Genomic DNA, 72,089 nt, shown 5'->3' on the forward strand with positions numbered 1-72,089 from the left:
AACCCCAAACCATCACCATGCTTCCCTCATTTCTCCCTCTATCTCTCCCAATATTTAAACCATTTCCTCCTTTTGTTGCCCTCTTGAGGCCAGGATGAACACTTTCATCCTTGTAACAGGGTAACTGTTACATACTTCCCCCCTCACTGGAAGAGTTTACCATACCATAAAAAGGTTTTAAATTTTGTACGTGAAATTTGTCAAAAACCAGAGGGGCATCCAGAAATGAAATTGAATAATTTACAGGACCCAACCGTTTACAAACTTTGGCTGGACCCTTCCATCTTGCTGCCAATTTTGCCATATGACCTTCCTCTGCCCTGGACAAAGGGTGAGCCCTAACCCATACCAGATCTCCTTCTTGAAAATCCTCCACTTTCCTCCTTTTGTTGTAGTTCCGCTTCTGTTTATGCTGAGCTCTTTCAACATTCTCCTTTACAGTTTCCACAAGCTGTCGTTGTTTCTCCAATAGCTCATAGGTAGGGCTGTCAGGTTGAGGTGGTGTTGGTATAGCTCTTTCAAGAGGTCCCTTGAGAGGACGCCCAAGAGCAATCTCTGCTGGAGTAAACCCCGTACTTTCTTGCCAAGCGGAGTTTATGGCAAATCTGAAATTTGGCAACCACCTGTCCCAGTGTCGATGGTGATCTTTTACATACGATGCCATCATCGTTTTCAAAGTACGGTTAATCCTCTCAGTCAAATTGGTCTGCGGGTGGTAAGCAGTGGTCAGCTTTTTAACTACTCCCCATTGTTGACATACTAGGGTGAGGAGACGAGATGTAAATTGAGCCCCTCGATCGGACACAAGGTAGACAGGGGTACCCCAGCGAGTAAAGATCTCCTCAACCAAGATTCTTGCCACTTGTGGTGCTTTAGCTTTCCGCATTGGGAACATTTCCACCCACTTGGAGCAGTAGTCCACCACCACAAGCAGGTATTCATGTTGTTTAGTACTTCTGGGAAATGGTCCCATAAAATCTACACCCAGCATATGCCCAGGCTCCACCACTGGGGTTGACTGTAACTGCCCAGACAATTTAGTGACTGAGGGTTTGTATTGTTGGCATACTTGGCAGTCTCTACAATAATTCCAGACATCTTTGCGTATACTTGGCCAGTACACCACTTCTAGCAGCCGTAGGAGAGTTTTCATCCTTCCAAGATGCCCACTCAAAGGACTATCGTGAGCAAACTTCAAAATTTCCTCCCGGAAAGATGTCGGAATGACTAACTGAAACTTATGTCCCTGCTGCTGACTTGGCACACTACGGAATAAATATCCATTTTCATTGGTGTAATGTATTTTTGAAAGGTCACGGTCAATTTGAGATGTAACTTTGTCCATCATTTCTTTGACTTCATGGTCTTTCTGTTGTGCTTCAGCTAATCCATCCCAGTCAATCTGAAGGCTTGCATAATTATCCGACACTTTCGGGGCTCTGCATACAACAAGCATTGCTGGAGAAGTTATGTCATCCTTACTTCTGGACAAGGTATCAGGTACGATATTACATTGCCCTTTCCGATACTTTACCTCAAAGTCAAAACTCTGAAGCCGAATGGTCCATCGTGTTAGTCTGGAGGAAGGTTTTGGATGGTTGAAAACCCAAGATAGAGCTGCATGGTCGGTGATAACCTCAAAGCGTTGTCCTTCAAGGTAAGGTCGCCACTTTTCCACGGCCCAGATTACGGCGAGGCACTCCTTCTCAGAGACTGAGTATGCTCTTTCAGCACCATGTAGTAATCTGGACGCATATGCTACAACATGTTCCTCGCCTTCATACTCCTGGGTCAACACGGCTCCAAGACCCACTTGACTAGCATCAGTCTGAACTCTGAATGGTCTGTAGAATTCTGGAGGACTCAACACTGGAGCTATGGTAAGTGATTGCTTTATGTCGTCAAAAGATTTCTGACACTCTTCAGACCAGACCCACATGGCGCCCTTTCGCTTCAAGGCATGCAAAGGTGCGGCTCTCTCAGCGAAACCAGGGATGAATCGCTGATACCATCCAGCTAGGCCAAGAAATCTCTGTACATCTTTGAGTGACTGAGGGGTTGGGAACTCCCTCACAGCTCTCACCTTTTCTGGATCCGTCTTCACACCTTCAGCGGACACCACATGCCCCAAAAATACAAGGGATTTCTGAACCAGGTTGCATTTCTTGAGGTTAAGTGTTAAACCTGCTTTCTGAAGACATCTGAAAACTTGTGAGAGGTGTTCTAGATGTTCCTCTTCACCCTTAGAATAAACAACGATGTCGTCTATATAGACGAAACAACACTTCCCTTTTAAGTCTTTCAGCACAATCTCCATCAACCTTTGGAAAGAGGCAGCAGAGTTTTTCAGGCCAAAAGGAAGACGGAGGAATTCATAAAGCCCTGAAGATGTAACAAATGCTGTCTTGGGAATACTGACTGACTCCATATCCAGTTGCCAGTATCCACTTTTCAGATCCAAAGTGCTGAATACTTTGGCTCCATGCAGTGATTCTAAGATCTCTAGGATTTGAGGCATGGGGTAGCAGTCCAGGTAAGTCTTTGCATTTAGACCCCTGTAATCGATACAGAATCTTGTACTTCCATCTTTCTTTGGTACCAGCACTACAGGAGAGGCCCAAGGAGAGACAGATGGACGAATAATACCTTTAGTCAGCATGTCTTGAACTTCATGATCTATAATCTGTTGTCTCTCTCTTGAAACCCGATATGGCCTTTTCCTGATGGGAACTTCATTATGTGTAATGATGGAATGCTTCACAATCTTAGTATGGCCAATGGCAATAGTGCATACAGTTGGCCATTCTCTCAGGACCCCTTGCAATGAAACCTTACTCTCGTTGGTGGTATCAGCTGCTTGCACAAGTTGATGGATCAACTGGTTAGTATCTACAGTGTCTGGAGGAATAGGTACAGCAAGGTAAAAGTTTAGATTAGGTGGGCAACCTGATTCTTTAGTAACAAATGGATGAACTTGATCATTTTCCTTTGAAGCTGTGGGTAGTATATACTGAGATCTAGAAAAATCCAAAATGATCCCCGAAAACATCAAAAAATCCATTCCTAAAATGAGAGGAAATGTCAAATCAGAATCCTTCATCACATATAAGGTGACTATAAACTTTTGTCCAAACACCTCACACTCCCAGTCTGAACGTCCTAACGCAGTCTGAACCTGTCCATTTGCTAGTAAAAACGTCTGTCCTCCACTGGATTTCCACTTCTGCTTAGATTCCAACTGCCTCCAACAGGACTCTTGGATCAAAGAAAATGTACTCCCAGTGTCGAGCATAGCATGGAAATAACGGCCCCGTAGAAGAATAGGCAGGGTAAGCATCCTCATCTCTTGTTTACTGGGCTGGGTAACAAATGGTTCAGACTGTATGGTATTAGTACTAGCCATTGATGACCGGATGGATGGACTTTGTACGTGCTGATTCTTCTTCCTTTGGGATTCAGAATTTATGCTGCTCCAATATTTTTTTGATTCCTCAAAGTCCCTTTCAATCTGGGTTCCAATCCTTACCAGCTCACTCACACTCTTCACGGTTCCTCGAAGCAAACTGGCTAGCCTTGGGTTGCAGTTCCTTAGGATAGCTTGGATGACTTCCTTTTCAGGCATGTCCCTCCTATATCTGAGACACAAAGCACGATACTGGAAGGCAAAGTCACGGATACTCTCTTGTACTCCTTGTTTCCTTTCTCTCAGCAATCTCGCAGCTTCCGCCTCATAGTCCTCAGTTAGGAACGACTTCAGAAAAACGTCTTTGAATTGATTCCAGGAACTCACATTTCTCCTCTCGGCTGCCCACCAGGCTTTTGCAGTTCCTTTTAACACAGAAGAGAGGGTAGCAAACAACTCTACCTCACAAAGAGGTCGTAGAGCTAAGTATTCTTCACATTTCTCAATATAGGAAATGGGATCATCAGCCTCATCTTCACCAAAACGAGGAAACTCAATATCAACAGGAGGACGGTGTGAGATGGATGCAGATGAAAATGGAGGATGACTTCTTTGCACATTGTAAGTTTTATTGGAGATACGAGAGACTGCAGGATTAGAAAGTGAACTTGGGTTTAGATGTATTGGAGTAGATGTCGAGGGTATACAAGCGTTGATCTTCCTATCCATCTGGATATCACGTCTAGCAAGACAATCAACCATTGATTTCCCCAGATCCTGTATGTCTAGCTCCAACGCCTTCTTGACCCTCTCACATGCTCTTTCAACACGATAGGACATTTTATCCTCTCCTGCTCTGCATCTACATTCTAATTGGTCACTGGTAACCCTCTCATTCACCTTCTGTATGCAATTTGTCAACTGCTCTTCCAAGAAGACGACTCTTCTCCTAAGATTTTCCACCATATCTTGGTCACTTATCTCAGGTTCTGGTGGCGGTGGAAGAGGAAAGTTGATATCATCATCGTCGATTTCACATTTATCACTCTCTGCCTCAGGCTCTCCATCAGAATCTATATAGAGGCCACTGAATGTAGTAATAAGTTCTCTCACCGGCTCTCTTCTGGTTACGAATGGTCCGGCCGTGAAATCTGGATTAATCTCAAACTCCCCTTCTGTACCAGAACAGAGGTCAGCCATGGCAGAAGTGACTTTTTAATTAAACAACAACCTTCAAATGCAATTCCCCGTACGGGCCACCACTATGTAACTATCTCGCCTTTTTATTTCATAGACTATAAGTTACATAAAAGGGGGATTCACTTTTGCTTATAGTTGTGTTCAAATTAAATACGAGTCTCAATAAGGGAGTGAAAATGAATAGTATGTATTAAAAATGAATGCTACTGATAACAATAGACATACTGATGGAACCCAAAACAACATTTCATATAACCAAGCTCAATACTGTAAACAAACAAATAAACATATCAAACTCAAACCCAAAACACAAATAAACAAAACAGGCGACATGAGGTATGGAAGGTGTAACTGCAGTATGAGAAGAGAAATACAGTCTGTAACGCAAATCTTCTTATCTGAATGTTGGTAGAAAGTCCCAGTCTTTGCAATGTCCCAGCAGGCAATCAAGATAGGCAATCAGTTCAAATAATTCCACTGGTGTAATCCAACACAGGTAGCATAATCCAACACAGGAAAAGTATATCTCATCACAACTCTTGTTTCTCTTCTAAAGCTCCATTGCAGAGTCCTCTGTGAGCTTCTCTGCAAACATCCTTAACCCAATGGGTTTCCACCTCTTTTTCCCCCCAACAAACCCCAAACCATCACCATGCTTCCCTCATTTCTCCCTCTATCTCTCCCAATATTTAAACCATTTCCTCCTTTTGTTGCCCTCTTGAGGCCAGGATGAACACTTTCATCCTTGTAACAGGGTAACTGTTACAGCATATAAAAAATGCAGAATCAAATCATTAATTGAATCGCATCGAATCGTTCTGAATTTGCAAAAATCGAGCTTAAATTTAATTGAAAACCTATGGATGGTGAATCGAATTGATTCGCTGTCTACCCAAAGATTCACAGCCCTAATATTATGAGAAAATTAAAGTGTTGTTTGACCTTGTATGCATTTAAACCTATTGTTGGAGACTGCAAAACAAAATTGGGAGCCTTTAAAATAATAGGAGCACTTTTATTAACATGATCCACTGAAGCACAAATGAGCTGCTGTAATAGGACACTTACTGCGTCTTCGCAGATGTACTTCATCTTTATGACTAGCAGATGGCAGTATACTGCACCACGTAGAAAAGCTTTGCAGGAAAAAAGAAACAAAGATCCACATCATTTTACAAACATGATTCCACAAGACAGCGCGGAAATCTAAACAAACCAGCAATGCAGACAATTCAGAAACAGTCTAGGTGTTTCTTTCTAAAATATACTTTCCTTGGAATATGGTTTAGATTTTTTCCCATGTCCTCAATATAATTTTGTATAATGTTAGTCATATGTAATATCACTTAAATTAAAAAAAAAAAAAAAAGAAGGAGAATATAAAATAAAATAATGCAGGAAAATAAATTTGAAAAAATTGTTTCGGCTGTACAGCAGATAGAAGAAAATAATGTCATAGTCCAGCTGAAGTTCAGTGATGGTTAATTTCTGTTGTAAAAAAGTTTAGTTCATTTATATATATAGCAGCTCTGGAGAAAACAGTGATGTCATCGTCCTCAGTTCAGTTCTCATATAATGGTGTCAATGCTGGCAGATCAATAATATTGTTGAATATTAAGTGTTCCTAACTATAGCCCCTATGGAATTGCATCTACCTGAATTTAATTTAATCGTTTTACTTCAGTAGATGTTTTGGCCACCATTAAAGACGTTAGTCGACCAACTTTACTTCTCTTATAATAGCTTTGGATTGGCCAAGCCCGTGGTGTGTCCCACGTACACTTATCTGAAGTAACACTAAATTAAAACCGAGGTAAAGCAGACGCACCCAGATTTAGGTTGGTCAAGCAGCATTTTGCTCTTCTAAACGTAAATAACTCGTCTTTGCAAACCAAGTACACTTGAATCCGTGCCGAATATTAGCCATCACTAATCTGACGCAAAAAATGCGGTAAAATACAAATCCGTTTCTTTTGTTACAGCAAAGCCAATACAACAATGGAGAAAACATGCTGATTTTAAAACTTTTAGGCTCTAATTTACAGATCTTCATTGAGTACCAGAATATAATTTGGAAGATGTTATTACAATATTAGGTTTCGTATCTTGTTGCGTAGGCAAAAAAGGAGATCTTTAAAATCTATAATAAGGGTTTTCATTCCTCATCTGCGCTGCCGCTATCAGTAAATTGACTTACCACAATGGCGGAAGAAAGAGAAGATGTTCAAACCTCTTGTTGATTTTAAAATCCCAATACTTTGCTGGAAAGGACGTTGCTCGCCTGTGTTGCGAGATCATGTCGAAGGTCTTGATCGCCCCAAAGTCCGGCATCCGACCAGCGGGGAAGGTCTCTAAGTGTTACTGTCTTTTCTCGTGCCAAAGTATTTTTGGTTAAATGCAATACATTTTCTCATATGTATTTTCTCGTTATTTCATCTGACTCCATAAATGAAAAGGTTTTAATGATATATGTGCATCATTAAATGTGAGCGAATGTTTGACTATTCTTTTTTACTCTTTAATGAAAATAATGTCAATGTCAGTTAGAATAATCAAATGTAACAATTTATTATGTCAGGTAAATGTATCATGCCAATTTCATTATCAGATCAAGGATAATCAATACAAAACATCAAATGCTCTGGAATAAAGAGAAGAGATGCGAACGCCACATTAGGAAATACATGATGCTGAGAGTCCCGGTGACTCTCCGCATCACGGGCTGATCTGAGGTATATCGCACGGAGCCCTTTGCTACATTTCATTATATAGACAGAACCTCTTTCACATGGAAACATGTGCTAACAATGGGAATTTACATTCAGAGTTGCCACCTTTTGGGGGTATGAGACCATTTATCTAGAGACCACCTTCCTTTGTGTGCCAGTTGTCTCTAAACTTTTAAAAACCTTTAAAGTTATCTCTTAGCATGAGAGGGTGAGGGATGAGGGAATGAAATGTAGATTAGGATGACTCAGAGGTGAGACTTTCGTCTCGATAGTGCAAAAGGGGGATTTCAAATTTTCATTTCCAGCAAGGACCTTTGTCTACTCGAGGAGTGGTCGTTCCTCAACCAGTTTTTCCAGTCTAACATTACATATTGTTACGGCTGCTGGGATAAAAAGGGACCCAAGAGCAGATTAGCAGATCACTCAATTTATTGTCCAAAAATCAAAGAAAAAACAAAACACAAATATAAATGGCAGCCGAGCCACCAAGCAAAGGGCAGGACAGAGGCGAAATCCAGGAGGCAGGCAGGGTTCAAAACCAGAGGCAGATCCACAGCCCCGGGGGGAGAGCCAATATTCCAAAACAAGAGCATGAGATCAAAACCGGGTGAGCAAGCCAAAACACGATTGAGCACAGGGAATATGCAAATCAGAGGGAAAAAACAAGACTAAATAAACAGACAAGGCATGTAAGCTAGTCACAACTAGAACAAGATTGGGTTTTAGGACAGTGACACACTGACAGAAGAGCAAAGAAAGAGAGAAGCATAAGTAGTGGAGAAAATCAATGCAAAATGGGAGACAGGTGTGTGTGTAAGGACAGCGTGAGCACTGATTAGAATGAGGTGCAGCTGTGATGGCAGAGTGAGAGAAACTGACAACCAATTCTTTTAAAGTAATGTAATCGTCTGGTTTTAGCCAGGTTTCTGTCAAACACAGCACATCTAGGTTATAATCTGTAATATATATGTATGTATATGTGTGTATAACACTATTATCAATTTAATTATCACATCAAGTTGTGCTGCTTGATTTTTTCAAATCGTGAGACTTTTTGCCCTTTAGGATTCTTTAATGAATAGAAATTTCAAAATAACAGCATTTATTTGAAATATATATTTTTTGTAACAATGTAAAAGTCTTTACTGTCACATTTAATGTGTCCTTGCTGAATAAAGTTATTTATTTATTTATAAAAATGTACCGACACCAAACTTTTGAATGGTAGTGTATATTGTGTTTCAATTAATATTACTTGTATAATTTGTCTGTTGGCAATACTTAACTATAAATTATAAATAATTACAACTAACCCTAAACCAAACCCGAACCCTAACCGTAACTCTATAGTAAGTACATGTAGTTAATTATTATTACTTAGTACTTAAATATTTAATTACACTGCAACCGGGAAACCTTAAAATAAAGTGTAACCTTTTTCTTACTTGAAACCCGTGATGGTAACACTTTATAATAACGTTCAGTTGTAAGTAATTTATAAGTGATTAGTTAATGATGAACTAATCATTTACAAAACATTCATAAATGAGTAGCAAGTGACATACTAACATTTTATGTATGTTTTGTAAATTGTGTTACAAGTCATTTACAATTGATTAGTTAATGATTAACTAATCATTTAAAAAACATGACTAATCATTCATAAATGATTAATTAGTGATATGTTCATTATATGTTTTGTAGATTCAGTTATAAGTCATTTACAATTGATTAGTTAATGATTAACTAATAATTTACTAAACATGACTATGTGTTTCATAAATGTTTAATAAATGATGTTACATTTTTTGTGTATGTTTTGCTCACATCAGGTGCACAGTGGTTAAAGACTCCATGCGTTTCAGAGAAGCTGTCTATACCCTCACCAGTCAGCACTTACACTGCAGTACACACTACAGTGTTCAACACCTGTTATAGATGTCTAAACACATGAATAAATCATTTACAACACTTTCTGCATCCCCTAATCTAAAGTGTAAACTATTCATCACTTGTAAATATCTTACACTTCATTTGTAGATTACCACCTCAAGAATCAAAAAGGCATAAGGTCTGCGAATGTTATCTACGAATGTACATGTAACACATTTACAAGTGATGAATAGTTTACACTTTAGATTAGGGGATGCAGAAAGTGTTGTAAAAAATTTACAACACTTTCTGCATTCCCTAATCTAAAGTGTAAACTATTCATCACTTGTAAATGTGTTACATATACCTACAAATGATCTGTATGTGTATTCAAGACATTTACAACACTTTTTGCACCCTCTAATTGCTACATATGTACAAAAAAACAAACATTTATTAAACATTTATGAAACGCATATTCATGTTTTGTATATGACTAGTTAATCATTAACTAATCAATTGTAAATTACTTATAACTGGATCTACAAAACATAATGAACATATCACTAATTAATCATTTATGAATGATTAGTCATGTTTTTTAAATGATTAGTTAATCATTAACTAATCAATTATAAATGACTTGTAACACAATTTACAAAACATACATAAAATGTTAGTATGTCACTTGCTACTCATTTATGAATGTTTTGTAAATGATTAGTTCATCATTAACTAATCACTTATAAATGACTTACAACTGAACGTTATTAAGAAATGTTTAATTTAAAAGTGGATTAAAACAAATAAATAGAATATATTATTTCTTCTGAACATCTTCTGAACATTGTACCACTCATATATGTGCTTTATGCTTATGAACAACTGCAGATAGTGACCATGTATGACTGAATAAGCAAAAAACAAACAAGCTGTGACTTAAAGCCTCTTATATATATATAAAAAAAGTAATAAAGAGTAAAGTGCGAAGCCTTTTTTACTGGATACTTTTTAATTGAAAATCTCGTTCACATTCTGCCACATAAAGTTGGTCATAAAGTGTTGCAATCTAATTCAATAAGGGTGAACCTGCATACATTTCCCATCATCATTGCCGAGAGCTATTTGACAAGTTCAGAGCGCAGTATGTGACAAATGCATTTTACAAATCTATCAGAGTCATATAATACACGTTTTAACGATAATCTCATAAGATATATGTGTAAAGTCAAATGCTGGCAAACACGTCTGTCCCATATGGAAGAAAAAAAAAAAAAAAACACGAATCTGCCTCACCCAGGATCTCTCAACATATAGGATGTACACTATGTTTCAAGAATGCATGTTTTCCCAGACTATAGTTCTCTCTATTGTTTAATTTTCCCTCGCACTGATGCCGTGAGAAGGGCAGTGCAGACATTTTCTAAAGGTGGAGTTAAAAAATAAGACATGTTTTATCCCAAGTGTAACAGCTAACACAATGCAACAGGTGTGTTAAAATACGTTCCTTAATGCTATATGACCGGCCTGTGTACTGCCAATTCTTGCTCCAGAAGCACATTATACACTTGAAAATATGTTGATCCAGGAATGCGTCTAACTCTGCAAAATCAGGACGTGACTATGTATTAGTTCGGACGTGCATGATTACCATGTATTTTCCATTAACATGATTTTTCGAATTTTATTGTAACTAGCTAGCGACGGCCCTGTTTGTAGATATAGGATAAAGAGGTCAAGAATTTGACTATTGACTGAATTTCTCATAAGTGTGCAGAGCTGGAATTTAGACAAAAAATTTAAGATGAACATTTTTGTTTAATGCATCTTTTCCATTTGTGTTATTTTAAAGTTTTTATGATTTGAATGTTATTTTGAAATGTGGAAAACACAGAGGAATGTGCAGGAGTCATTTGACTCACGGGGATAATTATGTGTGTAAACATAATTGTTAAGTGTGCAACTGAAATATCAAATAACTGGTTCAGAACAGGTTCATTTAACGATGTCTCTGGCACCATATGAACGCAATAATTCAAAACTATATACACTATAATGCATAAAATGACAACCGTAACATGTAAAACATGAGACAATAAGACAAAGACAAATGACATTTTTATGTAAAGGAAAATTAAAAGAGAACCAGAGTAATTGTTGAACAAACTCTCATTTTAATGGTATTGTCAGGGATCCGCCAATGATAGGCAGGAGCAATGAGTCTTTTAATATATACATCACACATATTAAAGTCATATTTGTCTGTTTCTGTATCATTAATACAAATGCAAGCATGAAATGAAATGAAGGGATCTAGACGACTGTGCTGATTGAATTCAATTAATTGTAGTTTCATGACTAATGCCATTTGTTTTTTTTTGTTTTTTTTTGCTAGGCTATATTTAACATGATACTAAAACCTACACCCTTTTGCTAGAGGCTCAAGTCAAACAATAAACATGCAACCGATGATTATCAAAAAAAAAAAAAACATCATAGTGAGAAGATGCCTATTTTGTGGCGTGTATTGTCCTTAAAATACATTTATTATGCATTTAGGTTACATTGTGCCATTGGAACTTGGGAGGAATTTCTTCTCCGGCATGACATTACCTGTTTTCTTTCCTGTTCAGTTTTTTTTTCTATGCTAAGAGTAATTTCAGAAGTCCCCACATTTATGATTTTTCCTGTTTTTTATTCCTTTATTGAAGCGCCCACACCAAACTAAAAACTAGCTGCAAATTGTTTCAGGATAGTAATGTGTTACATCCCAGGACATATTGTTTCTATTTGTGTATTATATTTAGAGATGTCATTAAGGTTATTGCTATGTGTATTGCTGTTTTTTTTTGTGTGTGTGTGTGTGTGTGTGTGTGTGTGTGTGTTTCTTATTCCTCCATAATGACACAAAATATTGATCTGAGTTTAAATATGTTATAATGTCTATGCAAAGCTTCAGTGGAGAGAGCAGTTGCTAGTAAGCGTCAAGTTCAAACTAGACGGACGTTTAAGAGATAAGGTATACAGTCATACCTCTTATTACACAGCATTTCAACACATAAATAATTATGGGGATAAGAGATTAATTTGAGATTAATTTTTTTTATTAATGGATTATTAATGGATTACTGCAGTTATTGCAGTATGTGCTGTTTGATGCTCCAACTTTTAGGAACACATGAGCTTGCATTATATATTCCCAGAGATTTTTTTTTTTTCTAAAAACCTTAATTTGTGTTAATCTGAAGAAGGAAAGTCGAATACATCTTGGATGGCATGAGGGTAAAAGATGAGTAAATGGTGAGGACGCATTTCTGGGTGTACTGCATTTTCTTTTAATACATAATACAGAATAGCAAGATATATGATTTCTTCAGATTCATCAAAGAAAGAAAAAGAAGAGGAACAAAAGGAAGAAGCAAGCAAGAGAAAAAATGGGAGACAAAACGTGCTACTTTCTGTCAAGATTTAAGCATTTGAAATGAATTGTGTAAATCTGTTTTGAATTAAGTTGTTTTTCAAATAAAGGTTTCCAAGTCAGTGATATTAGATTGTGTGTATGTATTTTTATTGTACTTACCCTGTAACTACATGGAACAAGAGGGTAACAAACACCACTACATGAAACAATAATATCTTTCCCCAATATTTAAGCAAAAGTTGCAATTGTTTTAGTTTTCAGTGCACTTTTGTTAAAAAGATTACTGTATAAATGCACATGTACCCTGTAATTTAAAAAAAAGCCTAGTATGTATTGGTACACCATTATTACAAAAAGATACACAATACTTTAATTACTTTCCAGGCTGTAATCTAAAGCATTTACCACAACTTTTATTTAATATAATTTTCTCCTGTTTTGGTGAGATAGGGAAGTTCCCTGTTCATTTATTTTTCCTGCATTAAGAAGGCTGGAAGACTTCCTTGTCTTCTTATTTAACCTTGGGCGTCAGTTTAACGACTGAGACAAGTTAGACACACGTATTTGTTATAGTTTAACAAATGGAATTTAAATCTCACTGTGGCCCCATCCCCCAAACAGGGCAAGAAGGTCTTAGTTACCATGACCACGATCAGATAAGTTGTTTTTATGACTCTTAGCAATGTGAACAGGTCCCCTGCCACAAGAACTACAGACATCATAACAGACTTTCCTGCATTCATTTATCGATGAACTGATTAACATGAAATTACCTGCATCCCAGAACATTTTGTGAATGATTTACTGTCTTGTGTTGTGTCTTTTAATACTATTATCTTTTGATACTATTATCTCTTTGATACTATGTATTTTTATAGAACCAACAGTCAATGTAACTTCACCTATACCATGTTTGGTCCCTATAAATTGGTACTGTACTTTGAAGATCGAAATGATTGTGTACATGATGTGCCGATAGCTGCGCAACATTAGTATTACAAGAATCTTTCTTAGTTTCGTCATCAGGAACCAATCCAGCTGCCATTGCAAATGAGCACGCTTAGGTTGGTTCATAAATCAACCACAGAGGAATCTTCCCGCTTGGAAATTCCACCCTTCTCATTGGTCAAGCAAACCCGGAGAGGTGGGGCCTTTCTCAGGCTTTTTAATAGAGACAAATCCACAGTGACCCTCTCTCTTCTTCTGGCCTTCTGGTCTTCTCTCTTACTGCTGCTTCTTCGGGTTGATTGTCTGTGGGGACTTTAATGAGGTGCTCTGAAAATGATAAGCTGATGGTTCTTTTCATAGTTAAATAGATCTTTTCCATAGTTCCATTTCCTGCTTCCGGTTCCGTATCACTCACCATTTTACCTATGCATGTACTGTATGTATGTATGTATGTACTATGTTTGTTTAATTTAGTTATGTTTGTGATTTAGTTAATAAAACTTGTGCACAATATGTATTTGGTTCTGATTCTCTGCTTGCAACAAAGTCCCTTTTACGATCTTGATCTTGTTACATGCTCTAAGCGCTTTACATGCTAAAAAATAAATATTTTTCGGTGGCCATGGAAGATATGCTTTTCTTAGAATAAATTGATAATCAAAAGAGTTTGTTGGAACTGATTAATTGATTGTAATATTAATTTAGCTACCTCAAGTTAATCCAATCAACTGACCCAAATATTAATAATTAATCATAATTGATAATTATGAGTTATTATTATTATTTCCCCTTTGAGCTAACTTGTTACATCAGTCTTAATAACCCTATACTGGGGAGCAACGTAACAATTTGGCCCACTGTAAACCAATTGTTGTGTAATGCAAATTGTTGATCAAAAAATCTTGAAATTCAGTAAGTACTTTTCTCTCTTATTATTTCCATAACTGGGTGATGGTTTTCGGCTTGGGTGAGGAGGGGTGAAATAGATTTTGATTTAAAATCATTTACCCTTTCTCCTTCCACAGAGCTCTGCTTTTGATTGCGGCTTCTTTAAGGTCAGTATTCTGAAAGAGTTTACAAAGCAAAGCAATTCATTAAAGTGGACTTGTTTGGAAAACTTGTGAAAGCTGGTATTTTGCCAGGACATGCAGATGGCAGTGTTGAGGAACAACCTGAGGCTACAGTTAAGACTGTAACCAAAGAGGTTCTTCCCAAAACCATTCCCCTGTGAACACATGGGGAAGCACACTAATGCAACCCTTCAACTCTCATGGAGGGGGCGTCGGATAAAAACTGCCTTTCTCCTCGGAAAGTGCATTAAATGTAGTATAGTTCCTTTGGATTCAGATAAATTGATTCTTTCTCCAAGTGCAAATACTGGAGAGGCAATTAATCAAGAAGTGGGACACGAGAGGAACTGCCAGCATGTTTGGTCTAATGAGTAGTTTGCCCAACACTGACAGTATTATGCCATCTTTTCTGTCTATTAGGGAATAAATAGTCAAAGTTTACATACTGTGTTTCATTAATTATATTTTTTTCTGGGTATGTGTAGTTATCCACAAAGCACAGCTCTTTGCACCCTAATAGTCTGATGAAAAGCAGAGAAATGCCATTTGGATTCCACGGGAGAAGACTAGAGCTTAGAGCTTGTGTAATGGTCTGGATTATGTCACATTAAGTGTTAACAATAACTAATATTATCTTCAGAAAATGCTGTAAATGAAATGTCAGTTAGGGGTGAGGACAGGGTGGTGGTGGTGTTGGCTACACCCACAAATATGTTATACATATTTGCCATATTATACTTCAATTATTATGGACAAATGTCTGCAGTGCTAAGTCAGCCTGTTTTCCTTTAGTCAACTGTGAAGACTAGTAACCGCACCTCAATAACTGTCAGTAGCTCGAGTATATGATGGATTATGTTTGATGCCTTACTGGAGTGTTTCTTCAAACTAGTATTGATAAAGCCAATCTTGTCAATTGTTTTTTTTTTTTTTTTTTTTTTTTTTTGCATTGAAGAAATTGACATTTCATTCTGTGTAAGCTTAAGAACAGTAAGTATAACACACCCATAATGCCATATTTTAGATCAATCTTCCGGTATAGTACTCTTCCATATAGCACACTGTGGTAGTAGCAATCTCTTTCTGTCCTTACTATAATAACTCTCAATCACAACTAATTGTATTATATTGTAATATAGTATATTGTATAGTATAACTATAGTTAGCATAACATTTTTATTAATTTATTTACAAAATAAAAGGTTATTAATGAAACTCTAAATGTGACCCTGGACCGCAAAACCAGTCACATGGGTCAATTTTCTGAAACTGCGATTTTTACATCATATGAAAGTTGAATAAATAAGCTTTCCATTGATGGATATCATTGTTAGGATATAGAGAATATTTGGCTGAGATACAACTATTTGAAAATCTGGAATCTGAGGGTGCAAAAAAATCAAAACATTGAGAAAATCGCCTTTAAAGTTGTCCATTTATGTTCGCGATTGTGCTGCATTCACTCACAAAAATAAATGTTTCATATATATACGGTAGGAAATTTACTAAATGTCTTCATGGAAAGTGATCTTTACTTAATATCCTAATGATTTTTGGCATAAAAGAAAAATCGATCATTTTGACCCATACAATGTATTGTTGGCTATTGCCACAAATATACCCGTGCTACTTGTTGTGACTGGTTTTGTGATCCAGGGTCACAAATACATAAAGGTGGATCAAAACAATATTGCTTTGTCCTGTTGTGTGATTCATCCTCAAGATTTCATTTTGCTTAGTGATTAATCTTTTTCACAATTTCCATACAGTTAGCCACTGAGGCTGAAGAACCGGTGGTGTATTTTACAAATTTTACAAATTTCAAAAATTTAAAATATTTTGGCCTTTGAATCAATGTAGCCCGTTTCTAAATTGCATTCGAACATCAGCAGAATAAAATTTTCAGTTATTTTAGATTGATAGATACATGAAAATTTCATCAAGAGAGGCAAAAGTCAAGTTTCTTCCCCCTCCCAGGAAGTGATAGTGTGATTCATATTCATCTTGAATGACACTGCTGTCAAAGGAGACTACTATATGTTAATGTTTGCTTTGGGCATAGTTTTGTAGGTGTGTATGTAGAATAAAGGGCATGTGTGTGTGACACTGCTGAGCAGCTTCGTGTTGTATACTGTATGTAAAGGCATACTTGTGGTGTTTGTGAACGTGCTTCAGAAATTAAGGAAAATGGTTCAAGGTTTTAGTTACATACAATTGTAAAACCTATACACACTTAAAGGAACATATAACTTTTAATCTCTTAAAAAGTTTATTTATTTTATTTTATTTCATTTGTTATTATTTTACAACACTTTGGTCTAGTTTTTAAAGCTCTTTATAAACTGTAAACTCTTAAAGGAAGAATATTAAAGAGTCCAAACATCATTGGGCCCGATTGACTTTGTTGTATTGTTCAAAATATCTTTTATAATGTTCCACATAAGAAAGACATACAGGTTTTTAACGACAAGAGGCTGAATAAATGACAACTGGATTTTTCTTTTCTTTTCTTTTTACTCCTTTAATGGTGTAGTCCTTTAATATCAAGAGAGGATATACGTTTTTCCAGCTCGTAATGTTTGAAATAGCCTAGTGTCTGGTTTTTACACTTTCTCTTATTAACTCAAATGGAAGACTCATCCTTTTTGTCTGGGTTGGGGTTGAAAGATGAGGCGATGGGCTTTTTATTTAAATATAAAATTAAACAAAAAGAAACAAAAACTACCCTGTAGGGGAAAATTCAGGATCCAGAAAACCAGCAGGGTAGTGCAGAACAAGGCACGACAGGAACAATGTGAATGTTGACAATGAACTGGAAACACAAGGTAAATAAATAGGACACAACACATGCGGACAGAATAAAGGAATTGGTCGTGCCTCAAAATCGGAAATGGTCAAAAGATCGGATCTGTGCTTTAAGACTTGTAAGTAAATGCAGGCTCACTGTACGACGTAGGACTTCCGTTTAGGAGCCACAACCACAGAAATCACCACGATTGGTCATCTTTCGTCTGGGACAGACCAACATTGTACAATGTGTACCGGGCATTAGGCAAGCTTTGCTATTTTTGGATTTGAAAAGAACAGACTGAGACTCCTAATAATAATTTTTGACTTTGGCACAGTATTCCCACTTATACTGTTTGCCCTACAGACTATGATATCTTACTTGTTTAGGGCTTGCTTGTTTTTATTTCCTAAGCGATCAGACATACAATTTTCACTTGTTTTTATAGGCTTTCTTGTCAGTACACAACCACTCAGAATATCATAGCGAATACGCTACACACTAAAACCACTCAAAAGACCTTAGCAATGACATAGCAACACCCTGGTACCACCAAGCGTGCCGCACAAGCCCTGAAAAGTGAAGCCAAAACGTCTCGATCGCCCCCCGGTGACTGGTCCTAGTATAGGTCATAAGCCCCGCCTCCCCGTGTTATTCAACGTGACGTGAGACCAACTAAACAATTAAATTACACTTCAAATATCTTTTTTCCAAAGGTGGTTCCTTTCATTCGCTGTCGTTTTTATCACGCTGATGTAAGTTCAAGTGTCTGTTTCAAAAATAAGTTGTTTTTTAGTTAGTTACGTGATGCTATAAAAACGGTGGTGTAACGTCATGATTGACAGCTGTGATTGACAGGTTCTCTGAGCGAAGTAGTCACTGAAGCACCAACGGACATTTTTTTCGGGATCTTCAGAGGACTGAGGAGATTGTATTTACTTTATCTTAACAAGCCTCTTGTCGTACTGCAATCAATTTTTTAAAAAGTGCACTCAAGGAGAGTGCATTCTGCGAGAGTGAGGGCGGGGCCTTGATTTCGCTGCTTTACTCCCTGCTCACTACTGCGCAGGTCTGGTCCCGAGATCGCTACTGCGCGGGTCTGGTTCCGAGATCGCTACTGCGCGGGTCTGGTTCCGAGATCGCTACTGCGCGGGTCTGGTTCCGAAAGCCTCAAGCCTCAAGATGTCAGTGCCATATCGGGACACTGGCGGCTTCAGTTCTCATCAATGGAAGAGAGCGAAGGGGCGTCGTCCATATTTTTTTTACAGTCTATGGGTACCACCCACACCTTTTTTTTCACATGTTGTGGATGTGAATTTTTTATGACTGCATAACTCAACTCAATATCTTTTCCTAGCAACACCTTGGGACACTTAGCACATTTACCATTCACTGTACATTACATTTGCAACATCTAGTCTCATCCAGTGTGATCTTTAAAATCCCTCACTACAGCTTACATCCCTCATATCACTGTTGGGCAGATTCCTATTTTACCACAATATTCCAGAATACAATACTTCATGACATATTTTGATTGACAATTTAATTAGTGCTATAATTGCAATAATAAATGTTAATTATTTGTTAGGGATACCAGACTGATGAGATGGGCTATCCCTGCAGAGTCTCCTCCCAAAGTTTCTACCTATTGTTATGATTCCTGTCTTATGTTCCCCTTGTCTTGTGTGGAATTTTTTTGTCGTTTCTTGTCCTGTACCATGTTTTGAAGTCCCTTGTAGTTTTTCTTGTTTATTAGGCTCCCCAGGTGTTTCTGATTAGCCACGCCCCCTTGTTATCTTGTTTAGCTTGTTAGTCTCTGTATTTAAACCCTGTGTCTTGTTTCAGTGTTTGTGGGTTCTTGGCTTTGTAATGTTGTTTGTGCTGTTCCCTGTTCCAAGTCTGTCTGGTTTTGAGTTTATCTAAATGTAGCTGTTTCCTAGTCCATGTTCCTGTCCTGAGTTCTGTGTTTCATTGTTTGCCCTGGATTACCTGCTTGTTTTATTAAAGTAGTGCTTGCATGTGGATTCTCTCTCCGCTTCGTCCTTGCCTCATTGTTACACCTATCTACTTTAGCATCTCAAGTAATCAGTTTTCACTGTTGTCTTTGGCCAGTTTAATGGGGATTCGTAAGGCTGCTTTGGAATGATTTGGATTATGAAACATGATGCACACTACAAATACATTTGAATAGAGTTTAAGCATTTTAGCTGCACAAAAGTTGATGAGTTATTAGGTTATATGGAAAAAAGCAATGCCTGAGGATGTAGCTCTGTTACACACTGTTAATCACATCATCTAAAGCCGAGTGTCCAATCCTGCTAGGGAAGGGTGAATGTCTTGCAGAATTTAGCACTAACTTGCCCTAAACACACTAAGTTTCAAGTAATCCCAAAGACCATGATTAACTGGTTCAGGTGTATTTAATTGGGGTTGGTGCTAAAATGTTTAAACTGCAACAAATTCAGTTTCGAGTTCAGCACATTGCATTACTTTTTTTCAGAAGAATCTGATCATCTGGTTTTCACCGATGATGAGTCACAATATATGTACCAACCTTAAAAACATTTTTTTAATAGTTTTTAACTGTCATAATCACTCTTTTGTCAGGGCTAAGGTATGCACATATATAATTACCAGCCCGTTCTCATCCCAAGGCGTCATATACTGACGCTTTTGACATTTCGTCTACATCGAACGCACATGGCACCCTTTAGCGTCAATATGAGACGCAGATAGATATAGGCCAGAAGGCGCCTCCTAGCCGTCTAACCTTAACGCTACCCCAGACCTAAACCTACCCATAACCGAACAAAGCTCTGTGCCTGTCATATTGACGCTACAGGGTGCCATGTGCGTTCGATGTAGACGAAATGTCAAAAGCGTCAGTATATGACGCCCTAGGATGAGAATGCGTTGTAATTACTTGTGTAGAAGTGCAGAAAAGGTGTATGTGGAAGTAGAATGGTAAAAAAAAAACCAATTAGAGTGCATTAGGGTCATATGACCTGAGTTAACTGCCAAACATCTATCCAGTAAACAATATGACTATAAAAAACAAACTCAATTAAACCCATGTGATCAGAAATACAGGTGTATTTTTTTTGTTTGTTTATTTGGTTGCCTTTTTTAAAACTTTTTTTCAGCATAGAAATTAATCTTAAATCAGTTGTTCTCAACCTTTGTTCTCAACCTTGAAGGCCCCCTGTTGTCCACAGCAATATTTGAAGGCCCCATGGCATGACCTTTCCACTTGTTTGTGATTTACTGGATAAGGCTTAAGGATAAGGATAACATTTTACTCACAATTTCTAATTGATAAAATACTTTAGAGTTTGGCATAACTACAAAATATTTTATTCATAAAGTGTATAAAAATGCCCATGGGGTTATAACAATTTTACTATGACTTTTCTAGGTATAGAAATCATACTTTTAAATTTCCTCAAAGCGCAAATAAATTATTTTTATGCAAGTTTTAGGTTATTGCCTAAAAAAATACTAGGTGGAAACACAAGTATGTGCATAAATTCAAAAAATGTGCATAAAAAACTTTAGGAGTTGAGGAGCATAATTGTTTTATTCAATTAGGCATGCACAAAAACTATGATGGAAATTTACCCAATAATTACCTTGATCCACATCAACAGAGGATGTGATTGTACAACTGGACTAACCAGCAGGCCAAAGTCTATCATCAAAATGGCTTGGGTAAAATTACCTCCCAGAATGTCTCAGGTTACATATGTAAACCCGAGACGCTGCGTCATGACTTTCTTGCTATTGGAACGCTTCCGCGTGAGCCAGTGTCCGAAGCATGTCTACACACACCAATATGATTGGCTGAACGTATGGATATGGTGATGTAGCGCATCACAAATTTCATAAATAGATGCCAGAACATGGATCTGGGCAGCGGGGGCCACCTGGTACAAATATGACATACAAAAATGCATAGGCTATTGGCCCATATGTATGCATGTTTAATCATTAAAAGATCAGGATCTAGATTCAAACACACACGCAACCTTATTCCTAAATAGCAATGATTCCGCTATGTCTATTAAACCTTTGAAATTACTACACCGGAATATTTAAACCTACATCCGTGCAGCTGCTGACCCAGAGAGAGCAGTGGTCATGTAAGCTGTATGTTTGAAACAGCTTCACAAACTACAAAGTAGCCTATTTCTGTCTTGCAAACATCAAATAATAACAAATGTATTGGTATAAAAGTTTATAGTTCTGATATAAACACTGATGATCAAAACGAGTAAATTACCTTAGAAACTAATGTAACACTTAAAATAAAGATTGTATATCTATTACATTGTTATGCCAGTAGGTGGCGACCAGTGTTATTATGTACAACAATCAGACAAAGACAACACACGAAAAGGCCAGGGGGGGATGGATTTCTATTATTTTGAAGGTACCCCCGGGCGCCGCCATTGGCTAGCGGACCCCCACCTGCTGTTAGCATCCCATTGACTCCCATTCATTTTGGCGTCACTTTGACAGCGAATAACTTTACATCTGAGGCGTTTAAAGACTCCATTTGTCCATTATTTATTTCTAAAGAAACACAAAAATTTATAAAATGCTTCATTACTTTGTAGCTTACGTTATGGCCCCGTAGAAGCAATTTTTAGAAGCAGATCAACGTGCTACTGCATTTCTCTCTGATACGGTAGGAAATAAAAATTAAATTAAATCTTAACTGGGAGAAGATGATTGACAGGCCAGTTTACTGTGACAGGACGCGACAGAGAGCAACCGTTAAAGACGCAATTGTATGACGTGATAGTATGTCCCAAAGCTTGTGTACTCTTTTGCTACACACTCAAAAGTATCTACTTTTTCTTCACAAAAAGAGTACATACTTTTTAGGGTGTAGTATAAGTAGGCGAATTGAGACGCAGCATGTGTAAACCATACTTGCATACATTCTTATTGCAAATCGCCACAGGCTATCGGGCAGCTGTGCAATAATCTTATCTTTTAATCTTTAAGCAGTTGTTTATTACATAATTGAGAATGTTTAAAAAAGTGAATGGAATGTTTTAGGAACGTTTTTCATAATCTTAGAAAAACATTCAAAGAACATTTATATAACGGGATAATTGAACGTTCTAATAACGTTTGAATACCGTTCCTATAACCAAGTAAGAATTTTAATACAATTTTTGTATAAAGGGAGAATTGAACGTTCTAATAAGGTTTTGAATAACGTTCTTATAACCAAGCAATAACATAAATACAACGTTTTATAACGAGATAATTGAACGTTCTAATAACGTTTTTATAACCAAGAAATAATGTTAATACAACGTCTAAAAAACTGGATGCTTTGAATGTTCCTAGAACATTCAGAAATCATGTTTTTATAATTTAATGGGAACATTATGGAAACGTTCTTATAAACTAAAATTGTTAGCTGGGATATATTAAGTTGAATGAGTTGATCTGCACACACATTTAAACAGTGGCTTACCTCCAAAAGCACTGCTTATTTTCTCGTGGCAGATGGCAAGCCGAGCCTGCTTGTCCTCTTTTAGCTGAAGGTAAAAATGAGGTGGAACCTAACTGGCTGTTTTCTACAGAATAGCCACTCCCAGGCTTCTGCCCCAAGGGCTTTTGTGTTGGTAGTTGACTCATAGTGTTCAAAGACACTGTTTACACACACACATAAACACACGAACATCCCCATAGACGTTCCAAATTGCACAAACGCACACAAAAGGTGTGAGATGGCTATCTCGTTTTACACCTAATCCAAGATAAGGTAATTGCAACAGGTGCTGATCTGACATTTCGAGAGCGCCAGCTAACAGGAGTTTAGCAACATGACCAAGGGCACCTTTTTCCTGTTTCTACTTGCGGTGAGTGAACCTGAGTCAACTTTAATTATCACAATCAACTGTAATGAATTATTAACATCATACTTAATCATTTTGTTTGATAATGGTGACTACTGGACTTAATCTAATCTTTTTTAAAAGTCATTATTTCTTCTGTTATTGATAAAATTTTGAGCACTGTCTAATTGGAGCTTTTACAAATCTCACATAAAACAGATAAATAATATGATGTTAGATTTGGAATGATGTTAAAAATATGACCGCACGCATATCATGCAAAGTCGAGGTATAAGAGAAACTGGTAACACTTTAATTTGATGGTCGCTTTTGAACATTCTGATGATTATCTGATGACTATAAGTAATTTAGCAAATTGCAACTACATGTAAACTAACTATCATTAGAGTATTAGTAGACTGTCTGCTTAATATCTACTAACTCTCTATTGTGATGGTCCTCCAACAGACACTCTACTAAGTAACTTTGCATTGAAATTCACATTGTGATCTGTGTGAAATATAATATTGGTGATCCAAAAGGTAGTATATGTCGTGCTTTAGTACAGCATGCAGCAGTTACAGTGTGCAAGTGTCATAAACATTAAAGAGAAACTAAATTACAGTCATGTACAGTATGAAACACAGATTAATCCGTAGTTTATAAAACGCATTTGTTGGTCTTATCAAGTGGCATTTCTATGGTGACAGAAGACGTTCTCAGGTGATTTGACTACCTGTGATGTTGCTTCCTTGTGTTTTCCATACTGTAGATAGTTAGTGCAGTGTGAGTCTTTTTTTGAGTGGTTAGTTTTTATGAATTAGCAACCATACGTTTTTCTAAAGACTTCTATCTTGTAATTCCTCTTTTGCAGATGGTATAAACACAATTGCATTTAATCTGAGGGAAGCAGACTGGTGTTGTTGTCTTGCGGGCACAAACACCATTCTCATTGTGTCACCTGTTTAACTTTTCGAAGGCTTTACCAGTATTTTCATGGATTAATAGGGTATGCATTGATGGCAAAGAGGGGTCTTAAACCAAAGACCAGTCTAGCGATAGAAACAGAGTCTAACTACTTTCCTCTCTACCTGAGTAACACTTTCTTTTCTTTTCTCTTCTATTTACGTACAAATGACGCATACTGTGTTAGACTAAACAGGGAAGGGTCTCAGCACTTGCATATTGTTGTCCTATTGTTAGTTGAATTCTCTTCTCATTTGTGAGTCTCGTCTAATAAAAGCGTCTGATAAATTATTAAATGTACATGTAAATGGAGCAAGAACCCTTGATACAAAATGTGTCAAATAGAGCAACAAATTTAACATATACACTTTGATATATCAATATAGATTTACCATACTATGATTACGAATTAGTTATATTATGATAAGACAGTAGAGCAGAACTATGCACATTATTGTTGTTGCACATGCATCACTGTCTGTACTGAATATTACTTTTCATTGTTAAAATTTACATTTATGCATCATAACAAACAACATGTTATGGTAAAAATCACATTTCATTAGTTGTTTGCAGTTTTTGTAAATAATTTTAATGGATTTGCAGTGTCATACATTTTAATTTTACTAATCAGATGGATAAAAACATTTACCCAAACTTTAGCTACAAGTTTATTAAACATGCACATTTAAATTTTACTGTCAGTTGGACAAATAAACATTTACTTGAACTTATAAGCTGAGTATCTGAGACTAGTGCGGGTTCTCCAGTAAAGTGCAGATAATGTATAACCAAAGGCTCCACCATAACAAGAATAGCAATGTACATGAAACATTTAAGATTTTTTAAAGTCATTACTTTTACAATTCATTTGAGTGAAATTTCAAAAATATATTGATACAAACCTAGTAATCTATGAGTCTGCAGTTACATTGCGCGTATTTTGACATGCCATATTTTTGTCCCATGCTATGGTTATTATCACTACGTCAATTGCAATTTCGAGAGTGAAATTACGATTTTATATGTGGATGTCACTTCCAAAACTTTGCAGCGTGTAATTGGCCATCGGTCCTCTTAGCAGCATGAAAACAATACTTTTATTTAATGGATTAAAGCTCGAAAGCGAAAGAGCGCTAACAGCCTAATGCGTACCCAAGTCTGTTTTTGAGTTGGCTACCTTGACTTTGCATATGCAGATATGTCTGAGGTCATAATTTTAGCTTCAGTTCTAATCTCACTGCATATTATTTACCTGATTTGTTATGGTTTTGATATGTGAGATTTCTAAAAGCTCCAATCAATCAAATCCAGTTCAAAAAGTCAAAGTGAATCGAAAACAGAACAAGCTGCAAGTGACCTCTGTGCTCTTGGTGTTTACAATTTAAGTGGACTTAAAAGGGAACATCACAATCTGGCAAACTAATGAACTGAGACCTCACCCTATCAAACATTTAGGGGGGTCTGAGACCATTTGGGGTGTTCACATATTGACGTTATATGACACTTACCTGAATCAAAGTCACCCAAAACAAGTACATACTGTATTGCCATAATGTTTCACTTACATTATGTACAACGAAACTGGTAATGTTTTTTTTGATGACAACAGCCACATTTGTACCATGTCTGAATGTTAAGCACTGGGTGTGAGCATTTTTTTATAATGCCACCTATGTGAGTAAGGCATTTGGCATGAGGTTATGTATTGTTGTTTCTCATTGGCCTTGATTCTCAGTCTTAAAACAAGCTAGACAAACGTGACACTTAACAGTATTATGTAAAAATATTTACACAGCAATCATTCCTCAGACGTTGAGAGGGACGTTCTATCACTATTGATTGTATGTTTTTCAATTAGTATTATCCTGTTTTTGTCTATTCATCAGCTTGTTGAAGTGACCGCTACCAGCAAAAATGATGCCGGCAATCGTGAAAAGCGGGTAGGTAATCTAAAAAAACTAATTCGAAAGACATGTCTCAGCTCACTGTCTTGACACAACATGTCCCTTAAAACAGCAAATTCCCACCTATCATCAGACCATAAAACAAGACTTAATTTAGAATAGAATACATATGTATTACATCATGTAACATAAATACAGAAACGTATACAGAAACGTAGAGCTAGAAATATCACATATTTTCAACCATCAAAAGAATGGAATTTTATTTTAAATGTATTTTTAATTTCCTTATTTTATTATTATTATTATTATTATTATTATGTAGCATGTTTTATCCCATTTTATATTTTATTACATTTTAGTTAAGTCTACTTGCCTTTTAAGTTATCTGTCCTTAAATATTTAAGTTAATTCAATAGGAAGACCACATTAGGCGAACTTGGTAAAACAAGTTTTGTTAGGCACTATTACTGAATTAAAATGGGGGAATGAGTTTCCTCAATTAATTTGAGTAGACTCAAATTTTAAGCTTTACAGTGCAAAATCAGAAAGGAAACTGATCATCACTCAATATATCTCTTTCTATCTCAAAGGAAGCTGTTCTTATTCGGTCAAAGAGAAGATGGGTTCTGTCCACCGTTGATCTTGAGGAGAACCGGCCTGGACCTTATCCCACTGAGCTAACACAGGTAACTTTACACAGTCACTTATTCTAATGTGGTGAGTTCAGCCTGTTCACAAAAACGTAAAGACCTCATGAAATCTCTTGATGATAGCAGTTTTCTTTTCTGTGTTACCATGCATGTTGGGGGGTTTGGGTATGGACATTTCATAGCTGGACTTACTTATCTATAGGGTAATGGTGGTTTCACTACAGTGCTTCAGACTGCAGGATTGCTGAATGACTAAAGAAACGTTAACAGCAAGATGGTATAAAACAGTTTTTGGTTATGGTTACACTTGAATAAAATCGTATAAAACACAGTTAAATGCACCCAGCATATATATTACCTGAGAGATAGAATGAGGAGAGAAAGAAAGTGTAGAGTAACGAGAGATGGAAGGCAGAGCTCAGGTAGAGAGGAAAAGAAAAGCCCCCAAGAAGAAGAGCCAAACAAAAATAAAGAGTGCCCAAGAAGGAGACCCATGCAGAGGAAAAGAAGAGCCCCCAGTTACAGTTACACTCTTCTTTTATTCCTTCCTTGACCATGTGACTGAAACCCAAATGTGAGACATTCAAACTAACCAATCAGAAGATTGCAGCTGTAATCTAAAGGTATGCCAACTAGCAGATCCCCGAGGCCTTGATCACTATCAACACCTCATGAATTCCAAATGCTTCTTGGAAAGAAAATGTCTTTCTTCATTTTCAAGCCTACAATAGATAGCCCATAGGCTTTAGTTACAGCACATGAATATGCTACTTGCTGATGCTATTAGGAGGAGTAACATTTGGCAGGGATGTCCAATCCTGTTCCTGGAGGGCCAATTTCCTTCACAGTTTAGCACAAACACACTCAGCTGGAAGTTTCTAGTGATCCTAGTGCTAATACTATACATGACCTTAAACCTAACAGACATGAACTAAAAGCATAAAACTCCATTTTGATTTGATAGGATCTTTAAAGGTGCTGTATGTATTTGACTGTACTAAAGCATAAAAATACCACAATATGTTTGCAGAGATTTAGGAAGCATGCTCAGAAAACATACTTGTTTCTCTGACAAACAATGATACAGCCAGTTATTCTGAAATGTGCCGTGTCGGAATATCTGTTTTTGTTTTAGTCTGCGTGACTCCGCCCACTGCCAATTTACCCATTAGTATTTCAACTAATAATTCAACTAATAATTCAACTAATTTCAATGTTGGCAGTTGCCGGAAAACACAGCGTATTGTAGCCAAGGAAGACAGCAAATAAACGTGTCAATCTCCTCAATCTGGCAACCCATGTGAGCGTCAATTCTAAGGAGGGAAAAACTCGAATTAATATTTTGAATGTGGACCGCAGTACCCATTTCAACTGCTAGCTGTCAATATTACAGACTGGTCCTTTAAGTAATATCGTGTTATTTGGTTTGTTTAAATAGGCTTGATTATAAAAATGGATTTATTTTGAATAATGTATGTTTTGGCTAAAAAGTGAACAAATGGTACATGAATCTAATTTGTGTTTTTTTTTTTTTTTATTGATGCTAGATGTTCAATGACAAAAAGGCGGACAGCACTGTCAAGTTCCGCCTCCAAGGAGACGGGGTGACAAGAGAACCACTTGGTTTGTTTTCCATTGACGAAGACACTGGGGTTGTATTCGTACACAGGGCCATTGACCGGGAATTGAATCCCATCTTCCATGTAAGATCTCACCTGTGGCAAAGCAAGATTTCAAGGCACTATATATGACACTAATGCTAACAAAATAATACAACGGAATTCAAAGAATGGACTGATTTAATTTATGTTGATGTAGTTCAGAGTGGCATTTTGATTCTTTTGTAGGTGGACTTTGATGTGCTGGACAGGAAGACTGGCCAAGAGGTGGACAAAACACTGTCATTCAACGTGGACATAAAGGACTTGAATGACAACAGACCTGAGTTCTCGCCGGAAACTATCCGTGTATCAGTTCCCGAGAACACTCCTGAAGGTTCAGATAACACGTATTACTGCATATATGCATGTATTTTTTCTGTTAAAATGCTTTCTATAAAGAAACTATTATAAGTTAGCCATTTGTAAAGTGACTTCTGAAAAGTGTAAACATTGACAGAACATTGCTCTATTTGTTTGACCAGACCAGCTCAATGTAATAACACTGATTAAACCAACGGCCTGATTTTGGGGGAGGAATTAACTATTTTGCTGACCAATAGCAGATGGGGGAGGGAGGGTAGCTGGAAAACTGTTTGAAAACATGAATTCCATTTGGCAGCACAGAAATTACACACTTCGGCTGTAAAGAAATTGGATGTTGACTCTAGTGATGTTGTTACCATTAAATGCCAAGCATAGATACAGTATGTTCTCTTTTTTAATCATCCTTGTTTGAACAGGCATTCTGCAAGCAACATTACAAGCTCATGACAATGATCAGGTGGATACTCCTAATTCCCAGTTCACCATGAGGGTGGTGTCACAAGAACCTACATTGCCAACAATTTCCCTGAAGGACATACCTGGGACCACTAAAATCAAACAGCTCACCTTCACAGGATGCTTTGACTATGATGTCAGTAACTGATGGAAAGGCAAATACATATTTTGAGCATTTTTCTGTATTTTTTTTATACTTCTGTCTCTTGCATTTTAGAAAGTAAAAACATATAAAGTGCTCGTTGAAGCGAAGGATCAAGGGACACCTGCAATGTCTTCAACTGCAACTATTATTCTGGAAATCAAAGATAACAACACCCATCTACCAGAATTCAGTTCTACCAAGGTGAGTCAGGCTGAACAGTCTTTGTAGATTGATGTGCCAAAAAAAGTGTAAACACTGTGACCAGGGTTGCCAGTGCCCGTACCACGATGGTAGTTGAACAAACTCTGTAACAAAGGGTTACGGGATTAGTTTTGAGTTGACCAAACCAAACCAAACCAAACCAATCCATTCATGCTTTGTTGTTAACATGATTACACTGGTCATCAACTTTCTTTGTTTACTCAGGCCCTTGATTCATGGAGCACATGCACATGAAAGTGTGACATCAGTAGCAAACAGCCAATCACATGCTGTGAAACTCAGATTCACTTTTCGCAAGACAGTTCATTTCACAATTCAATTCATCGATTCAATTCTTTCTTCTGCAGAAGATTAAGAGATTGAAGAATATGAAGTATATACATGCATTTACACAGCAAGAAGTGTGTTGTTTTGTTATATCAGTGCAAGTGAAAGTTGTGAAGTTAGTTTATATAGTTGATAATAAATATAGGTATGCAGAGACTCGAACAGCACACAGTCATTTTTAAAGCTTTATCTATTGGTTCCAAATCTTATTTTATATATTATCAGTAGCTATATATTTATATTAATTAAAACTAAATGCTTAATGATAATTGTTAAACTAAAACTGATAATGTGTAATGGATTAGGGATATGATAATTATATAAATAATTTATAAATCATATAAATAATTAAATAATCATCACTAAAAGAAAAAAATATTTTACTCTGTAGTGACCTTTAATTTGGATCGAGAGAAACTGGGGGAGTAATTTATTGCGTCATGAACGTGTCACTGTCACGTTGTGGGTTTTGTTTCTCGTTCCTTGTTCTTGTCTGTCATGTGATCCCCTGTTCTAGTCATGTGATCCTGCCATGTATTCCCTTGTCTGTTGTGTCATGTTGTCATTGGGTCATTGTTTAATTGTTCACAGGTGTCCCTTGTCTTGTCAATCACCTTTGTCTTCTCAGGGAGTGGTTGTTCTTCAACCCAGACTGCCCGACATTTTCTAATTTAAGTCTTACATGCCTAAAACCCAGAGTTGGCACAAACTAAACTGAAACAGGCTAGCTACCTAAACCGGCTTCATGGTATAGGCCCCAGGTCAGCCAATGGCATGAGTTTAGGGCAGAACAGTCTGTTTCAGGCTGACCAATGACAGAGGGGCAGTGTGTTAAGGAAACCTGTTTGTAAACAGTCAACTGGTTGCTTGTTAAGGCAAGACAGCATAGCAACTCAAAATCAGAATTCCTCAGCAACCGCATCACACCCATGGGGGTTTTATCTGGGAAAATCAAGCAAATATTTTTTTTTTTTTACAGTTCCAATTGACGCTGCTTGTGGTGCAGAAATGACACACTTTACCCTTAATAAATAGATGGCTTTATTGAGTAATTTGGTTTCAAAGCTTGCATGGTATGATATACATGAATGTATCTGTGTGAAACAGTACAACGTTGAAGTGATGGAAATGGAATTAAACAAGGAGCTCCTAAGAATTGGCGTCATAGACAAGGACACTCCGAACACGCCTGCATCAAGAGCGGTGTTCTCCATCCTGAAGGGCAACGAAGATGGAAATTATAAGATCGAGACAGACCCCAAAACCAATGAAGGTGTACTGTCTGTTATCAAGGTAAATGCCACTGTTCCCTTTAATATTTCATTCACTTATAAGAAAAGTTTATCGGTTTATTCAAAGAAAAGTCGGTTCATCACCTCTATTTGCTAAACCGGTAATGATCAATGATGTGAACAGAATTCAATTCTGCTGTAAAGCAGCTCTAGAAAGACAATAGTGTCATTGTTCAGTTGAAATAAGTTCAGTGTTTATTTAGTTCGGTTCAATAACTGAGTTCACTTCAGCTATAGAGCAGCTGATTGTTCAGTTCTTATCCAATAGTGTTAGTGCTGTCAAATCAATAATATTGCTGAATATGAAGTCATATAAGAATATAGAAGTCATCATTGGGAACTGGTTTACACAACTACTTATTACAGTCATTTTTTGCCATGCATGTTCGTTTTTTACATTGTGTTGTTGAGCTAAAAAAAAACAGGACAGCCGATGGTTATGTGGCCTCTCAATATAATTGTATTTCACAGGGGAAGAATTTTGAGAAAATTGAGATCACAGAGCTGGAAATAGCTGTCGAGAACGAGGAGAAATTATTTCAGTGTGTCAGTGGAAAGGCCCTAACAGGTTCCACACCAAAGCCTAATTCTGTCAAAGTGGCAGTGAAAGTCATTGACGTGAATGATCCCCCTGAATTTAAGAAGACTACTGAATTCATTTACCGAAATGAAAATGGAGCTCCAGGAGATGTGTTGTTTGCACCTGAAGTCAAAGATGAAGACTCAAACGTAAACAAAATCAGGTGTGGTTGAGCTGCGCAACATCAAATTACACATCATTAAAAAAAATATTTTTGTGGATTTAATTTTTATTTTTTTGTATCCTGCTTTCATTTCACTTTCATGATACTATAATATAATTGTGTAAATGTTTGTGGTTCGTAAGATTTTTAGTGTTTTTATGATTTTAAATGTTAAGTCTCTTTTGCTCACCAAGGCTGCATTTATCTGATCAAAACCACAGTAAAAACTGTACAGAAATATTACAATTTAAAATAGCTGTTTTCTATTGTAATGTATTGTAATTAGTAATTTATTCCTGTGATCAAAGCTGAATTCTCAGCATCATTACTTCAGTCGTCAGTGTCACATGATCCTTCAGAAATCATTCTAATATGATGATTTGCTGTTCAAGAAACATTTCTTCTTATAATCAATGTCGAAAACAGTTGTGCTGCTTCATATTTTTGTGGAAACTGTGATACATATTTTAATTCTAAAAAATAATTATTTTGTGACATTGCGAAAGTGTTTACTGTCACTTTTGATACATTTTATGCATCCTTGATGAATAAAAGTATTAATTTCTTTAAAGAAATCTTATTGACACCAAAATGATTAATGATACTGTATATGACAATATATAAAATTGTATAATACACTGTATAAACATAGAGGCTTATCTAGAGATGGGAAACTAGATTTTTGGATGATCGCATAGCAGAAAGTTAAGCAGAAGTATTATAATATCTGTATATATGTATGTAGGTATGAGTTAGAACAAGACCTAGCCAATTGGTTGAGTATTGACCCGAAGACAGGAAACCTCACCACAGTTCAGAAGATGGACCGGGAGTCTCCATTTGTCAAAAATGGCACCTACACTGTTTTAGTCAAGGCTATAGATGACGGTAAGCACCAAAATATCTGTTCTCAGTATGTTCAAACAATTCGAACACTGTTCAAAATGTAGACTATGACAACATTGAGAATATATCCATAAGATACAGAAGTTTTTATATCCAAAGTGATGCCAACTAATTGGGTAAAGAGGAGGAAATGTGCAAGTAAGAGATAAAAAACAAAGACACAAGAATAGAATACTAACTTCTTTACTAACTTACAGAATACAGAATACTGCACACTGCACAGTAGGGGACAAAAAACATGGTGATGGTAAAAAAAAAAAAATGGGATTCTCTTGTAAAACTTTGCAGTCCCCTGAGAAATGTTGTATTTGCTCATAAATTTTGATATGGAAATATGACAATGGAGAGAAAACATGACATAAACATGAGCGCTTGACAGTGACCAAAAACAGACTTGATAAAACTCACCAACTGCAGGTTACAAAGCTAGAAAAGAGACTAAAAAAAAGAAAGAAAAATAAGCACTACAGAATCACATTATTCTGATGGTCCCTTTTGAACATTCTGTTGACTATAAGTAACTTCGCAACTACATGTCAACTAACTTTTATTAAAGTTTCAGGGCACAATTAAAAAAAAAAAAAAAATATATATATATATATATATATATATATATATTATATTATATTATAAGCAATATATATCATTACAACCAATGTTATTATACTTTTGCATTTTTAAATTAGTTTTTATTTTAATATCATGTTCAAATTTCCTATAAATGTCAGTTTAGTTTTAGTTAGTTTCATTAATGGTTTTGATAGTTTTAGTTTTAGTTTTTATTTTGTGAACACATTCCTATTTAGTTTTTATATATTTAGTTTCAGTTTTAGTAATTATAGTTTATATTTTAGTAATTAGTAACAGAACACTTCCAGTTAAAGACATTTAATTTTACAGGGAGTGAAATGGGAAAAAGTTGAACTTATTTTAACTTGAGTACCGTGTGTTTAGAACGCCGTGTCATGCGCAAGATGCTGCAAAAGACGCGAGAAGTGAGCGCAACAATCATACATGTCCATCTAGCGCGTTTACACTGAAAAATAAAGCAGCGCAGTGGAATGGAAAAACTTGATTTTCCGGTACAGGATGAGAGCTTATTAATTACGAAAATGATTATTTATTTTTGCTAATCATTATTCTATTTCAGTTAGGTTTTTAGTAACTGTTGTGAGTTTCGTTTAGTTTTTCATTTATGTTGAAATATCTTTTTTATTTCAGTTTACAACAATGTTTTTTTTTAATTGTTTTTGCTTTATTTACTTTTTTCAGTTGGTCTGCTGCTAGCTTTGTTGTTTACTTCTGTTGTGCTTGGCCCAGATAATTGCTGCTTGCAGCTATATTTATTATTATCATTGTGTTCTTATTTGAAAGAAGACCCTTGGAAGTTTACTAAAGGCATAGAAAACATGAGTCCAAAGATGCTAGAAATTCAAAGTCATATGTAAAATGAATTTAGGAATTTGAATTTTTTGTCTTAAGAATAATCTGAAGAGTTTGGTTCCAAAACACGATGAATGCCATTTTTTTTTTTTTTTTAGTTTCCGCAAAAATCTGTATTGTATCTGGTCGGTATTGAAAAGTCAATTTTTAATTTTACGTAAAATGCGATATCCACTGTGTTATTCTGTCATGCTTTCTCCCTTTCTTTCCAAACCGCGACAAATGCCAGTCTCCCTTCTATGCAGAATGCGATACATCTGCTCAACCAATAACAGCGCACCATTCCACGCATTGTAAATAGTAACGGCGGTGCTTTGAATCCAACCGGCATCCTAGTTTTTCTCATCTACTTTGTGATCAACAAACAAACAAAAAAAATTATAATTTTGACGGCATTGATGAACCTGTGGTGGTTTCTGCGGTAGAGAAGAAACGTAATCCATCGGAATCTAATCATTTACGTGAGGAGATTAAGAAGATGATCGCTGATCGTCTCAAAACAAGTTCAGGAGGAATTTCCTAGTGATGGCTGATTGAATGTATTTTTAGTCCAGTGCCAGTATATAAGATATATGGACCAAGTTTCAGAGGCTGTCATATGTGGATCAACTTACATTGTTGTGTATTTTCAACAGTTTCAATATGAAAAATAACTTATATATTGATTCAGTGGATTAATTGCATTTTGAAAAAAAAAAAAAAAAAAGATAGTTTTTTATAATAAATCTTTGAAAATCTATATCTGGTGTTATTATAACCTAAAGATGCTATGTGAAAGTTCAAAACAGAAAATAGTGGTTTTCATCTGGCCACTTTCTTGGTAAAGAAAACACATTTTTACTCAAATTAATCAAAATGGATTTATCGCGTTTTGGAACCAAACTCTTCATCTTAAGAAAAAAGATAAGAATTCTTAAGAAGATTTTTTGGGGAATACAAAGTATTCTTATCTTTCTTCTTAAGTTAGAAAATAAGAAATTGGCAGTTAGGAAGAACTATATTCTAAAGAATGTTTTGTGAATCCGGCCACAAAGCTCACAGAAATTCATAACATAATCCTCTATGGGGCGATTCCCCTGGCATAAACACAGGAGAGCAACTGCTGAGTTCATCGCTGGTCTAGCTTTCAACGTTATTACGTTGAAGGCGAGTAGAGTTGAGAACCCATGTGCAGTTTTATTGATAACCATAACCAAAATAAACAAACATGAGCACTTGACTTAACTTAAACAGACTTCAACATGACCATAGGTTACAATAGCAATGCTAATCAAGAGACTAAGAAAACATGAGTACATAAACCAGTGGTTCTCAAACTTTTTTGGTTGTGCTCCCCTTTAAACCTGAAAATATTTTATAAAGTCGAATTTTGTCGTTCTTAAAAATCCTAATGTAATCTCTGTACACAACTTTTTGTTTATGCTGTTCACAGGACAGCCTCCAGCTACAGGGACATGTACTGTTGTGATCTCCCTGGGTGACATGAATGATAATGCCCCCTATCTCACCTCCAAAAACGTGGTCATGTGCGGGAACAAGGTCAACCGTGTCAATGTGATTCCAGCAGACCGTGATGCTCCTCCATTTTCAGGTCCTTTTACCTTCTCTCTGGGAGGAGAAGAACAGCTTAGGAAACTCTGGAAGCTGGAGCCCACCACAGGTCAGTCACATGCATTTACTTTATTTTAGGGACGTCCCAATGAAGTATTTGGAAACATCCGATCCGAGTCATTGAATATTAAGTATCTGTCAATACCGAGTCCTTGGGCCCTATCTTGCACCCAGTGCAATTGACTTTGTACACCGACGCATGTATCATTCCTATTTTGCACCCGCGCAAAGCGGACTTTTCCCTCCAGAGACGTACGTCGGTAAGTTAGGAAATACACTTGCGCTCCCGGAGGCGGTTCAGCGCAAAAAGGAGGCGTGTTCCGGCGCAAACGTTCCTTCATGCTATTTTGCAGGTTTAGAAAAAAACAGGAAACTAACCAGGAAAAAAAGAGTTTAAAGTCAGTGGCGCGTTGTGCATGTTATTCATATGCTATTTTAAGGGCGCATGCTTGGCCATAATCAATGTAGCGTGTGCACAACGCAAGTGAGCTGCTTCTTTTCCTTTTAATGGCGGTTGGCAACCCCCCTTGACGGTGCACACCGCCACCTACTGCACGTCACCTGCGTGACAGCAGACATAAAATAAAAAGGATAGGGCTTAGGAGCTAAACCAGCCCTGATATCGAGTTTGGCACGAGTATCGACATGAGTTTGGCTTGGGACATCACTAATTCATTTACAGTTATACGGTTAATGGTTGAGGATGTTTCACTATTTATCTGGTCCCATCTGTTGTCAGATAGTTGCACTGTAAAAATCATTCTCTTAATCAGTATTTATGTCGTGTGAAAATATAAAAAAATGTAAAATGAATGTGAGAATTGCATAGCTGGGACTTCCTTATATAAAATACAATTTAGTGAGGTTTATGCTGTAAGATCTCATAGTTTGACACCAGTGTTATTTTAACATAATTGATATGCGGTTATAGTTTGTATCAATATTGTGAATAAGCTTTTATTTATTTATTTTTTCCACTTTTTATTTTTATTTGCTTCGTAAGCACCACTATTACTATATCTGACATCTTCTTCTACTCCCTTCCATTCAAATTTCGGCACCTAACTTGTCACAGACCCATTTTGAGGACAACACTGCAATGACTTTTATAAGTGCACTGGTGTACAATTTTTGTCCAGCTGGCGGAAAATCCCATAGACTTAACATTGGACAGAACTTTGTGACATCATATCTCCGCATCAGAATGTTGTAGAGACTTGTTTTCAAATTCCATTTCAACTTCATAGCTACGCCCTAGCAACCAGGTACAGCACCCTAGAATACACCCCATAGACTTCCATTTAAAAGAATGAGATGGATATCTCTGGATCAGAACATTATAGAGAAATGGGGGTGGGCTCTTTTGTCTCAGACTGCCATGTAGTCTTTAAATGTCACCCTGCCAAGCAATAATTTTAAGGACCCTAACCACTATATAGCAACATAAACAAGTCAAATCTCAGCATCAGAACATTGGAGTTGGCTCTCTAGCAAACACGCAGAGTACCTTAGTGCTGAGTTTTGGCACGGCAAGCACCACTCACATTCTCTTCAGAAAATGTACCTTGAAAATTGTAAGTACCTTGTAAAATGTAAATTCCAAACCAAAATTACATAGTTAAACGTTTTTTCCTTGGAAAAAAAAAATCTCATGCCTTGAATGTAACTCTACTACACCCTTGCCTCGTTTGTTATACACGATTCTATGAATATGCAAATGAGCCCCGCCTCCACTCACTCACAGCAGCTCAGAGATCCACTCGTTGACGATCACACGTTGATCTGATTGGTTACAAGGTAGTTTGTGGCGTCAGAAACACCAGCGATTTCAAACTGTGTTTTTGAGACTGTCTTTGGGTCACTGCAGTTTTAAGGAGAAAATGCTATAAATTTACACATGGTTTGTCTTAAAGCATATTAAAAACACCACATAGATATAAACAATATTAAAAACTTGATTTTCACCACAAGGGTGAACTTTAATGTTTTTTTTTCACTGTAATAACCCTGTTTCACACTATCATTAAAGTTCTGTTGGGTTTATTTCATATAGGAGAAAGCACGTCTCTGATAAGTTTGACGTCTCTACCATATGGAAACTACTCAGTTCCTTTGAAGATGCAGGATCAACAAGCGCTGGAGTCAGAAGAGGTTCTGCAGGTGGTTGTGTGTGAATGTACGGGAGGAACCGTGTGTCGTGGGCGTCTTCCTCACTCTTCAAGGCTGGGTCCAGCAGCCATCGGTCTCCTGGTTGCCGGATTTCTCCTTTTTGCCAGTGAGTTTTCAGACTAAAAAACATCAAATGTGCATCTTCAACAGACAAACAAATCAAATTCAGCCAACTACAACAGTTATAGGTGCCGTTTACACAACACCATTCTCAACTAAATAATTTTTATGCATTTTGGCCGTTCATTTTTACGACAACAGCGTTTTGGGGGCATGAAAACGCAAGCTTTTAAAAACGGGTCTCAAAGTGCAAGTTTTTGAAAATTACACCATTATCATCTCCAGGGAAACAAGCAAAAACGTGAATTTGTGAAAATGGTAACGTCATGCGCATTGCGTGTTCAGTCTATAGGTGCGTAGTGTTTTTATTTTCAAAGTCACATCGCCAACTACTGGCCTGGCATGAATAATACAGCGTTTTTAATCATTTTCACAGACAACATTTTCAAAACAATCCCCAATGGAAAACGTCACCATTTTTAGTACATTGTTCTCTTGTAAACATACACCCATAGTGTAGTTCATATAATATCACTAACTCTTACATCTGAAATATTTTCAATTTATGCAGATTAATGTAATATATCATATAATGACACACCTTGTTTGTTTGTTTTTTTGCAGTTCTACTCCTTTGTTTCTTCTGTGACTGCCAAAACAAGAACTTTCAACACATACCTCTGAACCTGCATGACGAGGGCAACCAAACCCTTGTCAAATACAACGAGGAGGGAGGAGGCTCAATCTATAGGGTGTGTGAAACTGGTCTTGTTCAGAGTTCAAAGTTATGAATTTCGTAGAAGGAAGTAAAAACTATCAGCTGTGTTTCTGACTTATATTTCTTAATAAGAAGTATTATTTGGTATTTGGTATCCCTACAAAGTGCATTAATATATGTATATAAATATGACAACATCATTTTTCTTCACTGTTTACATACACTCCTATTCATCAATCTTAATTAAAGATTGAAACATTTTTGAAAAATATAACTTGTGATATTTTTGAATTAGACTGATTTGTGAATGTGTTTCGGATTCGAAGTAGTATGGCTATCACCAGACCAAGGTGATTAAGTGTACTGTGATTGTCAAAACATTTTAGTAACTAAACTGAATTTTATTAGGTTTAGTAGCAACATGTTACAATGTTTACATGGTACAATTTCTGGTAAGCTACGTTTTGTTATTATTGCTTGACACAGATTTCACGATTTCAATTAAATTAAATTCCTGTGATTTGATTTAATATTGACTCATTTGGATAAATATTAGGTACACAAGATAGGCGTTAATTTTTCTCAAGAAAAAAAAATCTCACTTAATGATGTAAACATAGCTACAGTATCCTCTTTGCTTCGCAATTTTTCTGTGCGTGAGAAAATGGATGTGTGCCGTGAGAGCGTGTGAAAAGTGTCAGTCGCGTGAGTCTCACGGTGAATACGTGAGAGTTGGCAGCTCTGGTGAAAGCAGAGTACATTCCAAAGTATCGGCAGTTCTGTTTGCATGAACTTGTGTATCTGAGAATACGAGGAGCAACATCTGTGGTTTAACTGTGATGAATCATTTTGCATGTCATTTTTTTTCCTTAGCCCGAGCCCATGCTTACTTCCAAGTTTGGTACGACGGAAAGCATGAAAATTGGATCTGCACCAGTAAGCTACATACATGTTTATTTATTTATTTTTATTTTTTCTTGTTGCTTTTACCATATCATCATTAATAAATGACAGAGAAATTGCATTTAAAATACAATAATAATATTTAGGCAAAAAAAAAAAAAAAATACAGTTTAGTATTATCATATGACATCCCCTTCAGCCAATCCCATACTTGACATTTTTGGCAACAAGCAAGTGAAGGAGAAATTTGCACGTTATGTCACATGCTGTCAATGCGCTATAATGAGTTCATTTTAGACTAGACTTTAAAAATGTCATTGCACATCCAAATGTGTTTGGTCATTTTTATTAATGCACATTTTGTAAAATCAATGACTCAAAGACCAAAAAATATGTGCGTTATGCATAAATGACAAAGTCCTTTTAGGGGATACATATTTTCTGTGTCGCTGCACTATTGTTCATTACTGGCGGCAGTTATAATAGCCTTTTTGCCTGTGCTGTAGGTTGATGTTAGTAAGTTTTATAGAAGTCAGATTGGAAAACTGTACTTTTTCCAGAAAGTATTGATTATAGTGATGGCAGTGCATCAGAAAATATGGCCGTAGTAAGAAAGGAAGGACCAATGATTAAAGATCAAGGAGGATAGAAGCAGACATGTTTCATGTGGAAAGTGTGGGCTACACTGAAAAAGAAGAGTCATGTGGATTTTCACTTGTGCTACAATCACTGATTTGGAATTCCAAAAAAGAAAAAAATTAAAGATTTTTTTAATGGTTTTTTTTTGTGTGTGTGCGTTTTTTTTTTTTTTTTTTACATTGGAGTCCCAAATTAAATTTAGTTGTACAAGATGAAATGAAACGTTCATTATGTTTTTTATGTTTTTTATTCTTCTTTAAAAACAAAAACAAACAAACACTATGACCTTTTCAGATAGTTAAAAAGTGCATTTGAATGTGTGTGAAGTTTCAGACAATTTTTTGCCAAAAATAGGACAAAGTCAGTTATAAATGACAAAAAAAGGTCAAAAGTCAGATTTTGAAAACTAATTTTGGAAAATGATTTTAGTCTTAAATATATGAAAAATATAATTTCAGTTATTTTTTCTAGCTTTGATTTCAGAATGATTCATTTAGAGGGGTAATATTGGGGACAGCCATTGGATTAGACATGTTGTATCCCATTTTGGCACAGTGAACAGAATCCCAAGATGAGTTCCACTGAAAAGTAAAGAGCTTCATGTCGCTACATGCACTCTGTATAAGACTGACACTTGAAAGCAGCTTGTTAACTCAACTGCATGTTAGTAATACACACTTACTATAACTGGGCTGTCAAACTTCTTTGACATGTTAGGACCTGTTGTGCCAAAATCATAATAGTCAAATGATTTGACGTGCAGTTACATGACGCCAATCACCTTTTTATGACTGGCAGCAATAGTAGGTTTTTCTCACAGTTTTGTGGGGACTTTTACTCCATGTCTTTTAAATTGTAAATGTCTTCTAAATTCTAATGCAAAACTGATCAAACGTTAAGTGACAGAAACCTTTTGTAACATTATAAAGGTCTTTGCTATTTCAAATCAGTGCTGTTCTTTTGAACTTTGAATCAAAGAATCCTGAAAAGAAATAATATCACGATTTCCACAAAAAAAATGTAAATCAGCACAACTGTTTTCAATATTGATAACAAATGTTTCTGCAGCATCAAATCATCATATTAGAATGATTTCTGAAGGATCATGTGACACTGAAGACTGGAGTAATGATGCTGAAAATTCAGCTTTACAGGAATAAATTATATATTACTATATATCACAATAAAAATGTATATATATGCATAAGCATGAGTTCTGTAACTGCTCGTATTTTAACTGTAAAAGTGACAACGGGACCTAAAAGAAAGTGATGTTACATGGCCCTTCAAATCTCATACTTTAAGTTAATAACAAGCTATGACAACCTGTACATTACTGTCTTTGCAGTACCTGGTTACAACTGATGGATACAGGAGGGCTGATAATAGTATGCTGAGAAGCTCTGGAGGGGTGAGTGTCAAATCAAGTCAATGTGTCGACTGACGAAAATTTATCTTAATTAATCATTCTGCTGGCATGCATGGAAAAGTTAACTGAAACATGTTAACTAATAATGAGCAGAGAGGATACTGGGAAATACTTAAGGTTACCGCAGCTCACAGATGCCATACATTGGCTGACCTTTAACTTTTATTTGCCTAACAGAGTGGGAGTGTGGGCGAATTGAGACTTGTTAGGTTTCCTAGTTGTTTTAGTGCTGGGCGGTTTGACCAAAAATCAACATCACTGTTTTTTTCTAAATTATACCGGTTTCGCGGTTTTTACCGGTTTTTTTTTTTTTTTTTTTCAAGCATGATGGGTGTTAACCACATTTTCTACTGAGTGAGAGAGGAAATACTGCAGTAGATTTACTTATAATGCCCTATTTTATTGTCATGAGTGAATATTATAGAAAAAATCCACACTAATATTAATAATACAGGTTTGCAAGGCTGTTTACAAAGAGGTGCCAGCAGGACGCGCTTTAGGAGCGGCAGAAACAGTGGTTTCCCCGGTAACGGCTGTACACAAAGCAGCAACGCTCATAAACACTGCTTTATCAGGAAAGATAAAGAAAGATTCAATCGTAATAACAAAGAAACTTTTCTAAAGACCGTCAGTTTACTTCAGATACGTTAATACAGTATAAAAACACGCGCGCCGCGAGAAAAAAAGACACTCTCACCCCCACACGTCTCGTGCCCATTCTAGTCAATGCTTGTGTTTCAGATCGAAGCTTCCCAGAAGCGGCTCTCCGCGCCGCTTCGCTAAATATAGGCGCCTAGTCTATTTTAAAGCACCGCGTGGAGGACGGAATAAAACCTTGTCGCAGCTGTAATGCGCCGCAGACGTGTGTTGTAAATGAGGGGTGAGACTGTGTCGCGCAGCGCCGCGTTCCGATTAAAGCGACATACACCGGTATTGCGGTATATTAAAAATTCATATCGTAACAAAAATAAACACCGGTATTCGGTATGAACCGGTAAACCGCCCAGCACTAAGTTGTTTCACTTAAAATGTGACTAAAAAGGCACTGTAAATGGTGAATGACTCAGAAATGAGTTTTGTGGTTTGTGCAAAAACAAGATTTTTAGAAAGAAAAAAAAGCAAGAAACCTAAACCTAACCATCAGAAGGGCGTAAGAAGATCATACAAATGAGAACGAATTCATACAAATTAGCCACCAATTTGACAAAATGTAAAATAGTTGTGAATTGCTATGAGATTTTGTTGGCATACCTATAGAGGCATAACTAAAAGGGAATGGCTAAACACATGTGACTTTTTTTCTTTGTTTTAAAAATTTAAAAATGTAATAATACTTAGTAAATATCATACGTAACAGTGATCTTTTGGTATTGTGAAATATTAACTAATTGATTGCATCTCTCACAGTATCAGTATAACTCTGGGACATTCCAGGAAATGTCCAATGGCGGAGGTGTGATGAGCATGGTGAGTGACTGCATCCATCAAACTGAGATATGGGTGAAGCGGGACAGACTATATAATAGGAGTTGTTATAGAAAACAAAGATATTGGGTTGTTCTGAACCAGCCAGTGTTCAGAACTATCTGCTTGCTCGATTCAAAACGGTGAGCTTTTAATAATGTTTTTAATTCCAGTGTTAAAACATTATTACAAGTTTGTTTGTTTTTTTTTTTTTGGGGGGGGGGGGGAATTCGAGCATGTCTTTGTGTCATTACGTCACATCTGTACACATAAAGAAGAGTCTCGGTTAGTAGGCGATGAGTGTGAGGATGTTGGAGGTGGAGATTTATAGTCTTTTCTCACAGCACTTGATATAATTAAACGTATAAATTTGACGGCGGATCCAGAAAGGTTCAAATGACAATCACCAGTGACAACCGGTTGTAAAACGCAAAAGACTTCGGACTTCAGGGTGGCTACAGAAAAAAGAAGCTGCAGTTTTAAGGAACAATAATTTGTAGGTATTAGAAATTAGACTGCACAGAAATGGAAACTGGACTACAGATAGCCCTAATACACATTAAATGTAGTCACGCAATGCTGCTGTTAACATTAACAATTTGAGAACAATGTATAATTTGCACGGTTTGACATGATATGATAACCGATCGTTAGATGATTTACTGCAATGCTTTTTTCCTCTTAGTTGGTCAGAACAAAAGTGGATGTTTCTTGTTCAGACCACATTTTCCAGTGAAAAGTCTTATGTTGGTCATACTTTATGGAATCTGTACTAGCTACTAGCCCCGCCCCCATGAGAGAAATGTGTCAGAACAACAAAAGAAAACTCTGGGAGCGTAAACGAAAACTTAAGAAGCGTAAGCGAAAACGATACTCGGTTACTCACGTAACCTCGGTTCTCTCTAGAGAGGTTCTCTCGTATTGCGTAAGCTTGCTTACGCTGCGGGAAAGTCTTCTTTTCTCGAGATACTGAAGCCAAAAATTATCCTTAATTTCATTTTTTGTCAACGCAGTGCAGCTGCGGGCAGCTGAGCTAGAGCGGCATACTGCGCGCTCATTGGCTGCCGCGCGGCAACTGCTTAAGCCTACCAGTGAGCCTGGCGTGACGTCACGCCCAATGAGGGCGCGCGCGCCCTAGCGCGTCACAGCCCGCCAGAATGGGCGGCGTCAGAGCATATATAAGGAAGGCTCGTAGGCTATATTCTCTGTTTTCTGTCGAATGAAGCGACACGAGCTACAGGCTTCAAGCACGGCAGGGAACGCAATACTCGTTCCCTCTCTAGAGAGAACCGAGGTTACGTGAGTAACCGAGTATCGTTCTCTTACGAGAGGTTCTCTCGTATTGCGTAAGCTTGCTTACGCTGCGGGAACCCCTTGTCCACGCCGTGCGAGCCTAACAATCACATATGACTCTATGAAGAGCATAGAGGTGAAAAACAGGTGGCCAGCGGTGCGGGCCAACACATGTTCATAAGCACATCTAGGGAACGCAAGAACGGCAAGGCCGGTCTATGTATACTGACCCTGAGCGTGCAGCTCAACAGACAAGCTAGTCAATAGTACAACCTGCGCATATGGGCAGGACATGAACACGACTAGACTGACAGAAGTTTCGCCTGCAGAGCGGGAACTTCCAGGTTATAAAACCTAACAAAAGTGGAGGGGGACGCCCAGCCCGCCGCCATACAAATGTCATGAATGGAAATCCCGCTGGACCATGCCCACGATGAGGCCATGCCTCTGGTGGAATGAGCCCGTATGCCCAACGGACATTGCAGGTCTTTTGACGCATATGCTGCCGCAATAGCGTCCACTATCCATCTGGATAGCGTCTGTTTCGAGGCGGCGCGACCCCTAGCGCGCCCTCCAAACGAAACGAAAAGCTGCTCTGAGAGCCTGAAGGCTGCAGAGCGCGTGACATAACACCTTAACGCCCTGACCGGGCAAAGGCGGTTGACACCCTCCTCACTGCCGGATGACGGCAGGGCCGATAGGGTAATGACTTGAGCCCTAAAGGGAGTACCTAACACTTTGGGGACATAGCCGTGCTTCGGTTTGAGAATGGCTAACGAGTCGTTAGGTCCAAACTCGAGGCACGACGCGCTGACAGACAGCGCATGCAAATCGCCCACTCGTTTGACTGAAGCCAGAGCTAGCAGAAAAACGGTTTTAAGCGTCAAGTATTTCAACTCCACAGAGTCCAAAGGCTCGAACGGATGCACTTTCAGGGACTCTAGGACCAGGGACAGGTCCCAAATAGGGACTGACGGGGGCCGGGGAGGGTTCATCCTCCTGGCCCCTCGCAGGAAACGGGTGATGAGTTCATCCCTGCCCAGTGAGCGGCCGCGCGCCCAATCGGCGAACGCTGCTATGGCCGCGACGTAAACCTTGAGCGTGGAGGGGGACCTGCCCGCGTCCAACATCTCTTGGAGAAAGTTCAATACCTGTGGGACTCCACAGGACTGAGCATTAGAACCCATTTCCACACACCATTTGTTAAACACTGACCATTTAGACGCATAGAGCCGCCTCGTCGAGGGGGCTCTGGACTGCGTGATCGTGTTAATTACCCCTTCTGGCAGATCAACGAATATCCGTTGATTTCCCACGCATGCAGAGACCAGTGCTCTGGATGGGGATGCAGAATCGATCCTCGAGCTTGAGAGAGAAGATCTCTCCTCACCGGGATCGGCCATGGGGCTGCGTCTGTCAGCCTCATCAGCTCGGAAAACCATGGTTGGTTTTCCCAGCGCGGGGCTATGAGGAGCGCTGCGCAGTTCGTCTCCCTGATCCTCGCTAGCACTTGAGGCAGCATCGAGATCGGGGGGAACGCATACAGCGGAACGCTGGGCCATGTCTGGGCCAGCGCGTCCTCGTGTTTCGAGAAAAACCTCTGGCACTGAGCGTTCTCGCTCGCGGCGAAGAGGTCGATCTCCGCTTTGCCAAAGCGATGCCAAAGCGCTTGGACCGTCTGGCGGTGTAGAGACCATTCCCCTGGGGGAACGTTGTCCCTGGACAGTCTGTCCGGGCCGTCGTTGAAGCGACCGGGTACATGAGCTGCCCTTAGGGAGCGCAGCGGGCCCTGAGCCCAGGATAGGAGGCGCTCTGTGAGAGCGCGCAGGGCTCTGGATCTGATTCCGCCCTGGCGGTTCACGTAAGACACTACTGACATGTTGTCCGAGCGGACTAGCACATGGTGTCCCCGTAGGAGTGGTAGAAAGTGCTTCAGCGCTTTCTCGACCGCCAGCATCTCTAGACAGTTTATGTGAAGGCTTTTCTCCGTATTCGACCACCGGCCGCAAATCGGACTGCCCTCGTGAGTCGCTCCCCAACCCATGTTGGACGCATCTGTCGAGACCACTTTGCGGTGTGCGATGACCCCCATCGACACTCCCCGCTGAAACCATTCGGCCGCCAGCCAGGGCTGCAGGGCTGAGACGCAGCGCTGAGTCACTCTGACTGGTGCACGGCCCGAAATCCATGCTTTGCGGGACACTTCCGACTTTAGCCAGCACTGAAGCGGGCGCATTCGAAGTAAACCCAGCTGCAGGACCGCTGCGGCTGACGCCATATGGCCCAAAAGCCTCTGAAAGGTTTTTAGGGGAAAAACTTTTCCCACCTGAACGGAAGCGGCGAGGTGCCGAACACGGCGCGCGCGCTGTGTTGACAGTCTGGCCGTCATCGCCGCCGAATCCAGATCTATACCCAGGAAAGTGATAGACTGGCTGGGGGTTAGAGAGCTCTTGTCCCAGTTCACGGAAAGACCCAGGCTTTCCAAATGACCGAGAAGCGCTTTCTTGTGAGAAACTAGTTCCTCTGTTGACTGCGCTATAATGAGCCAATCGTCCAGATAGTTCAGAATTCGCATCCCTTTCGATCTCAGGGGTGCGAGGGCCGCGTCCATGCACTTCGTAAAAGTACGGGGTGCCAGGGACAAGCCGAACGGCAGGACGGTGTACTGATATGCCTGACCGTCGAAGGCGAATCTCAAGAATGGCCTGTGACGGGGAATAATCTGAATCTGAAAATACGCGTCTTTCAGATCGAGAGAGATGAACCAGTCCCCCGGGCGAATCTGCGCGAGGATTTGACCGGTCGTGAGCATTTTGAACGGTCGTTTCACGAGCGCTTTGTTCAAATATCTCAGATCTAGTATAGGTCTGAGCGCTCCGCCCTTCTTGGGTACGAGGAAATAGCGGCTGTATAAGCCTGCCTCGGCAGCCAGAGGGTGAACCCGTTCTATGGCACCTTTGTGCAGTAAATTCGCTATCTCTGTGTGAAGCAGATGGGCTGCATCTGCTTTCACTTGTGTCTCGACCCGGGCGCGAAAACGCGGGGGGCGGCGAGCGAATTGAAGCGAATAGCCCTTTATCACTGTGTTTAATACCCATTCCGACATTCCCGGAATAGCTTTCCATGCATTCGCACTCATAGCTAGGGGTCGGATAGCCTCCGGGTCCCGCCCGCCGCACAGCGCGGGACGGGGAGCCTGTGGCGGTATGTGCGCGAGTCGCGCAGTGACAGTGAGGGGAGACGGGGGCTCGCTGATAGCGGCAGCCGGCTGAATGACGCTGTGAGAGAGCGTTTTGAGCAACGGCTCGCGGCGCGGAAGCGGGGCGGGCTCGTGAGTGTGTACATGAGAGCGTGCGTGCTGTATAGCGGGCACAGGACTCTTTATTAACGCACAGCCGGCGGTGGAGTGCTTTCGTCCCCGAATGTGTGAGGCAGAGCGGGCACTGTGTAGGTGTGAGCACTGGGTTGTGGGCACGTGACCTACAGCTAACACTCGAGCGGCCGTAGCGCGCTTTATGTGAGTGCACTCTGTGGGGTACACAGGGGGGATTGTGCTTGTGTGTAGTGATGAGCACTGGGGTGTGGGCATGTTTACTACACTCATAACACTGACGGCGTGAGCCGGATGACCAGATTTTACACTCTTTATTCGATTTATCTGGGTCGCCGTAAAAACGGCGTTTGTGTGCAGGCGAGAGAGTTGAGAAACTGGCTCGTTGGCTGCGGTGGACACTACTGCAGTAGCCTTTATCAAGGGGACTGGCAGAGGGATACAGGTTAGCTTCGACGGCGGTCCGGCCGCGGCGGGACTCAACCGTCTTTTCCTCCTTGCGAGTGCTAGGAGGATTTCGCAGGCTCGGTTTTCAGCGAAACTCTAGGCCGGGGACCCCGCGGGGGTGGCGGCCTGTGTTGGCTGGTGGAGCGGGACCTGGGTCGGCCGCGCTGACGCTGCTGCGATGCTGGAGGTCGGGAGGGGCGCCGCGTGGGACTGCGTGCAGGAGGCTGAGTTTTAGAGCGGCCTGCAGCGGAGCTCGAGCGGCGGGGCAGGAAGAGGTTCATGGCCTGTGACGCCTTCTGAACTTCCGAGAAGCTGTCCACGAGGCCACTTACCGCGGGGCCGAAGAGGCCGGCGGGTGAGAGCGGGGCGTTGAGAAAAACGGACCGCTCTTGCTCTCCCATGTCGGCTAGCGTTAGCCAGAGGTGGCGCTCAATGACAGTCAGCGCAGCCATAGATCGTCCGATCGCTTGGGCTGCTGTTTTCGTCGTGCGAAGAGAGAGATCCGTCGCACTGCGCAGGTCGGTCAAAGCAGATTTATCAAGTTTTCCCTCGTCGAGCTGGCTGAGGAGGTCGGCTTGAAAAACTTGTAAAACCGCCATTGTGTGCAGGGCTGAGGCGGCTTGCCCAGCAGCGGAGAAAGCGCGGCTGGCAAACGCCGAAGTAGTCCTGCAGGCCTTGGACGGGAGGGCAGTCTTTGAGCGCCATCTCGCGGATGGGGGGCAAAGATGCGCTGCAACCGCTGGTTCGACCGGTGGGATCCGGTCATACCCTTTCTCCTTGGCTCCGTCTACGCGAGAGAGAGTAGATGAGGCCGGAGAACGGAGTCTGGCCGAAACTGGAGCGTCCCAGGATTTGGTAAGCTCCTCGTGAAGCTCCGGCAGAAAAGGCGCTGGCCTGGACACTGGAGCTCGTCGACTGGCGGGCAGAAAGCACCCGTCGAGTCTGTTGGGCGGAGTCACCGCTGGCGGGGACCATTCGAGGCCCAGGTGTTCGACTGCTGCCGTGAGGAGGCGGAGAAGCTCGGCGTCCACACTGGCGTGAGTCCTGCTGGACGCTCTGGTGGAGGAGGCGGAGCGGACAGAACCGGACCATTCCTCGCTGTCCGACGCCATTAGTGAGCACGTGTCCAGTAGCGCGTCATCATCCGCTTCATCCCCTGAGGCGACGGCATCGAGGGCGTGAGCCGTCGGCTGCGCGTCGGGAAGCGGGGGCGGAGAAGGAGAGAGCGAGGCTCGCGGGAGATGCTCCGGCGAGGCCTTGGCTCGAGTCTCGGGCTCCGGTGGTCGCTGCGAGCGGCGTTTCTTCTTACGCGGCCCGAGGACAGTTGGAGCAGATTCCGCGAAGAGGGCGAGTCGAGCCCGCAGGGTCGACATCGGCAGCTCTTCACAGAAAGCGCAGCCGCCCGTGGAAAGCGCGACGGCTGCGTGGTCCTGGCCCAGGCAGAGAGCGCAGAGAAGATGGCGGTCTCCGTCGCTGAGCGCGGAGCGGCATGAGCCGCACGTGGTGCGAGGCATTTGCAACAACGCCTCTGCTCTTTTAGAAAGTGCTGCGGAAGCAAGAACACACACAAAAGAGCTTGCAAAGGATATTCGCCGGATAGCTGAGCTGGCACGGCAGGCTGAAGGCGGCGAAGATCGTCCGGCTTCCTCAGGCTGACCTAAGCTGGCTCGTTAGCTGGGCCTTGAAGGACAACGGCGACGGCTTCCTCTCCGAGATCAGCGATGCGAGTGCTTCGCTGAAAAGACAGAAATCAGAGAATATAGCCTACGAGCCTTCCTTATATATGCTCTGACGCCGCCCATTCTGGCGGGCTGTGACGCGCTAGGGCGCGCGCGCCCTCATTGGGCGTGACGTCACGCCAGGCTCACTGGTAGGCTTAAGCAGTTGCCGCGCGGCAGCCAATGAGCGCGCAGTATGCCGCTCTAGCTCAGCTGCCCGCAGCTGCACTGCGTTGACAAAAAATGAAATTAAGGATAATTTTTGGCTTCAGTATCTCGAGAAAAGAAGACTTTCCCGCAGCGTAAGCAAGCTTACGCAATACGAGAGAACCTCTCGTAAGAGAACTTCAGAAGCATAAGCAAAAACTCTGGAAGCGCATTTGTAAGTTCAGATCAGCGAACGCAATATGAGAAATAGTTAGCAAAACATGCAGTGTATTAAAAACGAAGTAAAAAAATTTGCCTGCGATTTATTCTTTTTCAGTTTCAAAGATGTTTTATTCAGTTTCAATTTATATTTTAATTAGTTTCTTGAAAAGTTACGTTCATTATTATTGGAACAAAATTAATTCCATAATACTTCCAAAAAGTAGAATCTGTGATTGCGAATGACAGTATCCACACCACCAGAGCGGTGACTGACAGCCGCACATTCTCCTCAAAACATCAGATTCATCTGCGCTGTGCTGTGCCGAGACATAACCCACGTAAAGTTGATAATACCGTGAATAACTGCAATTGCAGATTTCGAACAGAGATGGCGACAAAGAGGAAAAACTACAGACTGCAGCTTTAATAATATAGTTGTTTTTTTCCCCTCTCTCTAAAGCCATTTCGTAAACAGTCAACAATCCGAAGCTATTGGGTAAGCTTTTCAAATGATCCTTATAAATAAAAAAAAAAAAAAAAAAGAGATGTATTTTTAAGAAAAGATTATTGAACACTTATCAACTAAAGGTTCTGAAACTTGTTAATGTTACATATTCATAATTTTTTAGACCATTTTCATTGTAGTAATAGCTAAACTTGTTAAATACAGAAATGACATATACAATTAAATAAACATTTAAAAACAACAAAGATAAGTACCTGTTTCAACTAAAGTCTAAATGAAATATCACACTTGTTTTTAAGAGTGGAGGCAGCCAGATGTCCCGGTCATTCAGCTTGGCTCGAACAGAGAGAAACCTGGAAGAACGCATCGAGAGGGTGAGTCCACTACACAAAACACTTAAAGGGTTAGTTCACCCAAAAATGAAAATTATGTCAGTAATTACTCACCCTCATGTTGTTCCAACCGCGTAAGACCTTCGTTCATCTTCGGAACACAAATTAAGATATTTTTGATGAAATCAGAGCTATGTCTCACTCCTCCATAGGCTGCTATGTGACCGAAACTTGCTGGCCCAGAAAAGTCATTAAAGAGATCGTTAATATAGTCCAAGTGACTCCAATGGCTCAATCTTAAGTATATCAAGCGACGAGAATACTTTTTGTGCGCAAAAACAAACAAAAATAACGACTTTATTCCACTTTTCATTTCCTTCTCTCTGGACCTCTAGTTGGTTCGCGTAGTGTTTTTGCGCAGCGCGTCTGTGTTACACGTCACCACGTAGGCTCACTATTGGCCGACGCCGGTCATGTGGGTGATGCGTGATGACGTGCAACACAGACGCGCAGCGCAAAAACACTACGAGGCCCAGAGAGAAGGAAATGAAAAGTGGAATAAAGTCGTTATTTTTGTTTGTTTTTGCGCACAAAAAGTATTCTCGTCGCTTGATATACTTAAGATTGAGTCACTGTAGTCACTTGGACTATATTAACGATCTTTTTAATAACTTTTCTGGGCCAGCAAGTTTCGGTCACATAGCAGCCTATAGAGGAGTGAGACATAGCTCTGATTTCATCAAAAATATCTTAATTTGTGTTCCGAAGATGAACGAAGGTCTTACGCGGTTGGAACAACATGAGGGTAAGTAATTACTGACATAATTTTCATTTTTGGGTGAACCAACCCTTTAACTTAAAGGTAGCCTTTAGGTAGCCTGTAATTTATACTGATATAAATACATAAACAAACTACAGTTTTTCTGTAAATTTAAGAATATTATTTTTGAAACATATTTTTAAGCAACCCATTTTAAATAATGTCTTAGTGTACTTTAAAAATGTAATTCACTGTCTGACATACTGTACTAAAGAGCATTGAACTTTGTACTGGATTATCATGCCAACTTCAGTGTGTTAGAAATTACATTTAAAGTCATTTAATTTTTTTCATTTCATTTCAATATTTTATAGTGTCTTTTTAAGAACTACTCTTCCAGGTCAGAGCCTTGTGGGCAGTGTTCTGACAAAGGGGAAAAAAGGCCAACAAATACCTTTAAGAAAGTAAAATAGTGTACTTAAAAGAGGAGAAGGAAATGAGATAGAGAAAGGGAAAATCTCATGAGCTGCTGAGAATGTCTGTTATGTCACCAGCGAGATGATATTTCACAATGATTCATTCACAATAACCACTTATATTATAATACTGTTTATAGTCCTGTGTGAAAAGAATTAGCCTTTATACTTTTAAAAAGAGTATTATTACGGTAATAAATGTATAAAGAAGATACTTAATTGTAAACGGAATGTAATTTTTTCAGGCATTGTATGTTTAAATTTATATTAAATGCAACTATTTGATATTTTAGCCTACTTTTTTAATTTTAATTTTCATGTCTTTAAATTTTTGTGTCAAATGAAAGTTGGATGTCGTGTATTACAAAATGTATATTTCTAATTACTCATTTGTAATGACAAAGCTGCAATTTATTACATATAAAATATATTAACATTAAATAAAATACTGAATAACAAATTTAAAATTATTATCCAGTACTTAAAATGTGCTCTAGTATGTTAGTCAACACATCAAAATAAGTGTATTATTATTTTAATAAATATTATTAAAACATAATGATATGATTACAAAGTGCACTTTTTAAGAAACAGTCATGAAAATATACTTTCTTTAAGAGCATTTAATGTCTTTAATGCCTTTTATGTCATTATATTATCTGAAAATACATAAAATATATATTTATGTATAGTACACATTCAGTGTAATTAAGTGCACTTCTTTTTCACAAGGGTTATATTAGTATATAATACAGGTAAATGCAAATCAACATACAGGTTAATTTAATTTTCTTTTATGTCAGTTGTTGTGGAAACAAGAGCAGTTGAAATATTATTGCACTGCATGACTTGCTTTTGGTACACTACTGGTTCATTGCACGATGTAATATTAATGTACGAAGATCTGCAGACATGTAGTCACCTAGTAAAATCACATTCTATCAGCTATCAAAAGCTTTAAGATTGTTTTTTTCTCTTTCCATTATGTCATTTTATAGAAAATCAGCGGATTATCGGTAGACCATCCTGTATATTCCCCATATCAATATGAATATGAGGGGAAGGGCAGTGATTGCCAGTCACTGGATCAGCTGACTGTTAGCAACCTTGGTGATGACCTGGAGTTCCTTCAGGACCTTGGGCCAAAGTTCAGCACTCTGGGAGGGATTTGTCAACAGCCAATTGAGCGCAGGAATGTCCGACTGTGAAAATGGATGATGACTTGAGGCTTGAGCAACTCAGCTTTGTATCGTTTAGTGATTGTTCCACATTTCTATAATGCTTTCAGCTCAGCTGCAAAGGGGTACCAGGTTTTTTTTTTTTGTACTGTGAATTTTTATTTTTTTTTTTGGAGACAGTGCTCTAGGACATCATTGCTCAAAGACAAGCCTTGAATTTGAGCACCATGAAACCGGCACAGGAGCAAGGTGATCATTATGCTGAAAATATTACGTCTTCAGTGCCAAGACTGGCCTCAAGGAACTATGTGATACACTATGCATTTATGCTCATGATATATAAGGAAGATATGCATAAGGAAGGATGTAGAGTGTTTGAATTGAAAACTGCTAACTTGACTTCAGCTTGTGCCAGCCTGTTTGATCGTCTTTCATCTGAACTTCCATCTTTTTTCCTCAGCAAATGTAAAGCCACACATTCCCAACCACACTTAGCCATGCTGATTTTGTTTTTGTCTGGGTTGTCCTGCACTTACATGATGCTAGTGGTACGCTGACTTTGGGTACCATATTGTTTTGTGCACTTTGCTAGGATGACTTTGCATTGCAGAATCTCTTGTGTATTTAAAGGGATAGTCCAGCCGAAAATGACAATTATCCCATTTACTCACCTTCACGCTGTTCAAAACAATGACAATCTTTTCAGAATTCTGAGTTTACAGCTTGCATTTTTTTCTCTGAATTCTGAGGTTACATATGCAATTTTTTTTTTTTCACCTGACCTGTATGTACATTCAGAATTCTGGGAAATGATGAAATATAAACTTGCAGTTGCAAGATGTATACTTGCAATTCTTAAAAAAAAGTCAAAAATAACGAAAAAAAAGCTTAAAAACAAACCTGCATGACTTTCTTCTGTGGAACACAAAAGAAGATACTTTGAAGGACAATGGAACTGTGACTAGACACAATAAGGAAAAGCAGAAACCATTTTGGTGTGAGCAATAAGAGAAAGAAAATGTCTGGCAGGTGGCAGTAATGCACCATCAATAATTATTACATCTCCCTTCCATATGTGTGTTTCCTCTTCTTAAAGGGCGTTTGTTCACCTGGGTTTTTCATTGTTGTTAGGCTTTATGAAGAGTGGCTGGATTTTTTTATTTTTATTATTATTATTATTATTGTTATGCTACATTTACATTTTGTAAGAGTGAACACTAATGCAGTGTTCATCTATTTCTTTTATATTTCTCATTGTATTGTAAGTAGGTTTAGGTGCAGAGTTGCTGAGGGCCAGAGATGTTGTCTGCAATGTTCACTCTTTCCGTGAGGAACAACCTCTCTAAAAATGTATTTTTAACATTATCTGAATAAATATGATTACAATGATACGTTAACATTAGTGAACATTAGTGGGCCAAGCCATGTAGAATTTGACAAGTTGAATTTTACTGTATTTATTATCTTTTTAATTTGTTTTTTAAATGTTAGATTACAATCAATTATTATACCTAGATATTTAAAATCAGATACTGTTGACAGCTGTTCCGCTGCAATATAAATATTGGGTGTGGGATTTTCTGTTGACCTCTTCGTGAAAAACACACAAGCGGTTTTATTTATGTTTAAATAAAGACAGGAATTATTAAGCCATTGCATGACATCGGCCATAACTGCAGTGAGCTTAAATGCTGCTTGCTGCTTTGGTCGGTGCATGTACATAAATGACAGTATCGTCTGCATACATTTGAATCTCAGACTCATTGCATAAAGTGGGAAGATCATTTATGTATAGGCTAAACAACAGGGGCCCAGGGATCTATTAATTATATATGTTAATACACACTCATTAAACATTTTCAGGAACATTGTGTCCAGTCCATACATATCTTTAGCTTTGGAATTCTTAAGGGAACTTCCCAGCAAGCAATTTTGCTTTTAAAAGACGTCTAATAGCCATCCAAACACAGACCTGATGTCTAGGCTAAAACAAGTCAAAATTTGGGCTGTCAGTGAAAATTTAATAGACGTCTAACGATAGCCCAAGAATAGATGCACAGGCCACGCATAGTACATGTCAAAGAAATTGAACCAAACACCTTGTAATCACTGTTGACTTTGCTCACATGATGGAATATCATACATCACGCAAGTTATTTTAGACAAAACGACATGTAACCAAATTCAAGGTTATTTTGGCTAAAAGTGGGTAACTCATAGTCGGACTATAGCGGGTCAATAGTTAACCTAGACGGTGAAATGACAGCTATTGCTTGCTGGGTTATTATCATTCTCACTTTAGCTTCGGAAATTTCCTGAATCTCAAAACAGGTTTATTGTAATTTACTTGCATCATATTTAGTGGATTGGTGGATAGGTTATGTATCAGTGTCGTTACTGATTCTACAAAATATGAATTAAAAGTTTCAACTATTTGAGCTTTATCCTTTGTAATACTATTATTAACACAGATTTCGAGGTGCTGTTCATTACCATTATGATGTTTTGCTTTCCTAATCTCTCATTACCTTATTTCGTAGTCTTACAAACTTTAGTCTATCAGTAACTAGTTTTGATTTTAGGGCTGCTTTCAATGTCCAATCTCGTTCTCTCATCAATCTGTGTATATCACCATGGAAAAGCATTTTTTTTTTCAGTCAGAGTCAACATCAGAGTAAGACAGTATATTATTCCATTAAACTCCTTTAATTGCATTTTCAAAGTCATTTTGTTGTCCCTTAGGTATTCTGAACTGACTAGGCTTTTTTTACACCACAATTTAAACGCCTTTTTGACAATTTCCTAACTTCAAGTGTTAAATTATGATCAGATAACCCAGTAATCATATTGAATGTTTTAACAATTATCTCCGGTTTATTACTGAATATCAGGTCTATCAGGGGTTTTGAGCTCTGTTTTTCTTGTTGTCCTTTAATTATCTGTGTCATATAAAAAAAATCTGTAATTCGTTTAAAACCTGTTAACTGTCACGGGCCCCAGGTGGGCCCAAATTGATTACATATTTAAAACAGTAATATCCTATACTAAACCTAAACTAATCTTGACAAACTATATATCATTTGAAAGCTTACAATCTCTAGTTTTCATATTTGGTGACTGATTTTCAAAATAAATTACAGAGGAGCCGTAATTTATCAATTTGAAACAAGACTATTTTCATATTCCTAAGGCGTGTTCAGACCTTTATTTTGAAATAGCAATGAACATTTTTATGTGATTCTTAGAGGTTGAATTCATATCAAAATCTGCCAAACTTCCCATATTACTTCTGAATAGAATGTCTACTTCATAAATTGTATGAAAATTGTGGAAATAATGGTTCAGATGATCACTCAAACCACATATGGAAATGGAGGTGTCCTTATATGGGCAGTAATGGAGTCTAGTTGTCACCTAGTGAAAATGTTTGGTACTGCGCCCAAACAAAATCTTACTGAAAGCTCATTTTTTGAGATATCAACCTAAATTTTGAAACACAACTTGTTCAGATTTTTGACTTTGATTTTTTTGCAGTTTTAGAGTCACCCAGGTTTTAAAAATATATATTTTATATAAAATATGAATAATTAAATTTTTGACATTTTACATTTCCATAAACTCAAACTTTTTTTCTGTTTCACTTTCTTAATTTATTTCACTTCTACAAAAATCTGCCAAATGTCTTCTTTAAAACAAGACCAATTGTATGTCTATACTCCAAAGCATTCTTTAATTACAACCATTTAAGTTCGAAATGTGCATTTTCATGTCTACTAAAAAAAGGGGGGCACTTCTATTGCATTTATCTTCCCAGTTTATGTTAAAATGCCCCATTAATATTACCTCTTTTCCAGAATTACATTATTTTAGTATACTCTTTAGTTGGTCTAAAAACAAAACTAATGTCAAGAAGGTGTGGAAGATACGCTTCATCCCTGAAAGCGAACCTTACAAACTTCCTGTGTTGTGGAAGGATGGATATGTGGAAGTATGCGTCCTTTAGATCTAACGTGACAAATCAAAAAAGAAAGATTTTGAACAACTCACTGTCCGCCGGCATTTTGACAGTCAATCTCCGAATGTGAATTAACAACTATGGGGAACGACTATGAAATTTAGTATTGCTTCTTATACGAGCATCCTTTTTAAAATACAAGGTCAATATTGATTTTCATTAATGACAAAACAACAAATTATCCATGAATTTATATGGAACTAAGCTTTATGAGCTTTCCATCTTTACTCTCCTCCCTGTTAAGTTATTACGTTCAGAGATGTCAAAATGCCGGTGGACAAATAGGATCGGTGAGTTCCTCTGAACTGAGATTACAATCATCGAGATAGTACAACAATCAGTCTTTAAAGCTGCATAAAACTGTAAGGCAGTTAAAGGGTTAATGGCACGCACACTGTGTGCCGGAGCATGGGTAGAAATATCAGAACTAGGAACAACCACAGTAAATAAGACAGAGGCAGATGATCTGAAATACATGTGTTGCATATTTCACTGATGGCTATACATAAACCATATTGTAGTAGACATGAAAGCGTTAATGGTTTTGATTGTCACGTGATCACGGTGTGGGGTCACGGGATTATGTAGGAATGTGTATATTAGTCACCTGTTCACTGATTGTGATTGGGAGAGGGGGTGAGCAGGGACGATGTATTCTTTGTTGACCACTAAAATTCGTACCATCGAGAAATATCAAACTGTGCAAATGCAATAAACAAGAGCAAGAAAAGTGATTTTCTTCTGCGATGTCTTATTTGTGCGTCAAAAAAGCAAAAGTCCTTGCTTAGTCTCTCAGCGGCTTAATCATTGGATTGAGTAGCCGCTATATTATGTCAACTGGCTCCCTGTCGGGGAATCGAACCCCGGTCTTCCGCGTGACAGGCGGAGATACTGTCCACTATACTAACGAGGATCAAAGGGCAAAGACAGTGAAAGACTTGAGCATGGATTGGGATTCTCCAGCAGTTGAGAGAGTGTTGGGAGTGCAGTGGTGCATTCAGTCTGATGAATTCAAGTTCAAGATTGTAATCAAAGACAGACCCCTGACCAGAAGAGGAATCCTGTCCATGATTAGTTGTATCTACGATCCATTGGGAATTGTGAGTCCTGTAGTGTTGTCTGCAAAACAAATCTTGCAAGATATCTGCAAAGGAGATTCAGGATGGGATGATGTCTTGCCTGAATTGGTTGTTAAAAAATGGACCACATGGTTGCAAGAACTTCACCATCTTGAAGGGTTTGCGCTTGCCAGATGTTTAAAACCTCCCAACTTTGGTGACATCACAAATGCACAGTTGCATCATTTTTCTGATGCGAGTCAGGATGGATATGGAACTGTGACGTACTTGCTTTTACACAACATGCATTCTCAAGTACATTGTGCTTTTATCATGGGAAAATCAAGAGTAGCACCAATTAAGTCCATTACCATACCTCGTATGGAGCTCATTGCTGCTACAATGGCAAGCCGAATGGACGTGGTATGGAAGAAGGAACTGCATCTGCAGCTTCAAGATTCCGTCTTTTGGACGGACAGTGCTTCTGTTCTCAAATATATCAAGAATGAGACATCACGATTTCGAATATTTGTAGCCAATAGAGTGACAGAAATCCTCAAGGCCTCTCAAGCTTCACAGTGGAGATATGTAGACACGGCAAGCAATCCGGCGGATGTTGCTTCTAGAGGATCAACTGTCAGCGGGTTTCTTAAGAACAAGACATGGACATCAGGTCCTGCCTTTCTTCTTTTTCATGAAAGTAAATGGCCTGCTAATCTCCCTGAACTGGAAAAGCTTGAAGTGGATGACCCTGAGGTCAAGAAAAGCATTGAGGTTAACTCTGTACAGCTCAAAGAAGAGGATGATTTGCTTTCACGTTTAATCCATCATTTTTCTTCTTGGTTCCGTTTAAAGAAAGCTTTTGCTTGGATTTTGAGATTTAAGAATCTGCTCTTGTCTTTGAGTCAGAAGAGGAAACAACTGGTACTAGCTTTTGCTCATTCTGATTTAAATGAACAACAACGAGTCTCTGTGGAAAGAGAAATGTTGATTTTCAAAGGTCAAATTGAACAATCTCACCTTTCAACAGAAGAACTTGAGACTGCTGAATTGGAGATTATTAGACTCTCACAAGAAAATATGTTTCCTGATGAGCTTGCTAGTCTAAAAAGAGGTGAAAGCGTAAAGTCAAGTAGCCACATTCATGGACTTTGCCCTGTTCTTGAGGATGTTTTGAGGGTTGGTGGACGATTGAGTAGGGCATCAATGCCTGAAGAATCCAAACATCCAGTCATTTTGGCCAAGAATTCTCACATCTCGGATATTCTCTTGAGACACATACACCAGGAGGTAGGACATGCTGGTCGTAATTATATGTTATCTAAATTACGACAGAAGTATTGGATTACTGGTGTAAGTACCGCAATAAGAAGAGTCTTGTCCAAATGCATCATCTGTCGAAGACTGAATTCACTTCCAGGATGCCAAAAAATGGCAGATTTGCCATCAGAAAGAGTCACTCCAAATGAACCTCCATTTACCCGTGTTGGGGTAGATTATTTCGGACCTTTTGAGGTAAAGAGCAGAAGAAGCGTTGTGAAAAGGTATGGAGTAATTTTCACCTGTTTAGCCATACGAGCTATACATATTGAAGTTGCACCCTCATTGGACACGGATGCTTTCATAAATGCACTGAGACGTTTTACTGCAAGACGTGGACAAGCCAAGGAACTTCGATCGGATAATGGAAAGAACTTTGTTGGAGCAGAACGTGAGCTAAGAGTTGCCATAAAGGATTGGAATCAGTGTAAAATCAATGATGTACTTCTTCAGAAAGGAATCAAATGGACGTTTAACCCCCCAACTGGATCACATTATGGAGGGCCTTGGGAGAGGTTAATTAGGTCTGTGCGGAAAGTTCTGAATTCTACCTTAAAGGTGCAGAATCTAGATGAAGAAGGTCTACACACCGTTCTTTGCGAAGTGGAAGCTATTGTTAATGGTCGTCCAATTACCTTAGCATCCACAGACTCCAGTGACTTGGAAGCATTAACACCAAACCATCTGTTGCTTTTAAGGACTTCACCATCTTTACCACCAGGAGAATTCAAAAGGGATGATGTTTATGCTCGTAGACGGTGGAAACAAGTCCAGTATATGTCAGATTTGTTCTGGAAGAGATGGGTTCAGGAATACTTACCACAGCTTCAAGAACGTCAGAAATGGTCCAGAATCAAACGCAACTTTAAATCAGGAGACATAGTGCTTATAGTGGATAACACAGCGTGTTATCCACTATAAGCACTATGTCTCCTGATTTAAAGTTGCGTTTTGATTCTGGGACCATTTCTGACGTTCTTGAAGCTGTGGTAAGTATTCCTGAAACCAATCTCTTCCAGAACAAACTCTGACATTATATGGACTTGTTTCCACCGTCTACGAGCATAAACATCATCCCTTTTGAATTCTCCTGGTGGTAAAGATGGTGAAGTCCTTAACTGCAAAGAATACTTTGACTAAGTATGAACACTTTTTTTGACTTTTTGTCAAGATTTTCTCCTTTTTTGAAAGAAGAAATGGACATTAGCCTATATGATGTTGTTAATGCATTATTAACTTGACAAATTCATGTCTCCATTGAAAATGTAATCATTATTTGATAATAATTAGGGGCTGGAATGTAGTAGACATGAAAGCGTTAATGGTTTTGATTGTCACGTGATCACGGTGTGGGGTCACGGGATTATGTAGGAATGTGTATATTAGTCACCTGTTCACTGATTGTGATTGGGAGAGGGGGTGAGCAGGGACGATGTATTCTTTGTTGACCACTAAAATTCGTACCATCGAGAAATATCAAACTGTGCAAATGCAATAAACAAGAGCAAGAAAAGTGATTTTCTTCTGCGATGTCTTATTTGTGCGTCAAAAAAGCAAAAGTCCTTGCTTAGTCTCTCAGCGGCTTAATCATTGGATTGAGTAGCCGCTATACATATGACAGCACAAGGTCCAAAGTATGTCCTTTGTCATGGGTCAGGCCAGCAACAGACCAGAAAATCTTGGATTCACACATGTATGTTAAAGTCATCAATAATTAAAAAGCGATCATATTTTAATGCAATCCCAGCCACAAAGTGCAAAGTCCTGAATAAAATCCTTATTATACTTTGGAGGTCGACACCACCACACATAACACTGTACCGGGAAAGTTTGGTCTCAAAAAGCTGCAATTCAAATCTGTAGAAGCTGTCCACCGGAATCTCCCGACAGTGATAAATGGATTTAAGCACAGAAGCCAGCCCTCCACCTTTGCTGGTGGTCCGAGGGGAGCTGAGAAAGTCACAGCGGGGATAATGAAGTTCAGAGAAATGAGTGAACTCACCAGCATGAAGCCATGTTTCTGTCAAAAACATAAAATCCAGCTCAAGTCATTCAGCAAAAAAGTCTTGATAGTTGTGTTCTAAAAAAGTGTGTTCCTCCCTGGCCGAAGACGCCACACGATCCAGTGGGCAAAGGTTCGAAAAATCCACACTGCCTTTGCGGACCCAAAACCGCATGGGAGGAGAAGGCACAGTCAACAGGTCTGCATCAGAGGTAACCGGCGAGATGGGGAAAACAGGGTGAAGCCACCGGCTTCTCATATCCAGCAACCGCTGGGCAGCAGGAACGCAACATCCATCATGAGGACACATCACACATGTGGATGCCAGGTAAGCCTTGAATCTGCTTCTTATGGGGGATAACAGCTAGTGATCGGCACAGATATGCCAGTATATCCGCCAGGAAGGCCTGTAGCCTGGTAGTCTCTCAAATCATGTCTTCCAGTCAATGTATCTTTAGAGACTCTAATGTTGAGAAGTGTTTGCCGATTGTAGACGAGTAAAGCAGAGACATCTCGACAACATGTACAGATAAATAAAGCGATGGCAAACTAAGCAGACAACACAGACAGCTTGCCATGGACATTGGCGCCATAGTTCAAAGATCATAGTTGGGAATAGCTTTCCAAAAGAAATAGGGAACATTAAAAATTGCCTCAACCAATTTATCTTAAATGCATTTGTAAGATACAGTATTTGTAATTTGTAGTGATTACAATTTAGCTCAAAGGAATTAATAATTAATTTATAGGGAATTCAAAAGAGTCACTTATTACAACCGAGCAAATGACTCGTTCGCGGTTCATTTGAACTGGCTGTAACTATCAACTCTGCAACGGATATAAATATCCGAACTATAGTGAAACACTATATAGTTAGCAAGGTAACTTAGATCAGAAGTTTAAGACATTAAATTTGTAAGCACAATAACACAAGTAATATTTCTCTTTAAAATACAAACAAGACTTTATTGATTTTTCTAACACATACAACTAATATCTAACACAGACAAACACATTCATATGCGTTGCAGAAAGAAAGAGAGTAAGGTAAGATTAAGTTTTAAGAGTGAGTTTAAGAGTGAGATGATGTAATCACAAGTTTCTATGCGCTTATAAAACACAACCTGAATGAACCATCAATCATTAGTTTAACCCTTTTATCGTTTCCTAGGTTATTAAATCTGTATCAAATACACCAGTTCAGTTTAAGAGTCTGGAGGCAGTACTTGCTTGTCTTTGCTTTTGGGGATTCCCTTTTGTTGCGTGTAAGGGGTTTTCCCGGTCCATTAGCTTATCTGATTTGTCTCAGCTGCTCAGTGAACCCAAACAAACAGATGAACTTGAGGAATTAACTAGCACTATGAGCACCATTCTCTCTGGAACATTCGATATTGTTGCACCCATTAGATTAAAAAAGGTCAGAGAGAAAAGTAAAGCACCATGGTACAACAATACTACGCATGTTCTAAAGAGAGAAACCCTTAATTTAGAGCGTACATGGAAAAAAAAACTAACTTAGAGGTCTTTAGAATCGCATGGAAAGACAGTATGTCACGTTATAAAAAGGCCCTAAAAGAGGCCAGGGCTGAGCACCTCTGCAAACTAATAGAAAACAACCAAAACAATCCTAGGTTCTTATTTAACACCGTGGCTAGACTAACAAATAAACAGATGTCACCTGAACAAAATATTCCGTTACAGTTTAGTAGTAATGATTTCATGAACTTCTTCACTGAGAAAATAGAAAACATCAGAACCACAATTGTAAAAGTTCAATCCTCAATCGCGCCTTGTAATTCAGCCTCAATTATCACCCCGCAAGAACAATTACAGTGCTTTACAACTATAGAACAAAAAGAGTTAAATAAACTTATCACTTCACCTAAAACAACAACTTGTTTATTAGATCCTATACCAACTAAACTATTGAAAGAAGTGTTACCTATAGTGGAAGAGCCTCTCCTCAATATTATTAACTCATCTTTATCTTTAGGTCATGTTCCAAGAACATTTAAACTGGCAGTTATAAAACCTCTCATTAAGAAACCACAATTAGATCCACATAATCTAGCAAATTATAGACCCATTTCAAATCTACCTTTTATGTCTAAAATACTAGAAAAAGTTTGGTCTGCTCAACTGGGCTCTTTCTTGCAAGAAAATGACATCTATGAAAAGTTTCAGTCTGGATTCAGGCCGCACCATAGCACTGTAACTGCGCTTGTTAAAAATCACAAATGATTTACTTTTAGCTTCTGACCAAGGCTGTATCTCAATATTAGTTTTACTTGATCTTAGTGCTGCGTTCGATACTATAGATCATACAATACTCTTAGATTGACTACAAAATTATACTGGTGTTTAAGGACAAGCATTAAGCTGGATTAGATCGTATTTATCTGACCGCTACCATTTTGTTTATTTAAATAGAGAAAAATCGATCATAACTCCAGTAAACTATGGAGTGCCACAGGGATCTGTTAGGCCCTCTATTATTCTCAATATATATGCTGCCACTTGGAAATATTATAAGGAAACATGGAATTAGTTTCCATTGTTATGCTGATGACACTCAAATCTATATTTCATCACGGCCAGATGAAAACGCTAAATTATCCAAATTGACAGAGTGTGTTAAAGATATAAAAGATTGGATGACGCACAATTTTCTTTTATTAAATCCAGACAAGACAGAGGTACTACTTATCGGTTCAAAAAACCACCAACAGAACCTCTCACAATACAACTTTAACATAGTAGGATGTCTTGTTACTTTATGCTCTACAGTAAAAGACCTGGGTGTTATATTAGACTGCAACCTGTCTTTTGAAAATCATATTTCATATGTTACAAGAACAGCCTTTTTCCACCTTAGAAACATTGCTAAGCTGCGTAATATGCTCTGTTTCTGATGCAGAAAAGTTAGTTCCTGCATTCATGACCTCGGGACTAGATTACTATAATGCTTTATTAGCTGGTTGTCCTGCATCCTCAATAAACCAGCTACAGTTAGTTCAAAATGCCGCCGCTAGAGTTCTAACTAGATCAAGAAAATATGATCATATAACACCGATTTTATCATCACTACATTGGTTACCTATGAAGTTCCGTATTAATTACAAGGTATTGCTACTGACTTATAAAGCCCTAAACGGCTTAGCTCCAGTCTATTTAACCGATCTTCTATCGCCCTATAATCCATCGCGCTCTTTAAGGTCACTAAATTCAAGGCTTTTGGTCATACCTAGGATATCCAGAGCCACCAAAGGAGGGAGAGCATTTTCACATTTAGCTCCAAAACTCTGGAATAGCCTTCCTGATACTGTTCGTTGCTCAGACTCGCTCTCCCAGTTTAAAACTAGATTAAAGACGCATCTCTTCAGCCAGGCATTCATATAATTATTTTAATCTGACAGGTAAATCCGGTCTCTAGTTCATAAACGCCAGAGGAGAACTGGCCCCCGACTGAGCCCGGGTTCTCCCAAGGTTTTTTTTCTCCATTAGGTCACCTGATGGAGTTTTTCGGTTCCTTGCCACTGTTGCCTTTGGCTTGCTCAGTTGGGGATATTTGGGGATATTTAATTTATTTAATCAATCAACGATACTATTGATCAGCACTACCAAACGTGGACGTTCCACTAGAAACAAACATTGATGTATTGTTTTAATTTATTACTGTGAAGCTGCTTTGATACAATCTATGTTGTGAAAAGCGCTATATAAATAAACTTGACTTGACTTGACTTGACTTGAGTTGATCACCTCCCAATTTACACATCATTCCCTTCACCCATCCCTACCTGAATTCACCCAAAAAACTATATGGTTTAATATGAACAAATATCAAACAGTATTATACATGTTTGGTATCATTTGAAATGTCTCAGTGTGACTGGTTCAAATGGCTCATTCCCAAAGGAGTAAAACAAAAGTTAATAAAGTTTTTAAGAGTTTAGAGGTAACTTACACACAAAGGATGGTGCGTCTTCCAGGCAAATGGCATCCTGCTCTCGAAAGGTGTAAACTCAAATTCCTTTTGTCAGCAAATGATTACATTTGAAAAGAGGTTTCTGCCTTGGTCTGAGTATTGCTGAAGAAGGGAGATGCTGAAGAAGGCTCAGGGCGATTTGTAACTCAAATTAGCCCGTGATGCTGAGTGTTTGCAAAACACTTCGCATCATGTATTTTATAATGTCAGGTTTGCATCTTCTCTCTTTATTCCAGAGCATTTGATGTTTTGTATTGATTATCTTTGAACTGATTATGAAATTGGCATGATACATTTACCTGACATAATAAATTGTTACATTTGATTTTATTCCGACTGACTCTGAAATTGTTTTCCCAAGTTCATTAAATGGATTCGTATGTTACCGCAAGTTTTGCGTCAGATTAATGACGACTAATATTTGGCACGAATTCAACTGTACTTTTTGCAAAGACAAGAAGTAAATTTCCATTTAGGGCAGCAGAAGTGCTGCTTGACCAACCTAAATTTGGGTGTGTTTTAATTTCATGTTACTTTAGATAAGTGTACGTGGGAAACCATGGCATGGCCAATCCAAAGCTATTATAAGACAAATAAAGTTGGCTGACTTATATCTGTAGTGGTGGCCATACCTCTGCTGAAGTAAACGTTAATTTAATTTCAAGTGTATGCAATCACAGGGGCTATACCAAAGTATCTTTGATTGTGTAAGCGTGAATGCGACCGATCTCAGGTATTTAGCAATTGCCTCTGTTTGGTGACAGAAGCTGGCAAGCTTGTGATCGTGAGAACCACGTTAAACAAGGCGTGAGGACCTCTGAGCGACATAGCTTACTAATATAAATGGGTAAAATATAAGTAAAGAGTTAAATAGAACAATCAAATGTATTGCTAAACTGTTATATAATTGACCAATAACCAATTGGCAATCTAACTTAAATTCGAGGTTGTGATAAAATGGAGTCAGATATAAAATGGAGTCAGATAAAAGCTTCAATGGAATTAAATTACTTTGCCATGCGGAACAAAAAAAAAAAAAAAAAGAACAATCTGCCCTATGGGCAAAAGAGTTAACTATGTGAGAAGGAACAAAGTGCAAAACTTGTCTCTTTAGACTTCCATATCAAGCATCAAATGGCTTAGAGAATGTCAAAACCTATAAAATAACTAATAGGCCAACATTCAAAAGGAAATGCCATGAGAAAACAAAAAGGACACCATCTTGGGAAGAGGTTACAGCCATACTTGTAGGTTCAATGTCACTTTTTTGGTCCACAAAAGGATAGAGGACAAACGATAACATGATTCACTTACACTCACCTAAAGGATTATTAGGAACACCGTACTAATACTGTGTTTGACCCCCTTTCGCCTTCAGCTGCCTTAATTCTACGTGGCATTGATTCAACAAGGTGCTGAAAGCATTCTTTAGAAATGTTGGCCCATATTGATAGGATTGCATCTTGCAGTTGATGGAGATTTGTGGGATGCATATCCAGGGCACGAAGCTCCCGTTCCACCACATCCCAAAGATGCTCTATCGGGTTGAGATCTAGTGACTGTGGGGGCCATTTTAGTACAGTGAACTCATTGTCATGTTCAAGAAACCAATTTGAAATGATTCAAGCTTTGTGACATGGTGCATTATCCTGCTGGCAGTAGCCATCAGAGGATGGGTACATGGTGATCATAAAGGGATGGACATGGTCAGAAACAATGTTCAGGTAGGCCATGGCATTTAAACAATGCCCAATTGGCACTAAGGGGCCTAAAGTGTGCCAAGAAAACATCCCCCACACCATTACACCACCACCAGCAGCCTGCACAGTGGTAACAAGGCATGATGGATCCATGTTCTCATTCTGTTTACGCCAAATTCTGACTCTACCATCTGAATGTCTCAACAGAAATCGAGACTCATCAGACCAGGCAACATTTTTCCAGTCTTCAACTGTCCAATTTTGGTGAGCCCGTGCAAATTGTAGCCTCTTTTTCCTATTTGTAGTGGAGATGAGTGGTACTAGGTGGGGTCTTCTGCTGTTGTAGCCCATCCGCCTCAAGGTTGTGCGCGTTGTGGCTTCAGAAATGCTTTGCTGCATACCTCGGTTGTAACGAGTGGTTATTTCAGTCAAAGTTGCTCTTCTATCAGCTTGAATCAGTCGGCCCATTCTCCTCTGACCTCTAGCATCAACAAGGCATTTTCACCCACAGGACTGCCGCATACTGGATGTTTTTCCCTTTTCACACCATTCTTTGTAAACCCTAGAAATGGTTGTGCGTGAAAATCCTAGTAACTGAGCAGATTGTGAAATACTCAGACCGGCCCGTCTGGCACCAACAACCATGCCACGCTCAAAATTGCTTAAATCACCTTTCTTTCCCATTCTGACATTCAGTTTGGAGTTCAGGAGATTGTTTTGACCAGGACCCCACCCCTAAATGCATTGAAGCAACTGCCATGTGATTGGTTGATTAGATAACTGCATTAATGAGAAATTGAACAGGTGTTCCTAATAATCCTTTAGGTGAGTGTATTATCCGCTGTAATCTTCTTTCCATCAATAATGGCAACCGATCCCTTGAACCCAGCTCGTTTAACATCTTTCCTGGCTTAACTTACCAGCGGCCACAGTTTATTCCGTGCCACCCTCGCCCGTAGTGTCAGATCTTCTGTTATTTTGATGCATTTCTGTTTGAGGACTTCAGAGTTTTTCGTGGCCATTCAGATGCAATCCCGATGAGTGCGTGACAAAAACTGCACAATAATCCGAGTTTAGCATAACCATGCACACACTTCACACTTTATGCCATTCCTTCCATTTGTCTCAGGTTATGTTTCGGCAGCGTGAGTTAGAGTTCTCAACGGGCCTGAAAATTACAACCCGACCCGACCCGGCCCGTGGCTTTTAAAGCCCGGACCCGATGTAACCCGACACATAAACATGAATTATCTGCCCGAACCCGACCCGCGGCCCGACGCCGCGTCGGTTTTTTTTTTTTTTCTCTCATACACGTATTATGATGACCAGCAGACGGGAATTCAAATCAACCTTTAATGTTCACGCCTTTTAACAATACAAACAATACAAACAACTGAAACAATACACTTTAAATTTATAAATATGCTGTAGTAGCGACGGTGAATTCACCTGCGGCAAGTTTACTTCTCACCAACTCTATCTTCTTCTCCAGGCTAAAGGCGTGCACGCAGCGGCGTCAAGTCTGCCCCCGCCCCTCTCCATGATGCACGTTACACGCAGCAGCCAGACTTTCTTTACGGTGACCAGCAGCGATTAATAATAAATGTTTTTTTTTTTTTTTTTTTTACTGAGCGGAAAAGATTAAGCCCGAGGTCCGAGCCGACCCGACCCGTTGAGAACTCTAGCGTGAGTTTCAATCAACACACTCGGCAAGCAACAGATTTTCAATTCTAACAGTCCCAAAAGCCAAATGGGTAACACTTTATAATAACGTTCAGTTGTAAGTCATTTATAAGTGGTTAGTTAATGATGAACTAGTCATTTACAGAACATTCATAAATGAGTAGCAAGTGATATACTAACATTTTATGTATGTTTTGTAAATTCCGTTACAAGTCATTTACATGTGATTAGTTAATGATTAACTAATTATTTACGAAACATGACTAAGCCTTCATAAATGATTAATAAGTGATATGTTAATTATTGTATGTATGTTTTGTAGATTCAGTTATAAATAATTTACAATTGATTAGTTAATGATTAACTAGTCATATACAAAACATGAATATGCATTTCATAAATGTTTAATAAATGTTTGTTTTTTTGTACATATGTAGCAATTAGAGGGTGCAAAAAGTGTTGTAAATGCCTTGAATACACATACAGATCATTTGTAGGTATATGTAACACATTTACAAGTGATGAATAGTTTACACTTTAGATTAGGGGATGCGGAAAGTGTGGTAAATGATTTACAACACTTTCTGCATCCCCTAATCTAAAGTGTAAACTATTCATCACTTGTAAATGTGTTACATATACATTCGTAGATAACATTCGCAGACCTTATGCCTTTTTGATTCTTGAGGTGGTAATCTACAAATGAAGTGTAAGACATTTACAAGTGATGAATAGTTTACACTTTATATTAGGGGATGCAGAAAGTGTTGTAAATGATTTATTCATGCATTTACACATCTATAACAGGTGTTGAACACTGTAGTGTGTACTGCAGTGTAAGTGCTGACTGGTGAGGGTATAGACAGCTGTCTTCTCTGAAACACATGGAGTCTTTAACCACTGTGCACATGATGTGAGCAAAACATACAAAAAGATGTAACATCATTTATTAAACATTTATGAAACTATGGAATGATATTCCGGACATTATTCAAAAGGAATTGCAAATTGTATTTGCAATTGCGTTTTCAAATTGTGGACGCATAAAATGTGACATAATCCAAACGCAAATGCAAATCGAGCATTACCGTTTGCATTTTCGTTTAAGCGAACGCACAGTGACTGCCAAATTTAAAATGGAAATGCAAAGTCCGTTTGCAACTGTGTTTCCCATATCTTATGAGTCTTGACCCTGTCATATTTAAATAGCAATTTCAATTACCACGTCTGCTTTTTCACTTTCTCAGCGTCGCGTATGTAGCCAGCCAAAACTCAAATGAAATCGCAATTCCCTTAGTATTTCCATTTCCGATGCCTTACACAGAAACCTGTCAATCAGCGTCAAGGGTGGGATTATGCTATGGGGCGTGTTCGTGTTGGGACGTGACGTCACTCACAGTCGACGGTTAAGAGGTGATGCCCTGAACAGACAGACACCGATTTATTTTAAACAATGGAGGTAGTTGGTGAAATTGTGGAGGACCTTATGATGCTCGCGCAGCAAGTTGATGACAGTACATCCTCTACAGATGTAGGTAATGTAACAAAAGTCACAAAATTCCATGACACTGAGACAAAGATTTGGTTTTGGTTTAGTTTAAAATGAATATTTCTTAAACCCTCATGTTGTCTTTGGGTTCTGTTTGGATCTCATTTGATATTTTCCCCCCATTCAAAAAAACATATCTCCCTTATCTCAGTGTCATGGAATTTTGTGACTTTTGTTACATTATTTGTCTAAACACACAAACAAACCTGGGTTTGATTTAATTGGTCTAAAAGTAGCCTATATGTATAATTTTGTTTTTGTCCATTTCACAGTTGAGATTAATTTAAAATGATTAAATCCCACATAAATCTAAACAAATTGACTACACCTCTCTCTCTCTCTCTCTCTCTCTCTCTCTCTCTCTCTCTCTCTCTCTCTCTCTCTCTCTCTCTCTCTCTCTCGGAGTGCATGCTGGGAGTGAGTGGAGCGTTTGCGAGCTGAGTGTGAGCAAAGTCCTTTTAGGTAAGTCGTGCCACTCGGCCGCCATCTTGGCAACGCCTCCGGGCAGCTATTTCGAACTAACAAGACCAGGCTCCTATCTAAATGAATGGGCAGAGAGTCAGAACTGCACTTTCACTGGTCACTGGGACATAAAAACTGCATGTATAGAAACAGCAGTAAAATATGATAAAAATCGCTGAAAAAGTTTGATGACTTTGCCCCAAAATAAGGTTTAAAACGCCTTTTTCCCCACAGGTTATACTTTTACTACGCATGCGCAAGGGTTCACGACACCAACTTCATTTACGTCTCTATCCAGAATGCCGGTGTTGTGCATATTCAATGTCAATATTGTTCTCCTTTATTTAAATATAAGCAGGTTTGCACTTAAAATAAGCAGTTCATTAAAATGAATCTGTTCAAATTAATCATTAGTTCGCGAATTGGACGTGTCATACGGTTGTGTGATTATCCCAGCAGTTAGGACATGGACATCCCACAAGGTTAGTGTCAACACAGAAAACATTACATCACTGGATAGGTTTTTTCGTTTATTTAGAGTAATTTTATGTCAGCTGAATGTGCGGAACGCATTTCAGAGAAGATAAGGCAATGTATTTTAGCACAGTTCACACC

At 38.7% G+C, this 72,089-nt stretch overlaps 1 protein-coding gene across 1 annotated transcript; it reads left to right on the forward strand.

The window, feature by feature from the left end:
* Positions 1 to 23,265: 23,265 nt before the first annotated feature.
* cdh26.1 (cadherin 26, tandem duplicate 1) lies at positions 23,266 to 53,727 on the forward strand (the record flags this gene model as incomplete). Its single annotated transcript, XM_081387413.1, has 19 exons — positions 23,266 to 23,313; positions 26,145 to 26,198; positions 26,756 to 26,851; positions 28,363 to 28,518; positions 28,663 to 28,810; positions 29,217 to 29,392; positions 29,474 to 29,602; positions 31,058 to 31,243; positions 31,714 to 31,985; positions 32,731 to 32,873; positions 35,767 to 35,994; positions 37,999 to 38,220; positions 38,799 to 38,926; positions 39,766 to 39,828; positions 41,783 to 41,845; positions 43,271 to 43,330; positions 50,946 to 50,981; positions 51,251 to 51,325; positions 53,518 to 53,727. The coding sequence occupies exons 1-19, from the start codon at positions 23,278 to 23,280 to the stop codon at positions 53,725 to 53,727; spliced, it is 2,481 nt and encodes an 826-aa protein (XP_081243539.1). The 5' UTR covers positions 23,266 to 23,277.
* Between the last annotated feature and the right edge of the window lie 18,362 nt (positions 53,728 to 72,089).

This window comes from Scardinius erythrophthalmus, assembly GCF_964197995.2.
Source record: "Scardinius erythrophthalmus genome assembly, chromosome: 15".
Taxonomy (NCBI): Eukaryota; Metazoa; Chordata; class Actinopteri; order Cypriniformes; family Leuciscidae; genus Scardinius; species Scardinius erythrophthalmus.